General features: G+C 36.5%; 5 protein-coding genes and 1 long non-coding RNA gene across 17 annotated transcripts; 1 reads left to right on the forward strand and 5 right to left on the reverse strand.

Annotated features, from left to right (window-relative positions):
- Window positions 1–2,912: 2,912 nt before the first annotated feature.
- On the reverse strand, window positions 2,913–4,776 carry LOC116215079 (cinnamoyl-CoA reductase 1-like). The gene is made up of 6 exons (XM_031550648.1): window positions 4,648–4,776; window positions 4,311–4,480; window positions 3,947–4,132; window positions 3,667–3,853; window positions 3,273–3,462; window positions 2,913–3,146 (listed from the first exon to the last, which is right to left on the reverse strand). The coding sequence occupies exons 1-6, from the start codon at window positions 4,769–4,771 to the stop codon at window positions 3,014–3,016; spliced, it is 990 nt and encodes a 329-aa protein (XP_031406508.1). The 5' UTR covers window positions 4,772–4,776; the 3' UTR covers window positions 2,913–3,013.
- A 16,386-nt stretch (window positions 4,777–21,162) lies between these two features.
- On the forward strand, window positions 21,163–23,156 carry LOC116213235 (cinnamoyl-CoA reductase 2-like). The gene is made up of 6 exons (XM_031548101.1): window positions 21,163–21,342; window positions 21,442–21,611; window positions 21,866–22,051; window positions 22,163–22,349; window positions 22,521–22,710; window positions 22,842–23,156. Exons 1-6 carry the CDS (start codon window positions 21,225–21,227, stop codon window positions 22,972–22,974), a joined length of 984 nt encoding a protein of 327 aa, XP_031403961.1. The 5' UTR covers window positions 21,163–21,224; the 3' UTR covers window positions 22,975–23,156.
- A 1,321-nt stretch (window positions 23,157–24,477) lies between these two features.
- Window positions 24,478–28,038, reverse strand: LOC116214924. Its single transcript, XR_004158375.1, has 3 exons — window positions 27,360–28,038; window positions 27,138–27,241; window positions 24,478–25,742 (listed from the first exon to the last, which is right to left on the reverse strand). It is a non-coding gene; the product is annotated as an uncharacterized LOC116214924 (long non-coding RNA).
- Window positions 28,039–33,164: 5,126 nt separating this feature from the next.
- Window positions 33,165–35,136, reverse strand: LOC116213540 (cinnamoyl-CoA reductase 2-like). The gene is made up of 6 exons (XM_031548537.1): window positions 34,978–35,136; window positions 34,704–34,873; window positions 34,257–34,442; window positions 33,960–34,146; window positions 33,604–33,793; window positions 33,165–33,484 (listed from the first exon to the last, which is right to left on the reverse strand). The coding sequence occupies exons 1-6, from the start codon at window positions 35,093–35,095 to the stop codon at window positions 33,352–33,354; spliced, it is 984 nt and encodes a 327-aa protein (XP_031404397.1). The 5' UTR covers window positions 35,096–35,136; the 3' UTR covers window positions 33,165–33,351.
- A 7,180-nt stretch (window positions 35,137–42,316) lies between these two features.
- On the reverse strand, window positions 42,317–46,401 carry LOC116213542 (3-hydroxy-3-methylglutaryl-coenzyme A reductase 3-like). 2 transcript variants are annotated; one of them, XM_031548540.1, is made up of 3 exons: window positions 46,159–46,400; window positions 45,862–46,018; window positions 42,324–44,848 (listed from the first exon to the last, which is right to left on the reverse strand). In XM_031548540.1, the coding sequence occupies exons 1-3, from the start codon at window positions 46,228–46,230 to the stop codon at window positions 44,820–44,822; spliced, it is 258 nt and encodes an 85-aa protein (XP_031404400.1). In that variant the 5' UTR covers window positions 46,231–46,400; the 3' UTR covers window positions 42,324–44,819. The 2 variants fall into 2 exon arrangements, 1 of the variants encoding a protein (XP_031404400.1); XR_004158108.1 differs by having other exon boundaries at window positions 42,317–46,018; window positions 46,176–46,401.
- Window positions 46,402–48,938: 2,537 nt separating this feature from the next.
- On the reverse strand, window positions 48,939–57,817 carry LOC116213541 (cinnamoyl-CoA reductase 2-like). 11 transcript variants are annotated; one of them, XR_004158104.1, is made up of 6 exons: window positions 57,514–57,817; window positions 51,949–52,055; window positions 51,140–51,272; window positions 51,002–51,034; window positions 50,753–50,924; window positions 49,594–50,652 (listed from the first exon to the last, which is right to left on the reverse strand). XR_004158104.1 is itself a non-coding variant. In XM_031548538.1 (4 exons), the coding sequence occupies exons 2-4, from the start codon at window positions 51,962–51,964 to the stop codon at window positions 50,547–50,549; spliced, it is 294 nt and encodes a 97-aa protein (XP_031404398.1). In that variant the 5' UTR covers window positions 51,965–52,055; window positions 57,514–57,817; the 3' UTR covers window positions 49,594–50,546. The 11 variants fall into 11 exon arrangements, 2 of the variants coding, with proteins under 2 accessions (XP_031404398.1, XP_031404399.1); XR_004158100.1 differs by adding an exon at window positions 48,939–49,175 and having other exon boundaries at window positions 49,298–50,924; window positions 51,140–52,055; XR_004158099.1 differs by adding an exon at window positions 48,939–49,178 and having other exon boundaries at window positions 49,298–50,924; window positions 51,140–52,055.
- Between the last annotated feature and the right edge of the window lie 3,131 nt (window positions 57,818–60,948).

A 60,948-nucleotide genomic window follows, 5' to 3' on the forward strand; every position in this document is an offset into this window, starting at 1 on the left:
GAATACTTAATTAATGCACTTTTCAGATTTTCAAATTTTTAGTAAACCTTTTATGATTTCACGAAGAATATATTAGTGCGGTAACTCTAAAAACTTACTGTCCTGAATGCACAAGAATCTCGTAATAACTCCGCACAAATAAGGACCATGTATGGTATTTATAGGTAGACACGAAAAAAAAGATCAATTATCATAGATAGGGATATGATTGTTTGACTTATATATCATCACGAGAATGACAGCTATTATGATTAATGTGAAATTTGACTTGAATACAAAATAAATTACCAATTTCTATAAAAGAGGATGTAGGACAGTAGCAGACACTCTTACTAATTGGTAACCAATAAGTTTCAAGTTCGGTATTCGTAGTGGAACTATCTGAATCCCTTTATTAGCTATTAGAATTTTTATTTCATTTTACTAGATCAACGAGCCTCCCTTATAATCAGGAAAAAAAATACTAATTGCTCAAAAATTTAGCAAGTAGGAGAAGAAGAGCGCAGCCACATGAGAAAGCCTTGCTGGTCTCGTTTATATTAGTTGTTTGATTAATTTAATCTCCATTGCTACCTTTCCCGTCCGAAGATATATATATATATATATCATAAACATAAGGGGTATTTACCTAAAATGGCCCATGGTTTGCCCGTTTTGTCAAATCTATCATATGTTTTTTTTTGTCAAATCTATCACATGATTTACTTTTTGCATCAAATCTATCCCGGCGTTATCTTTTCCGTCGCCATCTAACGGCCGTGCCGACGTGGCGCCTACGTGGCAAGTGTGGTCCACTATCTCTCCACGTGCCACGTCAGCACGACCGTTAAATGTTGACGGAAAAGATAACGCCGGGATAGATTTGATGCAAAAAGTAAACCATGTGATAGATTTGACAAAAAAAAAACATATGATAGATTTGACAAAACGGATAAACCATGGGTTATTTTAGGTAAAAACCCCTAAACATAAACCATAACATAGCTCTAGCTCACGAAAATGGTCCATCGAAGACCATGATCATTGACTGCGCTTGGTCATAATCTAATACAAGTACAAGTGATCTAACCGCCAAGTTCCATAAGGATGAGAAACAACTTAAGGTGGTCGGCTCTTTTGCAGATCTCCTGAAGGATACATCATGTTAATGGTTGCGAGGGAAATATGTTCTTAATTAAAATAATCATGTTATAATATACATATATATAAATAGATTTCCATTTTGATTTTGAGTTCTAAATAAAAATGAAATAAAAAGGGCAAATTTCATTTTGTTTGAATCCCTTTTCTTTATTGTTATAATTTAGTTTGTGTTGGAGAGTATTACCTTTTGATATTACTTTTCTATGGGGTTTCAGATTGGAATCACATAATCTAAAATATTATTTTGGAAAAATAAAACAATAAGGAAACTATATATTTGAATTGAAAAAAAGAAGAAACAAAATTTAAGAAATTAGCTTAGGAAAAAAAGATATATTTAGAATATTTCATAGCTTACAGTTGGATATTATAATTATAGATTGTAAAAGATAAAATCATAACAAATAATATGTTTGCATTCAATATTTAATGGACAATATATATCCGGAATTGTATATATTTAACTTCACACCTATCAAATCTCGATTTTCTCTGATATGATGTTTAGCAATATAAAATTTTCCAAAACTATACGATATCAAAAAATACAAAATAATCATCAATTCAACTATCAAACATTAATATTTCAATATATTTATATAGTATCTCAATATTAAGAAAAAATTATTTACAAAATAGTTATATATTAAAATAAGGAATTTTATAAATAGATAATTAATTGGACAAAATAATAAAAAATAATTGATATCTAACTGTTCATACTATATTTTCTCCATCTGATATAGTTACCGATATCGTTACAAAAATCCTAATGAAAATTTAAGTTGTGGACCAAAACTTCCAAGAAATATATATATAATTGGATCATCTCTTGTATAAATTGTTCTTATATAGGTAAGATATCATCTCATTGTAGGGTAGCATCTATAGGGTCGATCGAATTCCTCACCACTTGAATTTATAGCGCGACTTGGGGACCTTCGAACATATTAAAGAAAATTTGCATGTGAAATTTTATCAAAAATAAAAAGGGAGAAACGACGTTCATTTGAGGACCTGTAAAAAATAGGGGAGAAAATTCGCATGTGACAATTCATCATGAAAAAAGGGAGAAACATATTTTATTCTAGAACCTACAATTTATTGAATCTATAGGGTCGATCGAATCGCTTACCACTTGAATTTGGATTGGTTCTTGAGGAGCTTCGATCATAGAGAAGAAAATCTACATGTGACAATTCATTAAGAAAAAGAAGAGGAGGAAGGGAAAAAAAAAAGAGAGAGGAGAAACGACATTCATTCGAGAAACTGTCATTTGTAACTTATTGAAGAACTCGAATGGTATAAAACATATATTTATAGTCAACTAAAGTGAGATCTCTAAATTTAATAAAAGGGAGTATAATATTTAAAATACAACGATAATATATACATAATTGGAATAGATATTTATGCAATATATATTGATAGATGTATATACAATGTATATATTCTATGCATATTTTTTCCCTTGTATATATTCCTTGAGCTATATATATAAAATTTATATATTGTATTGTATTACATAATTAATTATCAAATTTAAAACAATATTTCTTTCCTTTATCAGAATATAATAATTTCCTTATCAGAATATGATTACTTCTGTCGGCATGGATTAGGGAAGTGACCATTTTGCTGAATCTTGATGATTAGTACAGGTCTGCTCGTTTTGCTTAATACTCTGCCTTCTGAAACTACAACTTCATCGCTCTTTAATACTGTCTTTGGTTGATTTCCAGAATCATAAATGACGAAGAACCAAACTTTCACTAACATTTGAACTGTCGTTATTATCAGTGCAACATATAGGAATGAACAGTGAAAGAAGTGTTCTGAAACTTCACAGCAGACTAGAGAAGTTCCATAACTAATCGAGAACCGCTACCTCTCGGTAGCTCTCAATGGAGTCCAATAGAGTTTCCTCGAGCAGCCTGTGAGTCCAGCCCAGTTTTTGCAGCTTCTCGGAGCTCAACCTGTAGGCGTATTTACTCTCAATGAAGCTGCCAAAAAGGAATGAGGCAAGGCGTCATAGGACACAATCTTTAGCTAACACCTGAAGAAAGTTCGCGACCCCAAGGCACTTTAACCGATAGACTGGTATCAATTTATCGAGTAGAGAAACTTACTTCTCTGAGTAACTTAAGTCTGGATACAGATTCCTCAGCTTCTTCACCAAATAATCGGTCATGATATTCTCTGCCACGCAAATGTATCGGCCTTCTGCCTTGGATTCCTCATATGCCAATAATACTGCAGCGGCAACATCTCGCACATCCACTATATTCCAGCACATGTTGGGAACGGAATCCGCTTCACCTATAATAACATTAGCAAGACTGAGATTTGCTGGTGAACCACAGATTTTCCGTCGTAAAAGAAAACTAGAATTTTTTTCTCCTCTAAATAAACTGGAATTTTCTCTAATATACGCGTATAGATCTTTCAGTCCATCAACTGCCATTAAAATTCTTCAATGAAATAGATCAATGTGCGTGATATGCTCAGTTCTTGCATAACTACCAGGCTCGGTCTGAATATATATTCCCTTCAAAAAGTTTACTAGGAGCAAGCTGCTGGTGTTCAAGGTAGGCTGCAGAACCGGCCCAAATACATAGCCTGGATTAACTGCAACAACATCCAGCTGGTGCTGTTTCCCGTATTCAAAAGCGGCTCTTTCTGCTTCAGTCTTGGCAAGGTAATACCAAATCTACATAGAAGGAAAACAAATGCAAATTTAATGCGATTGCAGAAGCAAAGTGACACAATTCGGAAAGTTAACTTTCTAGTCGGTTTCATATACTTCAGTGGCCCTGCAGTATTCCTTGTCGGACCAGCAAGTCTCGTCCATCACCCGGTCCTTGGGCCATTTGGGGTTCATCATCACAGCAGCGATAGAAGAGATGTAGACCGTCCGCTTTACTTTCGCTTCGGAGCATGCCTTGAGAACATTGAGTGTCCCCTTTATGGCTGGTTCAAGCATTTCCACCTGTGGCGAGAGACTGCGTTAGAAACCATTTCTCAATCTCAGATTCCAAAGCAATCTCCTTTGGCCATAGGCGAAGAAGAGCCAAGCAACAGAACAAGTAACTTCGAATTCCACCTTCCACGAACCATGAGAAGCTGTTACAAAATGAAAAAATTCTGGTTGTTTCGTGTGATCTTGCCTCTGGATTGGTGAGAGCAGAAGCAGGGACCGGGCAGGCGACATGAATGACTCCGGCACATCCTGCGATGGCCAGCCTGAGGGAGTCATAGTCCAACAAGTCTGCCTTGAAGAGTTTAAGATTAGCCGGTGCTCTTTCAAGCTTGTTTAAGTGAGCATACTTCTGATCCCCTGCACGCACAGATCGAATGTTACAAACAACCGTTTCCCAGCAACACTGTTCAATCAATCAAATCCCAACAAGGAATGGTCTATCAATTCAGAGAACATACAGCATAGCACAGCTGCAGCCTGAAAGGTAAAGAAACAGAGGAAGAGTTAAGAAGGTGGATAGTTACCCAGTTTTCGAACAGTTCCGTGGACGATGTAACCATTAGAGAGGAGAAGCTTGACTACCCACGATGCTACGAAGCCTCCCGCCCCAGTCACACACACTCTCTTCTTCTCCATCTCCATCTCCATCTCCATGGCCTCCTCTCTCTCTGTCTCTGGCGTTGTATTATATACTTGTACACAGCGGCTATGCATGCATGAGTTATATCAATTGTCAAACTATACTCCATGTCTGTTCCTTTACGTGCAGTTTGCAGTGCAGGTTTGTCCAAAACTCGTTGAAACTATTTCGTGATATCGAAGTTGGCAGTACTACCAATTTGTTTTGTCGAATAAACATTTGGACTTATTGACATTAGCCATTAGCTGGAAATTTTATTTAAAAAAATAAATGCCGAGCCGAACAAGGAATATGGGACAACCGCAACCCTCTCGGTGGTTTATTCGGCTCACTGCTAAACCAAACAAAACATAAAAACAAAAATTTAAGAAATAAATGGAATACTTGTACATTTTTTATGCTTGTCTTGACTTAATCAGCCCACATCGACAATCTATCGAAAGAAATAAAAAAATAAAATAAAAAATTTAATAATAAGCAATTTAAAAAAATAAAAATAAAAGTGAGATGGCAAAAGGGGAGTGGTGGCAGCCAGTGAAGTGCCCTCCCCCAGAATCGAGGCATTCCAGCCAAAACTGGGATCCCCCAATTCGGTAAGGTGCCTCGCTGCCAGCAATCCCTTCTCCTTTGGGGTCGCCGGCGGCCACAATGGTCCAGTGGAAGGCTATCAAGTCTGTGAGGTCCAGTGGTCCACTCTATGATAGTTTTCGAAAAAAATTGTCGCCTCTTCATGGTTCATAGTCATCCTAGTATAAACTCTCGAGCAAAATATGGGATGCATTATCACAGTGGAGTCCACAAATAAGGAGTAGTCAATCCCGATCAATCTGCTGACAAACTGCGCCCTCTATCACAGAAGTTTGCACACGTGCCATCAAAGGGCCAATGTTCTTTTGCCGGCAAACTGCATAGTTATCCTTTGTTTTATTTTCTATAGTAGACTTTTGGCCTCATGTCAAAAATAGACAGAACCACAATCAATCGAGTGACTTGCTATATGTCTTCTTCACTCTGACACAGTGAATGGTTTGAAATTTCTGTGGTTCGATTACATTATGGTGCAATGATTGGGACCTGAGGATGACAGGACAGGGGAGGCAACATGGAGAACCCTGGCACATCCATCAGTCGCGAACCTGAGAGAATCATAGTCCAACAAATCTGCTTTGAAGAGTTTAAGGTTGTTGGACGCTCGCATAAGCTTTTTCAAATGTGTGTGCTTCTCGTACTCTGCTTGCAAGACAAGGCAAGGTTTTGCTGTTATTCACTGGGTCTTGAACAGCGTCGTGGATGATATAGTAGCCATTAGAGCTCAAAAGCTTCTTCTCTACCAAGATTGCTACCTTTCTCAATTGGGTATTTATGTATAGGGGAAGTAAGCTATAATGTGATAGTTCTCCCTCCAAAACGTTCCGTACAAAACCATCATCAGCCTCTTCGGGCCTCTCTTAATGGATCATTCCGTGATAGTTCTTCTGTGTATTCTCTTTTTACATTGTAGACCAAACCAACTTGTCGTTGAGAGATCTTTTGCCGGTCACCTTGGAGAATACATGATACATCACATTACTAGTGACTTCCACAGCCACAGATTGAATAAGTGACTGTGGGCACAGCATAAATATTCGAATATCAATCTTGCTTCCCAAGTTTACAAACTGTTGTTAGCAACTTGGCAAGTGATCATTTTGCTCAATCTTAATAAATGCTACAGAACCTTCAAACCATTTTTAGTCCAAGTGCAACATGTAGGACAGAGCCGTAAAAGAATTTCCGGAACTTCGGGGCAGACTAGAGAAGTTTCATAATCAATCTAGTAGTCCTGCCTTCGTGTAGCTCTTGATAGAGTCCACAAGAGTTTCCTCAAGCGATCTATAAGTCCAGCCCATTTTCTGCAGCTTCTCAGAGGTCACCCAGTGGTTGCGCTGATCCTCACCAAAACAGCCAAAAATGAGACCAAGAATCATATGGTACGGAAGCTACATCCAAGAACTGTAGAAAATTCACTGCAGGTCTTAGGCAGATGGGTTAATGTGTAGTTATCGAGTAGAGAAACTTACTTTTCCAAGTAACTCAGGTCTGGATACAGCCTCTTAAGTTTTTTCCGCCAAATCTCTGAGCTATGATATTATTGTTGGGAATTGGTGTATGCCCTAGAGGCAATCTATAATCAGTTCTGTAATATGATATCTATTTCATTATATTACGAGGCATATCTGTTATTGTGTAGATTGCGCTAAATATGATTTTACACAATAATATCCTTGGAATAGTAGGTTCAATAGGCATCAAGTGTGACTTGATTGTGAGATCCTATAATTAATGAACATTATTCCTAAATGTCCATAGTCAAAGTATTATCGTTAATTAGGACAACGATAATACGGTTAGACTAGTGTGAGTGTTGATTGATGACCAAGTCTCATAGGTCATGGATATGGAGATATCAAATCACACCACATGTATACATTAAGAGTAATGTGTATTGGACTGATCCACCATGAGATTGCTACATGGGTTGTTACGTGACTGTCATTAGCATATCTCAAAGTGACTATAGTGTAATGGTCCTTTGACTTGAGGTCACCATAGATTCCTACATGTAATGTCATATACTTTGATACTGTCAAACGCCACTGTAACAGGATGGTTATAAAGACAGTTATTGGGTATACCACAGAGCATGGAGAGGAATGTGAGTGATCAAGATAGGATTTGTCCCTCCTACGAAACGGGAGCGATATCTCACGGCCACTTGGTGGTTAAGTCTAAAAGTGTATGCATACCCAAATGAGTCGATATAACGATATCGAGCTCATTTGTTCTGATAGACTTAACCGGTAAACCAAGAAAAAGAGATATTGAGCCATACAAGGATGTCATCGACCATGCCTTGGGCTCAATAGAGATATAGAGGACAAAGGGATTATATTACACGGTAACGTAGGTCACGAGGTTCGTCGAGAAATTGACTTTCCGATTACTTGAGTAACATTGATGCATTGCTAGATGCCGCTCACTGTTTGTAATATTGAAATAGAGATTTCGATATTACTATCAACGTAATTGGGAACCTACAGGGTCACACACGACGACTAAATTGATGAGATATTTTGAAACAAACAAAATCGTCTAATAGAGATTAGATGATTTATGGTGCGATCAATTAATCGGATATTTAATGAGATTAAATTTGTCGATTAATTAGACTCGATTTATTAGATTAAATGGACACAATTGATGCACGATCCATGTGATGACACATGGCAATTTCAAACTCTTAATTCTTTGTCCCACATCGGTGGGTTACAAATTTTCTTCCCCCCTCAGCTGCTTATAAAAAGGGGCAGTGAGGTTGTATGGATAAATGTGTGTGTGAATGTATATATATAATGTTTGTATATGCATATACTTTTTATATATAAAAGCAACACATATATATATGTGCTGATATATGTGTGCGTGCATATATATGCATATAAAGTATATATATAATTTGGGTTGAATTGTTCAACTCAAATTAGGTCCATTAGTCTTAAAAATTTCGGGTGTTGCATCGGTGTTTCTTTCGAGTGTTGGTCGCTAGCACCGCCGATCTCGAAGACTCGTCGACAAAGTCGGTGTGGACACCGGTAGAGGCGTCACGCGTGGGACGCTTGGTCGACAATTTTAAATATTCCAGGTACGCTTTTATTTACTCTTATTCTTCTAGTAGGTCTTGGAATTAGTTTCACGGGTAGGAAATTTTGAATTTCTGTTCCTTTTACGCTTCCGTAGATCCTGTGAAACTAGCAATTATGTGCCAGCAAATGTATTGGTCTTCTGCCTCAGGTTTCTCTTTTGCCAATAATACAGCATCAGCAACATTTCGTACAGCCACCAAAATATATAGCTTGTTTGGAGCAAAATCCCCACCACCTATAGATCTTCCCTCGTAAATTATCCGAATCCATATGTACAACTGGAAAATTTTCTAATAGTAAGTGCATAAATCATTCAGCCAATCAAACCCATTAAAAAGATTATTGGTCAATAACATAGATCAACGCTTATGATAGGCCCAGTTCTTGCACATCTACCTCGCTCAAGCGGCATATAGATTCCCTTCACAAGCTTTACATGGGGCAAGGTGCTGGAGTTCTATATCGGCTGCATAACTGGCCCAAATACAATGATTGGATTAACTGCAGCAACATCCAGTCCCTTTTGCTTCCCATATTTAGAAGTGGCATTTTCTACTTCAGTCTTGGCAAGGTAATCCCAGTTCTAGAAAAAAGTAAATTGCGCTTGCACAGTCGCGGATGCATAGAGACACAATTCCGCAAGTAAACAAACAAAATTTAACTTTCAAAGAAAAGGTAATTAAGTCCTTGGCAAGATTCAGGAATTTGCAATGTACGCACACGTGAACGTGCTCACTGTATAACAGAATGCTCGTGATTGCAGAAGACCAGGCCTGTTAGTGGCCAGAATCAGGCTTCATATGCAAAAGCTTGTGCATTCACTGACTTATAATTGACAATCCGTTTGTTAATTTGTGGATTATGTGAGATTTTATGATGCCACAACCACCTAATCTAAAAGGTTAACCTTGTTAGATACAATGTGGTCTATATATATATTTATTACTCAATACTCCTCCTCACACGTGGGCCAAATTAGTTTTGAAGGCCCATCACGCATAATTAAATTAAATGGGGGCAAACGCATGCATGACGTATCAAACGTGCGCTCTGATACCATGTGAGATTTCCACTGGGCCTATAAGTGATTGGGAACAACATGGACAGTGGCACGTGTATTAACAGGGGTGACAGGAGTAGGAGTGATGTCCCCAGTGTCCCAGCTCAGATGGATAATTGGTCCTCTATGCATCATCATCTTTGCAGCGATGACTCTGTATTCTTCTTTCCTTCTCGCCAAATGCTACAGACATCCCGTCCCAAGCACGGACCTATCAGGAACCGGTCTTTCATATAAGCAGCTAAGCAATATTTTGGTGAGAGTCCAACAAAAATCCAACCCAAAGGAAAACATAATACCAGGAAAATGCCAGAGAGGTGTTCTTGGCAATTCCCGCATGTATTGGCCTCCATCATCCGAGGATGTGATCGAACAGTCATAGTTTTCTATTGGCTAGGGGAACTTTGACAGTTTTCGTCTTTCCATATTAAACATCTGAAGATGATCGATGAGGTCGTATTCCTTGGTGGAAACATGGGTACATGTCTTTGTTCTTCATATAAGAAAAACAAACAAAGAAGTAAAAGGTAGAATGGAAGTTCAGTAAGTCCTTCACACGAGAAAGCACAAACCAGGAACGTCCAAAAGTTGCTGCGATGTCGGTTCAGCAACTTAGTTATAAGTGCCTGTCTCGTGAATCAGGCTCATAACTCACAGTCTTCTAGATGAACAGAACAGAACAGAACAGAACAGAAATAATGAAGTGTCCGCTGCAGGCAATGAGCAGCATATGATACTCGGAGTAAATATGGTCCAACTGGCATTATATGGAACTGATGTTGCTTTAACCAGCATGGCTGCTGCCAGTCTAAGGTTATAGACCGATTTGATGCTGGAACTGTCAGTATGCCATAAAACAGACCCAAGTTAATTTGCAGGGCAATTCTGAAGTCAAGCTGTTAGTGCAGACTCGGTCATGATGCTCCGCGCAAATATATGGGGATAATTTGCACATGATTCTCTTCGGATTTGTTCAGATATATTTCCATAGCAGAAGATGGATCTCCATAATGGCCTTTGGTCATGTCCTTGTGCTTCTCATTCATCGGCAGTGGACTAGGACTAGCAAAAGTAATTGGTTCGTGAATCGACCATATTGTTGTTTCTCAAGAATTGTTATATAAAAACCGATTTCTGTCGATATCTTACTCCATTCCTGTTACTGCAATGGGAGTCCCCGGTTCTGATTCCTTCATTAAGATATTTGCGGTATTCACGGCGCTTGGAGACGTTGCTTTTCCTGTCTCGCTTTTTTTTTGAGAACAGGGTTCCAATGCTCATCTCTAACATGAGGGATGCTTTTTTGCTTTTTTGGGTGAATGAGATGCTTTTTCCTTGATCTTTGCCACAGTTGACAGCTCAGAAAATAGAAAGTTGACCGAGGGATTGATTCATGGCTTGTTGAATTTATTAATGGCTAGTTTTGTAAAATTCTCACTTTGAGCCTACACAGACTTGAGCGCACTTGCAATCCAAAAACTTAAGCTGACAGGTTGTGATTTCTTTCTCAATTTTTCAATGTGGGATAACGTATCTCAACACCTGCCCTCACGCCGCAACGTGTGGTCCAACACGTGCCACGTGCCCTTAAACACCCGCTCTTAATAATTAATTACGAGCCGGACATCATCTTCCGTGCTCGTGCAAGGGGAGACAAATATCAAACTAGTATTGAGCTCCACACTCGGACCTAATTAGAGATGTACATTTAGCTACCTCGGAACTGGACCAGGCCACGCTTGAGCCCAATTAACATGAGATGCACTCTTGGCTGCCTCGAAACTGAATATGGCGTGGTGTAAACCCACATGAGCTCGCAAAAGCATAACCCGCTCTGATACCATGTAAAATTTTCACTTTGATCTATACAGACTTGAACTAATCTGCAATCCAAAAACTTAAACTGACAGGTTGCTGGACCCAATATAAGCTTGTGGTTTCTTTCTCATTTTTTTCATGTGGGATAACGTATCTCAACAAGTGTAGTGGCAAAAATCTTTGAGGTATTAAATTGCTGGTGAACAAATCTTTTAACTGCCAAATTGACAATTTTCTCTAATTATTATTATTACAAGAATTTCATAAGTAGTTGAGGAAGATATATAGTGGCAGAGAAAGACTTTTACATGACGGGCATATCACATGACATATATCACGAGTCAATGGTTGATTAAATCAATCAACAAGTAGTATAAAATCGGGAACATACCATTGTTTAAAAAATATATGAGATTTTTTGTTGTGTTTTGTAACACAATGCCACGAAAAATACCTATTATATACGAGACTTGCTGGGACAGATTTGCCCGTCATTTCTCATTTGATCCCTTATCCTATTCTATAGTATTTGTGAATAGTACTGCCCCACCTTTAGTGGCGCTTAAGACCCGAGGCTTTGATGCTAAATTATTCCAAATAAAAAGTCTTTCCTCATCGATAACTGCCCTGTAAAGTTCAAAAGTAAAGAGTTGTCATCTACATAGACGTAGTGGATGACCCCGAGCATGGAGAGTTCACTAGTGAAAATCGAACTCTTGAGTTTTAAATAATAGATCGGGGACTATAGTAATACTACTGTACCAAACCATCTTTCGCTATAGGTTATTACATGTTACCAACACAATTCATGAAGAGGTTAAGAAAATGAGATGCCCTGCACACAGCCTACATTATGGATGGTTGGCGGACATATGAGATTCCTCAAGGCCATGGTCAACAGAAGATGTTTTTTGGGTAACGGATGATGTTAATCGTGGGCCCACCACAAAGTTCCCAGCATTGTAATCCACTGGGCCTGATCAGTCCACGTCCACTTCAGAGTGGGCCCATGAAAAGCACATCAGCCAAGCGGAGCTTGCAACCCCCCTTTTTCTACTCGTGGATATACGCACGTACAAAGCACAATCTTATATTATCCTTATATATAATATATATGTGTGTATGTATTTGTTGTTATATTATAGAAACGCACGGAACGATGGTGAATTGGGATAACAAGTTACATGTTTCCTTGTATAATTATTGAATGACCTTACAGATCCATTGCGTCTGATTGTGCTCGACCTTAAGCGATGCTCTAAGGTCATTTCCATATGGTAATTTTGATAGGGAAAAATTTAATTAGAAGCGGGGACCTACTCTAGAAGCCAAAGCCCAAAGGGTCCTGATAGAAATTGAGGAACCTTGATAGGATTGTCTTTCAATTTTAATGAAGTAAAGTGTCACTCGCGTTACGTGTGTGATTAAACATAATTTTTGAAATTGAGCTTTATATCTGATTAGACTCTCCACCCGCGTATGCACCCCAAAATTTTCAATTCTCTTCATATTTTATTCTCTTGAAATAGGTCGATTTCAAAAGAAAATATCGATCATCAATTATTAAGAGGACTAAAAGGGAAAAAAAGGAAGAGTGTACAGGCAAACATTTGTTGCCTAAAAATAGGAAAAAGATAAGGATGAACGTGGGGACGGGAATTGTGGAAAGATTTCTTTTCTCTTTTTTTTTTTTCTTTTTAAATAAACTAGACGATGACTTGTGTATTCCGCAGGTATAATTTGAACATAAATAGGCAAAAACCTCATTCTTAAGTAGTTCGGTTTTAATCTTATGATTGGAGTTTAATCAGTTTATTGTACTCATTTATTCTCTTTTTCTTAACCATAATTAAATCATGGGCTATATAATAAAATATATACTATATATAAAAGTATAACAAGTTTCTCCAATTTTTAATATTTTAAAAATGCCCTTATACTCTCGTGATTTTATCTCGCACTTTTTCGGCTCGTGACTTTTGATCGCACAATTTCACTATATATATATATATATACAAACTCTTTCTATTCGTTACTCATTTTTTTGCTTTATTACCTTGCATCTTTCTCAACCGAGTTAGTCCTTCATTACAAGTATGTTTATTCTATTATTATTTCAGAACGATTTATAGTTTTAAATTTCGTTGCACCATATGTTCGTTTTTCAACGTTTATTGTCATAACATGTTTATACATCACTAGGAATCACGTAGTTGTTTTCCCAATTTTTGTTTAAAAAATACTCGTATTTTTCGTAAATTTTTATCTTTCTTTTCATACATTTTACTCCCACACTTTTAGTGTGCTTTGTTAGTTTGACTTTTTCTCACACCATTTCAACTCTCTATTCATCGCTCATTCTTAATATTCGTTGCCTCACATGTTCTATCATATATTACCTCAGCCAAGTTAAACATTGTACATCTCTTCTAAAGTACGATCATTCCCAAAGTGTTTCTCTAATTTTTATTTCCTTTTTGCCCTAGTTAAATTAATAATTTTACAAATTTACTATTTACTCAAATAATACGAATGCTACTAAACATCGCATCTTTTCAATAGCATGGCATCTTTTAATTCATTTTAATAGAAAAATGAACCGTTACATATTCTTTCTCATTACCTTTCGACTTCAAGACATCATTTCATACTCCTTCACTATAAAAACTACTTAGCATGCTTTTTCTTGTAATTATTCACTTTGACAAACGCATCTAACATAAAAAAAACTTCTTTATTCAACAGTCATGGTTCATCTATCCCCTTTCCTATTTACATTTGTATCTTTTCTATTTTCTCTTTTGGTTTAAATTGCTCCTCCTCTTAATTATTCTTATTCTTTGACTTTGCTAATCTATGGAAAAAAAAGTTCCCGTATTATCTTTCTTCGACCATAATCCTTTTATTTTTTTCAAACTTCAAAAACCAACTTATACACCTATTCTTTCTCACGACCTTTCGAATTCATGGCACCCCTTTCATACTTTTTCACTATAAAAATTAACTAGCGTGTTCTTTCTCATAATTATTCACTCTGAAAAATGTATCAAATGCAAAATAATATCTCCATTCAACGCTCACAGTTCATATCTCCCATTTTATACTTACATTTGTATAGATAGATTTTCAAATTTTAAATTAAGAATTTTTTAAAATTATTTTATAGATGGATATTTTCTGATGAGTTACTGTCATATATCCTGTAATTCGAATTTTCAAAATTTATATTAATTTATTTAAAAATTATTATAAACATCATGCCATCGGTAATTTGTTTTAAAAGTCCCAATCATATGTTTTATGGGATCCTATGGATACAAAAGTATGCATTTTGGATAATAAAAAAGAAAGAAAGAGAAGAGTTTCAAATAAAAGAGATACCATATCATTATTATTTTATTTTCTCTTATTTCATGTTTCTTTTTCTCTCCATATTCTTATTCTCTTCTTTTTCTTCTATCCACAAACATCGGTTACCGTTTTATTGGTTGCTACTGTAATGTGTGCCGCCACCACCACCTACTAACAATGTTGCACAAGTTTAAAGTTCTCATGCTATTACTGTCCACCATCATGAGCTCTAGATACATTTTCATTCTTACTCCTCAAAGATACGTGTGTAAAAAAGGAGAGATAAGTTACTTCCAATGTAAATCTAATATCGATTATCAATACAACTTATCAGTTTGTAACTAAAATTAAATTTATCTTGTGCCTTAGGTGGAATCTATTGTGTATAGTTTTTTTTTTAGTTGTTAAGTATAAATTATAATATATAATATGAATTACTAAAATAAATTTATACATGCATAAAATCGGATAAGATCAATTTCCTTTCAATTTTCTTTCTTTAAAACGTAAACCCAACCCTTAAGGTCTTTAATTATTGGAATTTTTCTATCGATTTGGGTGGGATTTTTCTGAATTTTCGGGTTACATATGTCATTGCAAGACTATTTGTGAAAATACTATTTCTATTAATTATTTTGTAAGCTTTTATTAAAAATTTAAATTCATTTCTTTATTTTTTTCTCTAGGATAATCTATTGAAATGAAAGATCAAGTCAGAAAATATATCAACTGGAAAAATTTTCATGAAATAATTTTTTTAAATTGCATTAATTTCATTTTTTTTTTAAATTCATTTCCAATATGTTAATCGTACTTATCAAAGTTTTATTATTCATGCATTAGATTATGCACCAACACTACGTGCAGTGTGAAACATAACATAGTTTAAAATGTTACCTCTATATTGTCATCATTATATGCCGTTTGTAATTCTACATAATTGTGCTATTATTAAAAAATTAAAAAATTGTGATAAAAATTTAAAAAATATCTTTTTAGTTGAAAGAAAAGAAGAATAACTTAGGTTGAGATAGAGATGGAGTGGGGAATGAAGAGAAATAAGTAAAAAGTAGAGCGAAAGATGAACACGTGTGAATTGATGGAGGAGTGAGATAAAATATATAAGTTTAAAATTTGAGCAATTTTATAGTTTTATTTTTGCCTTCAATTTTACTTTTTTTCAATAGAGTAAAAAATAATAGAGATAATTTCGTAAAGAGTAAAATGCAGTTTACCCCCCAACATTTGAGTCTAGTGGTGAAGTGCCCCCTGATCTTTGAAAAGTTGCACTATACCACCTAACTTATTTAAGAAAAGCAAAGTGCACCTCGGGCTACTTTTTCAGTCAACTATTAATTTATTAATTTCATATTTGAGGAAATAATTTCAGAAACTAAAAAAACGAAAATTTAAAAAGAAACAGAGAACAAGCTGAAAGAGGGGAGGAGAGATGTGGACAAAATTGGAGGAAGAGCAGGAGTGGAGAAGCAAACAAAAAAGAAAGCAAATCACACTCCTTTTCTCTCATTCTTCTTCTTCTCAAGCCTTGGGAGCCAATCTTGATGTCCACAGAATTGGAGAAGCTGCAGGAAATGTGAAGTGAAAAGAAACCTGCACTGAAAATTTTCACATGGAAGATCGAGACATTTACAAGTTTGATTGCAAGGTTCTGCTTATAGTAGTGACTTGTAGTCAAATTCTCCATTCCCATTTGCCTATTTATATTATTGGCTAAGGCTTGAATTTGCGAGGTCAATTTGGCCTGAGAAGAGAAGGGATAGAAACATGTTCTTGGTTCCAATAACATGGTAGGGTGCTGTTGATTTATCTAAATGGGACAAGAAATGGGTATCTCCCGTTGTTCTTTCATCCTCAAGGCTCTCAAGGCTTGAGAAAATCCAGAGCAGACTCATACAGCGGACAGAAGACTCGAACATGGCCCAAGCAATCAAAGTCCCCATATCTCTCTTGCGTCCTCCTCACGCTCGACCACCACCGCCCCTTTCTTGTTCTCTGTTCATTTTTTCCAAATATTTCTTTTTTGTAGTTTTTGAAATTATTTCTTGACATATGATATTAATAAATTAAAATTTGGCCGAAAAAGTCGTCAAAAAAGTCGCTCGGGGTGCACTTTGCTTCTTTTTAGATAGGTTGGGTGGTATAGTGCAATTTTTTAAAGGATAGGAGGCACTTTGCTACTAGACACAGAGATTGGGGGGCAAACTGCATTTTACTCTTTCGTAAAATTGTACAAAAAATTATACATATATTTAGATATAGTGATTTGTCATTAGTATTAATTTCACATATACTTTTTTATGTTACACATATTTAAATACTATTATTAATATATATACATATATGTATCCATTGAATTCAATATTATTTATTTATTTTATTATAAAATTAAATGAAATATTTTTGTGAGTATTATTAGTTTCCTTCAATAATTATTAATTTTAATTTAATATTAAAATACTCATGGGGTCCACTTGGTAGATTTTCATATGCTATGTCTACAATGTTAGTGCCATATTAGAAAAATCCATTAAAATTGATAGGAAAGTGATGACACTCTAAACGTTATAAGAAATTCATAATCTGTAACTGTTTCAATTAAAAAAAATTCGTATTAGAAATAATAAAAAGGAAATTTTTTAAATTATTTTTGGATCATCAACTCTCATGGATATTATTAACTATTTTTTATTTTATTTATTTATAAATTAAAGTAAAAACATATTTCGAACAAGAAATTATCACAAATCTATTCAAAATGAGATACTATTAATTTACTTATAATTTATATATTTCTTTTTTAAAAGAGTTTTCTTATATATTATGTCGTTCGAGTATTATGTATTTTATGCCTCCCCTATCCCTAGGCCCAACGACGTACACATACTGATTACTATCCCGAAGATGATTTGGAACCACGCCCTATTTCTGCAAAATGACAGAGAGAAGATTTTAAGTGCCAGGTGGTTGTTCCATATATACTCAAGAGCATCAAACGTGCCACGTAAAATTTCCGTTGGGACTATAAGTAGGTGGTGCCATATTCATTCTAAAAGTTCGAACTGATCGAATGGTGGACCAAATCATCTCATGTTCCAATGATTTTGTTTCATATCTTCTTATGTGGCATATAACAACTATCATTACCCGTCCTCATTTGACAACGTGTGATTTTAAAACTTTCCTGCATGTGCCACTTAGACATGAACACCCGCACTCAAGAACTAGCTTACGAGTTGGGTTCCACTTCTGTGCTCGGACTTATAACCATGAGGTGGGCTCCTCTTCCACACTCAGTCGTGGGGGATAATTGACAACGATGCGGGCTTTCTCTTCCACGGGCTAAGCATATTACAAATTTCACACTCGGATTGGACTAACATGAGGGGCAATTTTTCTGCTCCGGACATTAGGCTTGAACTGGTGCGAGCCAGCCTGGGATTGTGATATCATCTAGAAGAAACAAAGAAGAAGAGAAAGGAATATATTCAACGATGTTATTATTCATCCACTTCATTTTGTTTACAATACATAAAGATAAAGAAGAGTATATCAACCCAGGAATAAAGGAAAATCTATACCTATACCTATACTACATATAAAAGTATGAGATGTTTTTTCAATTTTTATTATTTCAAAAATATCCTTATGCTATCATGACTTTTCGTTGCAACCTTTCAGGTTCGTTACTTTTGGTTGTATACTTTCATAATGCTTATATTCAATATTCCAAAAAATACCCTTGTAATCTTGTGATTGATTTTTGACATTTTTTTCTCACATCTATCTCAATCGAGTCAGCCTTTATAGCGTGTACGTTTGTCCTTTTCTTTCATATCAATTTATAATTTCAAAATTTGCTGTATCATATGTCTGTTGCCCAACAATTTCATACAGTCTTTGTCTCCTGCAACTTTCATGCTTTCAATGGCAAAAATGAGATGTTTCTCCATTTTTTTCCCATTTTGCCCATACTTAAATAATGATATTACAAATTTGCCCCTTTACATAATTAACAGAACCAAATTAATTCTTGCAATCATAGTACCTTTTGGTAAATGTCCATCATTCAAACAATACAAGCGGAACAAGTTCTCAAACAACATTTCAAGAGGCCATTGCATCCCCTAGGACTAAACGAAATTCATACATCATGTATGAATAAGAAGATAAAGAGAAAGCTGCAATTTAATAAGAAGATAAATTTAATAGTTAAATTAGTATAGATAAATTTAATCATCAAATAGTATTTCATATTTGATTAAATATGATTTTTTGGTGAAAGGATATGATTGCTAAAAGGATATTGCTATTCAAAGAGCTGCATTTTTTCTGCTATATATACTTTCCAAATTTTAAATAAACGTATGAAAAATCATTTGAACTCCCTTCTCTTTCTAAGACTGTTCTATTTGATTAGTTCATTAAGAAGTCTCAAAAGAGTCCTGACGTTGTTGCCCGAAAATCTCATGGTCATGTTCTTATATTTCAAAAGGTATGTTCTCTCTTATTAGATATATATTACCTTATAATTTATAGACACTTTATAGGTTTTTTATAGAGAATACTTACATTTACAAATGGTTCTCAAGTAACCCTATATATCTTGTTCTTGATAGATTTTACTCTTTTTTCTTTGTACTCTTGGTTATATTTTCATAGGAATTAAGAAATTGAATGGTGGGGGCCTTTGGTTGACAACCACCACAACTCACGATCTCGTTAGGAGCGGTGGTTACCTCCGACGAACCACCATCAACCAATCTGCCTTTCTCTTTCATTCTTCGATCCTGTAGTTTGCTCTTTATGGGTGTATATGTAATTGTTCTAATTTCTAAAATTTACAGATTTTAGGTTTAACTTTTGAAATATAAAAATATTCAAATTATTGGAAAAGTGTTATTTAAATATTAAAAAGTATTATGTCCCTTGTAGACAAAAATAAACATTTTGGTCTGAAAGAGAAAATGTTTCAAATGTTTTTATTTCTTTGGTACTTATCCCAAATGAAAATTGAGAAAAAATTAAAATTATAGGTGATTTACATAAAAGAAGATTAGCAATAATTATTAATTACTTTCGAGGTAATTTTTTTTACAAAGAATTAGAACGATAAGCAACAAGATTTGTGTATGTGTGGCTTAGTTATCAAGATTCGTACTTGAGTTCACGCAAATTTTTTTGCAAAAAACTAATGACATTCAATACCTTTATAACATATATCAAATAATATAGATTGTCATATGTTTTTATTAAATCATATAATTAATTAAAGAAAGGACATGCTGAAGGAAACAAGAGAGATGGGGGAGAGAGGAAAGAGAAAGAGAGAGGGAGAGAAAGAAGATAGGAAAAGTAGAATAGTTGGTAGTTAATGAAGATATAAATTTATTACATCGCCCTTTAATTAACTTTATACAGTTTAGGGGTTTTTATTTAATTTTACTATCTAATTAAGGGCATTTTTGAAAGAAGAAAAGTCAGACCAACTATTTCTTTCCCCGTTATGATAGTAGAGATTAGATGATCCTTTTTTGTTATTTTGTTTTTCTCTCATTTTCCTTTAACAATGTTCACTCATTTTACTCTTTATTATCATGCATGATTTTAGTCTTGATTTCTACTAAGGTTTTTTTTATTAGTTTAACAATTACTATATGTGCAATACAACAAGAATACTAAATTACTAATATACTTAAAATGAATGTTTGTTACAATTTTTTTTGGGTTAAACATTAGAATTGAATATTGTTTCCTTCGTTTGTTTCTCTTAACTACTTCAAAAGTCTAACAATATATAATAGTATGGTAATGGGCAATATTAAAAGATTATAACTTCAATTCTTATATTAACCGTAACTCTATAAGGTAAATCGACTTAATTTTGGCAAAAAAATGAATTAATTACTTATAATTTTTGATATTATCAATTATGTTTTATTAAAATAAAAAATTATAAATATACGTTAATGATATTAAGTAATTAATATTTGATTTGCTATCTTTAAACCAATCAATAAGGTTATTAATGAACCAATATGGGTTGATTCAAGTGGTTTGACGCTTATTCCGCTTAAGTAATGTCTTGGGTTCGAGTCCTTACGAATGCAAAAAATCCATGCTTGGAGAGCTTTATCCTTTAGTGGGCCGATACAACTTGACCAGATTAGTCTGGACCCAATTGGACTTCCGGATATCAGGAATCACACACAAAAAAAAATATTAATGATGTTATGCAATTAATTATATAATTCCAAATCAAATTTAATTTTTTTTATGTATTATCTAGCATTTTATAAATATTATATCTTACCACTTAATTGAGGAAACATGCAACATGTGTAGATTCACTAGTATATGAAAAAGTATTCGACCAATTAATTTACACTTAATTCGATCATTTTTCTGGTGGTGGTTGAGGCAAAACACCTTTCTTTTCTGTTCAAGCTTAAAGAAGAAACTCTCCGTTCAGTCTATATATAGTAAGTATAGCGTCATTAAGCAAAATACATGACATAGGTGGCAACGGAGATGGAGATGGAGAAGAAGAGAGTCTGTGTGACAGGTGCTGGAGGCTTCGTGGCATCGTGGATTGTCAAGCTTCTCCTCTCTAAGGGCTACGTCGTCCATGGAACCGTTCGAGACCCCAGTGAGTAACAGTAACCTTGTTATTCTTCTTCTGGTTGCTTATCATTCGCGCTGTGCGCTGTTGTGACCTCCTATTTGAAACTTGGTTGTGGGTACGCAGGCAATGAGAAGAACGCCTACTTGAACAAGCTCGAGAAAGCACGCGACCACCTTGAACTCTTCAAGACCAATTTGTTGGACTATGATTCTCTTCTGTCGGCCATGGTCGGATGCACCGGAGTCATCCATGTTGCCTGCCCGGTCCCTACTTCCACTCCCGCCAACCCCGAGGCAAGATCACACATAAACAACCAGCATGCTTTTGTTATGTTTGGCAGCTTTTGTTTCAGTCTAACGACAGCATCACAGGCTTCCTGTAGGCAGAATCCTACCATTTTCTGTTTGTGGACGAGAAAGAGATTGAGAAATGGGTGTCTCATGCAACTAAAGAATTTAACTTGCAAGTTGTTATCGGCATGGTCTATGCTCGGTACGGGGTACATGTTTTTCTCTGTCTGCTAACAGGCGTAACTTGCATGTCACAGGTAGAAATGCTTGAGCCAGCCGTGAAAGGGACACTTAATGTTCTCAAGGCATGCTCTGAAGCGAAAATTAAGCGGCTTGTCTACATCTCTTCTACTGCTGCTGTGATATTTAACCCCAAGTGGCCTGAGGACCGGGCGAAGGACGAAACTTGCTGGTCTGACAAAGAATACTGCAGGGCCACCGAGGTAAGAACTCAACTATAAAGTCGAATTTCCTTCTTTTTGCTTGTCGAGTTATGTTCATTGGCCTCTGTGATTTTTGGTAAATTGTCGTTCTTTTTTTGGGCTTTTTCGTAGAACTGGTATCTCCTTGCCAAGACTGAAGCAGAAAGCATCGCTTTCCAATACGGGAAACAAAATGGGCTGGATGTCGTTGCAGTTAATCCGGGCACAGTATTTGGACCAGTTATGCAACCTATATTGAACTGGAGCACTTTGCTCCTTGTAAACTTCGTGAAGGGCGAATATATTCAGGTCGAACCAGGTAGTTATGCAAGAACCGAGCCCATTGCACGCATTGATCATTCTATTCTCTTGAAGAATATTTTTAACGGCTGAAAGATCTATGCATCTATATATTAAAATAATGCCGAGTCTCATTTAGAAAAGATCTGGCTACACGTATGGATAATATTTTACAAGGGAAGATCTACAGGTGACGTGGAACTTGTTCCCAACAAGCTTTGGGAATTAGTCGACGTACGAGATGTTGCCGATGCTGTATTATTGTCATATGAGAAACCCGAGGCAGAAGGCCGATACATTTGTGTGGGACACAACATAATGATCAAAGATTTGGCGGAAAAACTGAAGAGTCTGTATCCGGACTTCACTTACTTGGAGAAGTGAGTGTCACTACTCCATAAGTACAAACTTGTCTATCTACCAAAGAGCCTCATCGTGAATTTTTTACAGGTCTTGGCTAAAGATTTCGTATCCTATAAATATATGACTTGTGCGGTATCGTTTTTGGCAGTTACGGTGAGGATGATCGCGAATACTGGGTGAGCTCCGAGAAGCTGCAGAAGGAGCTGGGTTGGACTTACAGGCCGCTCGAGGAAACTCTCGTGGACTCTATCGAGAGCTGCAAGGAGGCAGGACTACTTTGATCTGTTATGGAACTTATCTAGTGTGCGGCAAAGTTCCGGAACTTCTTTTACTGCTCTGTATTACAAGTTGCACTTGCAAATAAAAGTGGCTCGAATGAAGGTTCTTATGTTAGAATTGACTGTTGATTAAAAAATTAGACTTCTATTTTACATAAGCGGATACGATTCTCTGGGAGCCTTCATAAATTTCCTCTTCCATTTACATTCACTCTATTCTCTGCTTCCTCTCGTTTCTTCTCTTATAATACACAATTTCTTCCTATAGGCTATAGGCCTCATAGAATGTAGGATTTGACAAAAACTCCCACTTGCCAGCAAGTGGACCCGAGCCAGGCTCGAGCTTTGCCTACACTCGATGGATACTTTCCAAGTTCTTCTGGAAGTAACTGGTCCAAAAGTTGTCTGATGGCTCAAATATGGAAAATGATGAGTCGGGAAAATTGATGAGTCCATCTCGAGAGGCACTCGAAGAGGCCTCACAAACAAAGTACGTGCAACTGAATGTGCATGCTGTGCGTAGACCATTTTTCGGGAGGGAGAAATTCGACCTATGTTTGATGATGATAGGATAGGGATTGGGTTTAGGATTCATCCAACTATAAATTGGAAGGAGCTAATCTCAGCTAGGGGGTGGGATATGGGTGGATTAAGATCAGCATTTGAGAGAAAAGACAGAGATGCCCCTATCCCTATTTCAAATTTTCTAAAATTGCCATCCTAGGGTTTGTGAGAAAGAAGTGCCGGAAGAGGAACGGTGGGGCTTGGCACCGATCACCACTACCCGGCGAGGTCGCCGGCTGCCCCAGACGATACAGTTGACCTCGCTTGGGGCAGCAGTATTTATTTATAGGACAAATTGGTCGTTTTTCCTTTATATACCAAAACCTTAGCATACACCAAACACTTGATTGGGATATATTTCTTTAAGATTTCAATCCTATCTCTTCCTCTCTTTATTTCCTATCCTAATTGGTCGTCCAAATGTGCCGATAGTATATAAATGCAGCACCAGAGACAGAGAGATGGCCATGGAGACGAAGATGGGGACATCGCCGCTAGATCAGGGGGGGAACATTGGGTGTTTGAGCTGTGGAGTTTGGCGGGTGAAAGAGACTCATTGTCTTTGACTCTTTGGTATTGGCTAGTTCCCCTGTGGTTAGGGTCAGGCATCGAACGGGAATTAGTTTCAAGATGAGGATTACTTGTCACCTCATGATCTCATTTAAAAACATCGCTTGCTCAATATGTATCTACCCATGCACAGAACTTAATATATAACCTAGCTGGAACAGAAGTTATTTTTTCTTTAGTAATTTTTCTGTGTGCGCCCTGGTATCTAAAAACACAATCGGTCACCGACTAATTCAATCAAGTTTAGTCGCCCTACTAAGAGGTAAAGCTCTCTCAGCGTTGAATTTTTCTTTTAGCAATTGACCTCGCATAACATTAGACAGTAAAAAATTTAATTTCGAGATCGTGCTAAACACGTAGGGTATCTTCAGAAGATCCCTCCAAATTAAAATATAAAACATTCTAAAACATAAATCACATGGGACTGTGGATGCAGATTCCAAAATATAAGTCATATAATATAATCCTTCTGAAATATAATATAATAATCTTTCTAAAGCATGATCTTTAATATACACAAGTCACAGTGCCGCTTCTTTATTTCTTCTTTCCAGGTATGATGACCTGGGACTGAGGAGGCAGATTCTAATGCCAAAAATTAGAAAAAAGAAAGAATCATATTCCGCACATTTTGACGAGTAATTAACATATTTTTATACGACTAATTTATTATCTATACTATTACTAAAGTGAAAATGAAAATCTGGATCTAACTTTCCAACTTCTATGTGTACTTTAGGAACTATATTTCATTATTCAAGTATATCATCATATCAAAAATATCATCGTAATTTAACCAAATAACCACCCCATTCCTATCTTTTTCTCCTTAATATCGAGGGTACAAAGTACAAAGAATTAGCATTTTATCCACCGGAAAAAAAAAGGAGTTAACATTTTCCGTTCAATTTATCCAAATTCTGTTATATTTAATAATACTAGTGAATTTACACGTGCGTTGCATGCCAATCTTTGGACGAACTGTGGCCTTGAACATGGAAGTCTCTATATGCACGCGCTTGAGCCTTGACTAGCTAGCCACTGCTCTTCAACCTGGTACGCGAAAGTTCTACCTTCATCTCTATCAAATATATATATCGTAAACAAAAACGATATGGTGATTGTTCTAGCTCCTGAAGCGTTGTGCAACAAACCATTTTTATTGGGTGTACTTGCTCGTAAAGGCTAATGTCATTGCAAGAGATCTATTCGGCCTTTTCCGGTCTTTCTTAATGGACTTACTGTCAATTTTATCCGACTCATTCGTATACATCAGACAACTGCAGGACTGCTAAGAGACTGTAATTGGAGTTTGGATATTGATTTCTAGAATCATTAATGACGAAGAATCACCTAAAGACTATCCATTTCGGTCGACGACACTACTAATTATACTTCTCGTTCCCTGCATGCCCGACGGATCAAACATTTCAAAAAGCACATCTGCAGCACGGAAGGAAGAGAACCAGATGATGAAGAAGAAAGTTAATGTTACTTGCCAGGTTCTCGAATAGTTCCATAGAGGATGTAGCCCTTAGAGAGGAGAAGCTTGATGATCCACGATGCCACAGAGCTTCCTGGCACCCGTCACAATTGCCAACTCTGTCTGTGTATTGGCTTTGCATTATACAGCACATCTGCAGCACCAAAGACAAAGGAAAAGAGGAAGAAGAAGAAGGTTATTGTTACTCAATCGGGTCTCACACGGTTCCATGGACAATGTAGCCCTTAAAGAGGACAAGCTTGACGATCCCTGATGTCACAAAGCCTCCCACAACCTTCACGCGCACTCTCTTCTTCTACATCTCCATTGCGACGTCACAGGGAAAAGGTTATTTCAGAATTCAACGGATTTTTGCTGTTCTGCCTGAAGTCTCGAACTAGAATGTTCTTAGGAGGTAGCACTACAGTAATTCCGATGAGTATGCCAGACACCATATTTATCAATACTGTCATTATATATGTAGTTAGAAACAATAATTTTTTTTTTGATAAGTGTTACATACAAGAAAATGAAAAGCAAAAATATGATACTTGGATAAAGATTAGTCGAAAATGGTGGGATCAGCACTACTTAACTATTTTGTAGGAATGTTCGTTCTATCAAATTGATCAAAAAAAGTCACAAGAGTGAAATGCTCTTTTCAACTTATAAACTTGACACCTTAGTTTATCGTTACAAAGATATATCAATATGACTTCTAGGGGCAAAAATATGTAGTTATCGTTTGTTTTATGTTCTATGGCAGGCTTTTGGCCCTCACTTCACATCAAAAATAATCACTTTTGTAAGTAGCCATAAGATTTCCGTAGGGCTATTTTGCCGTGATTGATCATCTTGCTGCAGTTCTCAAGTTTCTAGCCCGCACTGACTCTGCATATTAGCACGTTTACAAATGTTTTAACAGTTTTTTTCACCCTCTGTTGTCTGCGAATGGGGGAAGATGGGATGGGAGAGGGAACATGGGCAATTCCGCCACATCCATCTGACACCAACCACAGACAATGATAGTTCTACATATCGACAATGAAGAGTTTAAGGTTGTAATATTGCATGCTTTCTCGAGCATTGTTCAAGTGATGTACTTCCGTCTCCTCTGCTCGCACAACAAATCAAATGTTTCAAAAAATCAATTTTCTAACAAAATGTTCAATTAATTGAATCCCAAAAGAAATGATCCATCAAGCAGGAGAACAGGGAATGGCCACAGCACGAAGCCTCCCACCCGGTCACATACAATCTCTTAGTTTTGTCTTTCATTCAGGTATATATATCATAAACATAATTTGATGTTTCTAGCTCCTGAAACGGTCTGCATTGAATCATGATCATTCAGTGTACTTGGACATAAAGGCCAATTTAGTACAAGAGATCTAACCGCTAAGTCCAGTGGCGGATCCAGGACCATAAACTTAATGGGTGCAAATTACATTCGAGCCTCAAAAAGTTCTGTGCAACATGTCAAACAGAACAGTTGAAGAGATTCTAGAAATTCAATGCAGACTTGACATAGTTAACCAAGTTGTGTTACCTCTCGGTAGCTCTCGATGGAGTCCATGAGAGTTTCTTTCGAGTGGCTTGAAGTCCAGCCCAGCTTCTCGGAGCTCAGCCAGTGGTGTATTCACTCTCAAGGAACTGCCAAAACAAACCGAGTCATAGGACATAAAATGCTAGGCTCAGACCTGCAGAATGTTTGCAATCGAGTTTCTTTGGCACATAGACTTGGTCGTACTTATCGAGTATAGAAACTTACTTCTCCAAGAAACTTGTCTACAAACGACTCAGCTTCTTCACCAAATCTTCGGTCGTGATGTTCTCTGACACGCAAATGTATCTGCCTTCTGCCTCAGGTTTCTCGTACGCCAATAGTACAGCAGCAGCAGCATCTCGTACGTCCACTATATTCCAGAACTTTTTGGGAAAAGAATCCCCTTCACCTATAATTTAGATTTTCCCTCATAAAATGTCCATACGTAAAACTTTTTTTTTCCCCCAAAAAAGCACCTACAAAATTGTAAGTCTTTCGGATCATAAGCTGCAGTAAAAATTGTTCAACGAAATAGATCGCTGCTCATGATATGGTTGGCTCTTGCATAATTATCAGTCTCGTTCAGGATATACATGCCCTTCACAAAATTTATGAGGAGCTAGCTGCCGGTGTTCAATGTAGGCTGCAGAACCGGCCCAAATACGTAGCCCGGGTTAACTTCAACGACCTGTAGCCCATTTTGTTTCCTGTATTCGAGAGCGGGCTTTCTGCTTCAGTCTTGGGCAAACAGTTCTACAGAGAAGTAAAACCAATGACAATTCAGCACGATTGCAGATAGGTTGGTCTGCAAGTGTCGATGAGCGGTCTGGGAGTGTCTAAGTGTCAATGGGTTGGTCTGCAATGGTCGATGATGTCCGCGGGCGGCGTGGTTGCACTCGATCTAGTCATTACTAATATATCAGGAATTCATGATACTATAACCGTTTTATTTAAACATGTTAATTACTGATTTAATATAAAAATAAAAACATGTGTTAATTACCGGAAAGAATGCATTGAATTTAATAATCAAACTCTACTACACTTCAATCTATTTTTCTCTCAATTCAACAACACAATCATTATCTTTCTTATCTTTTTAAATTTAATAATAAATTATTTCACATACTTTTTCTTAACATTATTATAACTAATTTTTTAATACAAACTCTCCCACTATTTATTACTTTTTGTCATTTCTCCAATTTTATAATAAATTCTCTCATATATTTTTTCTTAATCATTATTACAAGTAATTTTTAATAATAATTTTTTCCAAATATTTTGTCCCCATTTCATGAGTAGAGTAAATTCCACTTCCGAAACTAAACGCCCACTTTAGCATTAGGATCTTCCTTTGACCCATTATTCCCATCATTTCAATGGCTTTTGTCACATCCACTCCCTTTTTTCTCATATAGGCCAATCACCTCATACTATACATACATAAAAGGAAATGCTTTGTTTTCGTTTACGGGATCCAAGAATTTCCCATAAAGAAATAAAAGAAATGAAAATTTAGCAACCCAATGGGGAGTGTTATTGGCCGGACAATGACCGGCCACCAGCGGTGGATTTGTCTGCAATAGTCGATGGGGGCGGCTGTGGACTGGTAGTTGTGGACTGGTTGGGTCGGCCTGCAAGTGTCAATGGGCGGAGGCGCAGGAGGACTGGTGGCTGTCAGGAGGAGGCCGAGATGAGTGACCACAAGCAAATGTCCCTTATATTTTAATTTGAATCAGATTTTCTAAGGATACCGTACGTGTTTCACGTGATCTTAAAATCAAATATGTTGCTGTTAATGTTATGGAAGGTTAATTACCAAAAAAACAAAAAAATAATTTTTCAATATGACCCAAAAAAAAAAATTTGTTCTCGCTAGGTTAGAAATATTTCCATAAGCTCTCCATTGAAGTGCATAATACATACTGGGAAAGCAATGTTTTTAATCTTTACAAATGAGAACACAAGGTGACAATGAGTCCTCATCCTATCGGTTGAGACTAATTCCCATTTGGGTGTCACGAGGTTGCTCTCCAAAGCGTGCAAGATTGCTCTCACATTTTTGTGATTTATTCTTTTTTCTTATAAATTAACTGTTTGAACCTTCTTAGAATTGGAGAAATAGCCTAATAATTCAAATAGTTTCCTTAAATTCTCCATTTTACCAACTTTTCAAATTTTAGCCTGAAAAATCAAAATATTTTCCTTCGTTTTCCCCATGTACCAAACCATTAATTTAGGCATTAACATCGCTGACGTGGCCATTAAATCTGCTTATGTGGCAGACGGTGACACATGTGGAAAAGAGGGGTTATCTTTTAAACTAAAATAATCAGATAGCTAGCTAATTTTCCTTGATATACCAAAACATCAAAAACTTAAAAATTCAAATTTTTTGCGTATATTCTCTAATCTATCAAAATGTATTAATCACCAAAATAGTCATCAAACTTACATAGTAAGACATACGTTTTCAGGCTTTACATGCGCCAATTTCGATATTTAAAATTCGAAATGATACTCTAGATTGAAAAAAATTTTCCTACATAATATTGATCATTGTATTTTTCTGAACATAACGGTGATCTTGGATTACGTTTTGGATATTTGATAATCAAGATAAGGATTCGGCAATAATCGGGTAATTATGATCGAACGCATTTTGTAGGCTCAATATCTATTCTTATCGAGATTCGGTCTCCATTGATGCAAATTGGATTTTTCATAGAGCCGATTATTTTTTCGAATTTCTCAATTTTGAAATATTCATTCGAAAAATTTCGACAGACATCGAGAAATTGAATTTCATCCAAATAATGCATGTACGAGTAAATAAAACTGGAAAAAAGAAAAAAAATTTAAATGAAAATGAATAAAGAAAGAAGGGTGTTGCAGGCGCGAGAATGAAGAAGGATGGATGTTTCGCCCAAATAATGCCCAATCTTACCGGCTCTGTTGCAAGTGTGAGAATGAAAAAGAAAAAGAGAGAAAAAGAACGAATAAAGAAAGAGGGAGATGCAAGGGGGCCACTTGGGGCGAACCCCTCCGCCACCCAGTGTTATCAGAACCGGACCGGACCAGCCGGTTCGACCGGTCGGACCCGGAGCCGGACTTATGTCCGGTCCGATTAGCTTAAAAATCGAAAATGCACAAACAGACCGGTGAACCCAAAAAATCGACCGGTTTTTAAATAAACCCATCAAACCCATTCGCACCGGCCAGTTGCACAGGTTCAGAATTTTTAAAGGGGATCCGACTCGAATCCCCCCAACCCGAATCGAAATTGGGCAGAATTGAATCTTGAACCCTGGAGTCTTCTTCTGTTCTTCATCGATCGATTCTGGAGTTAAGGCTGAAAGAAGAAACCCTAAAGGAGAGTCTGCTGCAGGGGAGCTTGCATCAATCTGTTGAAGATTAGAACTGACCGGACAGAGCCTCTGCTGCAGATGGCTTCGATTTGAGCTTCCTCTTCTCCTTCAACCATCAACAACTTTGAGCTTCTCGAGCACCCGCCTTCTCTCATTGTCTCTGTTGAACGACCATATCTTAACTTTTCTCCATTTTGTATCCGCCATGCAACAATTTCACCCCTATAAAATGGCCTCAGCGGGAGAAATTGTACCTGAAGGGCATCTTGGGCAAGTATCACTTCGCCCACCAAGCCAATGCTTCCACGCCTCTGTTCAAGTTCTCTCGTCATAACACAGCCCCATAGCATCTATTAGAGCGGATTCAGAACCCTCTGGATCTGAACTGATGAATAAAGATGCAATTTTTTTCGCTGAATGAATATAGATGCAATTGGTAAAGGAATTGGGGACCCTAAGACCTAGCTCATGACAATCAAAATCACATCAAAAATTGAAACGTTGGTAAGTGGCTCTGGAACTAAAATGCAATCTTTTGTAGCTTCGAGCTTCCTCTTCCTCTTCTCGATCTAGCTTCAATTGAACTGGTGAGTGATAACTTCCATTGTCCATCTGCCGAATCGAAGAAACAAGGCTTCAATCGAAGGCTTGCCACAATGATTTAAGGCAGAGAGGCTTCGATTGTTGCTGTGATTCAAGGCGGTGGGAAAATGAGCGGATCGAGGGTGGACGGACAGAACACAGCAAAGAGAGACGAGGAGAGAGACGGAGTTGCGGGGAGAGAGAGAGGGGTTATTTATGAAAAATTTTAAAAAAATTTGGGTCTGATTTTATAGTAATTATTTATTAAATAATTTTTAAATAAATCAGCGGTCCGACCCATTGAATCCGGTTGGACCCATCGAACCCATGAACCCATGCCTCAACCGATTCAACGTCCGGTCCGGTTCTAATAACACTGCTGCCACCTAATATTATATATATTTTTAATATTTTTCCTTTTCCTTTTTTATTTACTGGGGCGTTATTTGAACGAAATTCAATTTCTCGGTGTCCGTCAAAATTTTCCGAATAAATATTTCAAAATTGAGAAATTCGAAAAAATAATCAGCTCTGTAAAAAATTCAATTTGTGTTAATGGAAACCGAATCTCGATAAGAATCGATGTTGAGCCTATAAAAAGCATTCTATCATAATTACTCAATTACTTTCGAATCCTTATCTTGATGATCGGATTTCCAAAAAGTAATCTAGGGCGACCATTGTGTTTAGAAAAATACGATGATCAATATTATATAGAAAAATATTTTTCGATCCCCAGTACCGTTCTGAATTTTAAAAATAAAAAATGTTGCTCGTAAAGCCCAAAAACTTATGTCTTACTATGTAAGTTTGATGACGATTTTGGCAATCAATACATTTTCGTAAATTAGAGAATATATGCAAAATATGTTAATTTCATAAGTTTTTGATGTTTTGGTAGATTAGGGAAAATTGACAAACTATCTGATTTTTTAGTTTAAAGGATAACCCCTTATTTTCCACATGTGCCGTTGTTTGCCACGTAGGCAGATTTAACGGCCACGTTAGCCTCGTTAATGCCTAAATTAACTAGTTGGTAGATAGGGGAAACGGAGGGAAACGTTTTGATTTTTCAAGCCAAAATTTGAAAAGTTGGTAGACTTGGAAATTTAATGAAACTATTTGAATTTTTAGGCTATTTCCCCCTTAGAATTTGCTTAATTTAAAAGAGAAATAAATAGTTGAGGAGATAATGAAGGAGGATTTGAGGATATAGATTATACGTTTTTAAAATTTTTATTTTTCAATATTTCCATGAAAATAGGAGAGATTTTAAGAATTGCTGTATATAATAAAAGTTTAACATTAGGAGCCTATAAAAAAAGTTCAAAAATTAGGAAAGATGGTAGCGGTTGCAAAATGAAAATTTTCTTTGAATATAAGATATAAGACGCCTATTGATATTATCAAACGAATGATATTGCAATTATTTAAAAAATAAAATAAAAGAGGGGGAAAAAAAAGAAGGAAATTCACTTCTCCATGGCCATCTTCCCGTCTCTGTGATGTATGTACAAAACATGAATGGTTACTCTTCCCCGAGGCAACCATCGATTGAAAAGTTCCGTGCAGGTTGAGCACAAGTAGTCATAACATCAATCTTGTTCCTCGGTTTGCCAAGTGCACTTTACCTTTCGAATCATGAGGGAACTTTATCATTCTTACGAACTGTCTTTCATGTATTTCACGTATCTTAAGAGACAAAGAAGCACCATGATGTGATACTTCTAGCTCCCGAAATGGTCTGCAACATCAAGTCGACTTGTTTCGTAGAGGCTAATGTACAGCAACTGATCTATTTGGCCTCTTGAGGCCTTTCTCGATGGCTTTATCTATTTTACCTTGATTTGTGTATACATCTGACAACTCCAGAACCGCTAAAAGACTATGATCGGAGTTTGGTTGATTTCTCGATCAGTCATTAGGGGCGAAGAATCAAAAAAAGAGACTGCAATTGCACCTACTAGGTAAGAACATTTGAACGGTCTTAAATAGATTATTAGTGCAACAAGTGAGACAGAATAGTCATGACTAGTACGGGATCTCCTCGTTTTACTTGATGCTTTGCCTTCTGAAATTGGAAAAATATCGTTCTTGTGAACTGTCTTTTTCATTGATACCTTGAAATCACAAGGTGACAAAGAATCGCAAAAAGAGAATAAAATCAGAATTTAACATAAGAACATTCATCCGAACCATTTTTATTTGCAAATTCAATTGAAGTTCCAGAACTTCAGCGCACACTAGATAAGTTTCATAACAAATCAAAGTAGTCCTGCCTCCTTGTAGCTCTCGATAGAGTCCACCAGTGTTTCCTCGAGCGGCCTGTAAGTCCAGCCCAGCTCCTTCTGCAGCTTCTCTGAGCTCACCCAGTATTCGTGATCATCCTCACCGAAACTGCCAAAAATGATTCCACGGTAATATATAGGATACGAAAATCTTTAGCCAAAACCTGTAAAAAGTTCGCGATGAGGCTCTTTAATGGCAGATAGGCAATATGGAGTAGAGACACTTACTTTTCCAAGTAACTGAAATCTGGATACAGAATCTTCAGTTTTTCCGCCAAATCTTTGATCATAATGTTGTGTCCCACGCAAATGTATCGGCCTTTTGCCTCGGGTTTCTCATATGCCAATAATACAGCATCGGCAACATCTCGTGCATCCACTAATTCCCAGAGCTTGTTGGGAACAATCTCCACGTCACCTGCAGATCTTCCCTCGTAAAAATATTGTCGATACTTATAGCCTGATCTTTTCTAAATGAGACTTGACATTATTTAAATTCAGGTTCTTAGATCTTTCAGCCAGTAACAATATTCTTCAAGAGAATAGATCATTGCGCGTGATAGGCTCGGTTCTGACATAACTACCTGGTTCGATCTGAATATATTCGCCCTTCACGAAGTTGACAAGAAGCAAGGTGCTCCAGTTCAATATAGGCTGCATAACTGGCCCAAATACTGTGCCCGGATTAATTGCAACAACATCCAGCCCGTTTTGTTTCCCGTATTCGAGAGCGATGCTTTCTGCTTCAGTCTTGCCAAGGAGATACCAGTTCTACAAGAAAGCAAAACAAACAACAATTTAATTACCAAAACTGCAGAGGCGAATGAGCATAACTCGGCAAGCAAAAAGAAGGAAATTCAACTTTATAGTTGAGTCCTTACCTCAGTGGCCCTGCAGAATTCTTTGTCAGACCAGCAAGTCTCATCCTTCGCCCGGTCCTCGGGCCATTTAGGGTCAAATATCACAGCAGCAGTGGAAGAGATGTAGACAAGCCGCTTAACTTTCGCTTCGGAGCATGCCTTGAGAATATTCAGTGTCCCCCTCACGGCTGGCTCAAGCATTTCTACCTGTGACATGCAAGTTAAACCTGTTAGGTAACAGAGAAAAACTTGTACCCTATACCAAGCATGCTGCTACCGACCATGCCGATAACAATTCGCAAGTTCAAGTCTTTAGTTGCGTGAGATGCCATTTCTCAATCTCGTCCGCAAACAGAAAATGTAGGAATTAGGATTCTGCCCACAGGAAGCATGACGTGCTGTCGTTAGGCTGAAGCCAAAGCTACCAAACATAACAAAAGCATGCTCGTTGTTTTTGCGTGATCTTGCCTCTGGGTTGGCGGGAGTGGTAGTAGGGACCGGGCAGGCGACGTGGACGACTCCGGCACATCCGACCATGGCCGACAGGAGAGAATCATAGTCCAACAAATTGGCCTTGAAGAGTTTAAGGTTGCCGCGTGCTCTCTCGAGCTTGTTCAAGTGGGCGTTCTTCTCGTCACCTGCGTAGGCACAACGAATTAAATGTTTCAAACAACAGGTCACAACCGCGCACAGCACGAATGATAAAAAAATGAGGAAGAATAACAAGGTTAATGTTACTCACTGGGGTCCCGAACGGTTCCATGGACGATGTAGCCCTTAGAGAGGAGAAGCTTGACAATCCACGATGCCACAAAGCCTCCAGCACCCGTTACACACACTCTCTTCTTCTCCATCACCATCTCTGTTGCCACCTACGTTATGTATTTTGCTTAATGGCGCTATACTGAGTATAGTGTATATATAGACTGAGCGGAAGGTGTCTTCTTTAATTTTGAACAGGAGAGAAAAGTTTGGGTAATATCAAACTCAAAGAGAGTGTAGCGTAGTAATGTATGCCTTTGTCTAATGTAATACCCGAATATTTCTCTAAATGCCTGTTGATTGTTTTAAATGTGTTAGTACGGCTATAAATGTCTATACCGGATTTTAAGTAGTAACCTCTTTTATTATAGAAATTTCAATAAATAGTTGTTTAATCCAAGTCAATTTATTTCTTTTTTTTTTCGGTTACAATAGGAGGCTCATGGTCTAGTACAAGGAAATGGAAAGGAAATCTAAATAAAGGGGCACGGATAGTCCTACTAATGAGAATCGAATCTGAAACCTCTAGGTTACTAGGTGAAGGTGTTAGCCATTGCACTACACCCCATTTCTCAAGTCGATTTATTTCGATAAATTATTCATGATTTTATTCTTCCGAAATATTCGTTAGCAATTGCCAGATGATTCCTTTCTAGATCACTCTCAGTCAAATTTTTTAGCTATTTTGAGTTTATTTTCATTATATACTCTCCTCCTCTACCAAATAACTTTGCTTGCCTTATTTCGTCTCTGATTAACCTACTTATAAGTCCTGAGCTTTCATTCTCCCGCATAAAACAATACAGTGAGGGTGGGTTTACGATAGTTAGAAATAGTGGGGAGCCGAAGAGGCTTTGAGCCGGAGATATTTCAATTGGGAGAATCGTTCTTTGCAATCGAAGATCTTATAAATTTTTATTGTAAGTGATCGTGACTTCTATTAGCGTTTGCGAAATAAAAATATTTTCGAAAGAAAGTGTTTTTTTTTTCTATATTACTTTGTGATTTTTTTTTGGGGGGGGGGGGGGTCAAATTCTGGGTCATGTATGAATGCTATATATTTTGCGAATCCGATTTGATATTGTGGAACTTTATTTGTGTATGGATACATTTAGCTATGATATAGACTCCGCTAGTGGAGATATATGCTGGATTATGTGATTAATGTTTCTGGGACTTCTCACGGGCTAATGTGAGTATAGTCATCTGTATATTTGTGTGTGACTTTTGGATTTTGATTCCACAATGATTATAATTGTTTGAACCATTTGACAGTAAGCTAAATTATTTTACGTGCATGATCCAGCTCCAAATGCTCTTTTCAGATGTTGTAATAGGTTTAAGAGTTTAATACGCAGTGGAAGTAAAATGGATTTTCAATTATTTATTTCCGAATTGTATTTAATTATTTATAGAAAAATAATGTATTATTGCATTATTTGTAACTTTTATGGATTTATGGACATGTATGAATAGTTTGTCTTTTATAATTCCCTGTATTTCAGAATTTTTTTTTTAGACTGGAAAACCAAGGCATTACATCCGGTAACCAACAAGTCTCAGGTTTGATACTCGTTGTCAGACTACGTGTGCTCTTTTATTAGTATAAAAATCTGCAATCAGTAGAATTCCATCAACTCCCACTGACGTTATCAGCATTTTCCGATGTGGCGGTTGACATGTCAAATGTCATTCAACGATGGCTCAAATTTTAGAACAATGAATTATATTTTCAAACCTTAATTAAAATAAATTAAGGGATTTTTACCTAAAATGACCCATGTTTTACCCGTTTTGTCAAATATATCATATGTTTTTTTTCTGTCAAATCTATCACATGGTTTACTTTTTGTATCAAATCTATCTCAACGTTATCTTTTCCATCGACATCTAACGGCCGTGCTGACGTGGCACATGGAGGGATAGTGGGCCACACTTGCCACGTGGGTGCCACGTCAGCACGACCGTTAGATGTCGATGGAGAAGATAACGCCGGGATAGATTTGACGCAAAAATTAAACTATGGGATATATTTGACCAAAAAAACATATGATAGATTTGACAAAACGGGTAAATCATGAGCCATTTTACGTAAATTCTCCATAAATTAAATAAATAAATAAATAATTTTTAAAAAGAAATTGATCGGAAAAGGGGTTGGACACGACCTCGCCCTTGACCGAGCCCCCACCCCCCAACCGAGCCCCCTCAGGCTCTTGAGAGATATGGGTTTCAAATCTCTCGAGTCCAGGCGCTGACATCAATAAGATAATTTGGGTTCTTCATATTTCTCGACTTCAATTATTTTGGAATTTGACTTCAATATAATTACTAATTGCTTACAAATATGTTGTTTCTGCAGCTAAGGGATCGTCTCTAGACAGAAAATATTCAATGAGTATTACTCATCCACCCAGATTTCTCGAGAAATATGGGTTTCTAATCTCTCGAGTCTAAGCGCCGACATCGACCAGATAATTTGGGTTCTTCATATTTCTCGACTTCAATTATTTTGGAATTTGACTTGAATATAATTACTAATTGCTTAAAAATATGTTGTTTCTGCAACTAAGGTATCATCTCTAGAAAGAAAATATTCAATGAGTATTAAAATGAGTAAGAAGCAATCTAAATATTTATAAGTGGAAATCTGTGGTCCCACAGTGGGGTCAATTTTTTACTTTCAGGCATTTTCATTAGGTATTATATATCCAAGTGAAAGAGTAATACTAACTCAATATTTGCTCATCTCCTTATTCGTTCATTTGATAACGAGAGAAATATTTAAATAAATTCTTATAAACACGCAATTATTTGAACTCTAGTACTAACATAGAAGAATTCATTATATTATTATAATCATTTGATTTGAATGTATTAATCATCGGAGCACGTGTTGCATATGATATTAGTACTGGGAAATCAATTCCTCCGATTTAAGTATTAAAACGTGTTTAATATAATACACATTAACCCCTCATTAGAATCAATTCCCCGATTTAATCCCTCAATTATATAGGAGAAAAACATGTGCCCTGTCATCAATAAAAATCTGATGTGGTCCCACAGAAAATAAAATCGAAAGCGACAAAATTAGGAGAAAAGAAGGAAAAATTAAAATACAAAAGAAAATAAGCAAGAACAGATATGGTCCGGTTGCAGGAAAAATATTCTAAAAGGGATTGTTCTAATATATTTACATAATATTTTCATATTTAATTATTAAGGAAATAATTTGTATGGACTTTTTTATTATTTAAAAGAATTCTTTATATTAAATTACCACGTAAATTACAAATCAGGATTAATTTAAGTGATCCAGCACTTGTTCTGTTTAAGTAAGGTATCGGATTCGAATCCTTATGAATTCAGAAAATCCACGCTGGGAGAGTTTTACCCCCCTTATTGAGCCAACTCGGCTCTACTAAATTAGTCGGCGCTCAATTGAGCTTCCGGAACCCAGAATCACACCGAAAGAAATTACCATGTAAAGTTTCTATACTCAAATTTATTGTAAAAAATTCACCCTAAGAGAGCTTTCTATTAATGAGCCACCCGGCTTGACTAGATTAATTGGGGGTCCATTGGATTTCAGGAAAACAAGGCGTACACTGAAAACAAATTTATTATGAAAAATAATTTGCTCCCCTAAAAATGTTTGTAAAAAAAAATGAAAAATAACTTCCCATTCTCCTCGTGTGTATATATATATATATATATATATATATATAATTACCCATGGCCTTAGTTTCATTGTTAATTTTAAAAGATAAAATAAAAATAAAATATCAAATTTAACTTTTAAATTATTCCCACCCGGTGACGAGATAATTACTGATTTTGACAATAATTCAATAACCTGTATACAATTTTGCATGCACTTCGTGTGTAAGAGTAATATATATATATATATATATATAAGCTAGCTCAACAAGCTGGCTACCTAGCCAGCCAGTTCTGGCTGTGCATGTGAGCTAATCATACATACAAATTAATTAATAAAATAATCCTTGATGGTGACGGTGATTTGGATTTGAAATTGTTCGATCGGGGATTTGACAGTTAATACTGACAGGCCCAACTCCAATCCAAGCTGTAACTATAGTTGGATGAGAGCTTTTATGTTTTATGTTGTTTTTCTAATATTGGAGCCAAGTTAACACGTGAACAGATCGATCAGTCATAATATATTTGGCAAAAAAATCAATCAATTATCAATTATAATGTATGAAAATCGAGGCACGAGACGTCGTTATACCACATAAGTCAAATCACAAACCTCTTAGTTTTATGTCGATTAACTTTTTAATTCCGACTAAATTAATATCTCATTTGCGTTATATTCAACATATTTTGGTTATAAGTTTGTATCCTTTGTTATGTAGTAATATATATAAGTAAAAAATAGTTTTAAAAAGTTAAAAATTTTCTCAATAATTGAAAAGATTCTTTGAGATATGTGATATGTTTTTGAATTTAATGCGCTATATACTTATAAATAAAAGACAGGAAAATTCACCAACATGGGTTGGTTCAGATATATTGGCATTTGTTCTCATTAACTAAGGTTTCGGTTGAGATATGCGATATGTTATTTCATTTCCCTAAGACTATTTATATGCATTTATTTGTCATTGATCAAGATTTCTAAACTCTCATTCACAATTTCTAATATTTATTATGTATACTCGGTAGAATATATAGTTTCAACGTCCATTCTTTCTATCTGTATTCGTTCGGATATTGCCCGATGTGTCAGTTATCTATTTTGAGTGATATAAATATTGATAAAGAATTACACGCGCATACATCAACTCTAATTAATATATATATATATATATAAACTAGGAAGATAGAAAATGCGCTTTCTAACTAAAAGTTTTCTCGATAATTAAAAAAAACTTTTAGAAATATTTCATTGTACTCATAATAGTTCATATTTTTCAAATTTAATGTACTAAATATCTTATAAATTGAAGACTTAAAATTCATTTCACAGATATTTTTCGACTCATATTAAATATTTCAACACCCTAACCTCTTCAAGATATTTACCATTCTTCGTATACAAATATACATATTACATGATTGTTTCTTTTCATGAATATTTACAAGATTATATATCTCTTAATATATTTATTATTTGCATTTTCATAAGACTACAGTAAGTAGTTGCTTACCATCAAGATTTTCAGTTCATTTGATTTTCACTCACAATCTATAATGTTTATTATGTTTACCGGTAGAAGTAGAATATTCAATTTTTAATATATATCTTTTTTCTATATGTATTGATCGTACGTCAAATATATTGATTGCATATTCTGTTAGACAAAAAGCCACGTTGATTTACAGATTTTCTATCTGTATGGATCGTATGTCAAATGGGTTACCGTGCAAAGCACGGGTATTAAAGCCGAGGAGTGAGGGACAGGATGCACTGTTCACTCAAATTGTAAAACTTCAACTCCACATTGTATTGACATTCCAAATCTAGTTCAATAAACTTGTACAATATCTTTTTCCAATTCAATGAATTTTAACAATATTTTATTTGTTCCGTATTCAACATACTTTGGTAATTTGTTCATATTATTTGTATATAATAATATATAATCCAATTTTTTTCGAATTTTTTTTTTATAAATGAAAAGAACTCATTGGAATATATGATACTTTTCAAGGTCAATGTACCAAATGTCTTATGAGTACAAGACACATGAATTATTTTTTATCCTCTTTTTTTGAATGAATTTTTTTTATCGTCTTTACTTACTATAGTTTTCCCAGCTTCCTAACTCCTGCACAATATCTCGATCACAATTAGTAGTATTATTATGTATACTTGTTTAAATATATAATTTTAAACATACATTTTTCCGGTCTATATTCATTTATGTATTATATACGTTAATTATGCATTTTTACAATCATGCAAAAATTGGCAAAAATTTACCACTCGATGCACATGTATCAACTAGTTTGTTATTAAGAGGAAACATCATTTCAAATTTTCTCCTATTAATATCCCTGATTTCGATAATAAAAAACTGATCCGATATACACAATATTATTGTACATGTATATATATTCAGAAGTGTGGCTTGGCGTGAGTGCCGACGCAAGCCCCCACACCTCCTCTACTGAATGCAATACTCGCCACATTAATGGGGCAGTCATACCTACTTAATTGAATCCATATCTAATCTAGGCCGCCCATTTATTAATTATATTTTATATATTATATACCATTTTTTTGTTGTCCGAGAAAAATACCATTTTACTAAGTTAGGGAAGAATAATGCAATATTCTCTATACACGGGAATCAAACACGTGAAGAGATGACAAAAGTATTTTGTAAAAACAACATGCAATGACTTACTTTATCTTTTCTAACAATTCTTATTACGTAGTTTATTCCATAAATATATAGATTCCAATCGGAAATGATGAGAGCAAAGTCACATGAAAAATTATTTATGCTTCAACGTGGCGTCCGACCTCCAGTGTGAAACTACCATGAAAAAATGTACTTTTTTTTCTTCATTAGTTCCTAAAAAAAAGAGATTTTGGAATAAAAACCGATTCATATTAAACATTTGTTTCATGAATTCACATAATTAAATTGACTCAGTTCCGACCATGTCGAGTCTAATATGACTCAGATCTAACCGCACCTGAGCTAGATCCGACCAGATCTGATTGGCTCCAGCTCAAATATGGGGGTTTCACCCGATCATCATAACAAGACCCGACCACATCTGATCAACCCCCCACAGCTTGGGTCTGACTATCGTGATGTGCCCCTTGTGCTCGAGAATCGCTTAAGACCTCCTCATGTTTTGTTCTCGTATGGAGATTCGTTCGGGATTTTAATATGAGATGACTGAAAATTTTAAGGATCCGTCTTGAGTCCTCCCATCCCGATTTCACCGGGGTCCATGTAGTCTGGCGGGGGCAGAGTTTAAAACTTGGAGATTGGCTTGTATCTAGAACTGTATTGTACTTATCTGATGTGATCTTTTCACATACATGTTTCTAGAAGATCCTTGCCATGTTGATGTCCTTATAATTTTTTCTCTTGAGCATTTCACGTTGTACTCATTTTTAGTAATAAATGAATCCTTATTTCTTGTTCACCAAAATAAATATCCTTATTACTTTTGAGGAAAAAAACTTTCTTTTTCTCCAAAATGCTAATGGTAAATAGTTTTTTTTTTTAAGTAACATTCATTAGATCATGTAGAAGTTAGGAATTAGTAGGGAATTTCATGTAGTTTGTTAAACTACCTACTCAAATGTTACAAAAAAAATTAAAATAAATTTTATTTATCGAAAAAATAAAATAGATCAAATGTTACAAGGTTACACTAATACAACAATCAACGAGGGTTGGTTCAACTGATTCAGCATTTGTTTGCTTTAAACAATGTCTCAAGTTCGAGTCTTGTGAATGAAGAAATTTTACGCTTGGAAAGCTTCATCCTTTAATGGACCGACCTAACTTGAACTAAATTAGTCGGAGCTCTTTGGACTTCTAAATGCCAAGACGCACACCAAAAAAGAATTACAGTCCAGTAACACAACCGCAGTACAAAATTAGACAAACTAACATAGGAAGAAGAAGCTTAGGTTACTGTTACTCATCGGAGGCTCAGACAGTTCAGCGGACAAAGTCGATCCTCCATGACGCCCTGGAGCCTCACGCATCCGTCACAAATACAGATATAGGAAACAATGCTTAAACATAATGTATGAAATCAGAGAGTTTTTGGATTCGATTCCTCCATTCAGTAGAATTTTTGGTGCCTTTTTATTTTCTAGGGCAATTAATGGGTTTTTGCTAGTCCATTGATCGGCAATATGGAGAAGCATGGCCTAGAAAACTTTAGCTTCACAATACGTTATTTTTTGTATCGATAAATTATGGAAAATAAAAAGAATAATACGTATCTACCAATGTCGAGAGAAAAGAGCAGTTAAACATCGCGTCCTCTCTGTCACGGATTGTTGAAATGGAAATAATGGCAATACGACTTATGGATTCCGCAGAAAATTGAAATTCAAACTTAAGTAAATGTTCCTAGCCGGCTTGGAATTAATAAGAGTAGCTAGAAATTTTTTGTCAAGTTGATGACATCGAGAGTAACAATCAAAGGCTTTGCTAGCCAAGCCAAACATGAAATATTGGACCACCGGGCAAGCAGCTTTTGGTGGTTTATTCGACTCACTGCTTAACCAAACAAAAACATCAAACAAAAATTCAAGAAAATAAAAAAAAGGTTAATTGTGCGTTAATCAATTAACACATGCTTTCTTGACTTCGTCCACATCAACTAATCTATTCCTTTTCTGTAAGACATCAACTAATCTATTAAATGATCAAGAAATAAAAAAGGCTCAATTTTTTCCATAAATTACTTCCATGAGTTTTGCAATCTTCGATATTTTCTGAAGAGCTATAATAATTATATATCATAGGAAACGTGACGAATTTATGAGATTTTCAAATTTCTAGGTATATCTTTTGTGATTCCCTGAAGAATATATTAGTCTATGGATAGTCACATGGGATTCAGGCCGACCAAATGAAACAACTGTTTTCTATATTGCCGTCTATTACATAGTTTATTATACTATAGATATTACTATATAAACCAGTTCCTTTCAGCAATGGATGAAAAGAATATAGGATGTAAGAAAGAGCAATGAACTTGCAAAGAGTTTTTTTAAAAATGGTTAAACCTTCCGTTATTTATTTTATTTACTATAGTATTGAACTCGCAGAAAAATATATCTTTTGTCTCTATTTTGGACGTCAGAATACATAAATCATGCCTTTTTATAAGCAAAATTTGTTAATTATCACATGCCTTATATTAATTTTTATTTTTATAATATTATTCCAATTTATATTCTTCATTTTTATATATTTACATGTTGTATCTTATGAACTATAATATTTATTTTATGAAAAATATATCTCTTTTCTCCCCATTTTGTGTTTATCAGCATAAATAAATTAATAATGCCTTTTTATAAGCCAAATTCATTAATTATCACATGCCTTACGTTATTTTCTTTTTCGGTATGATTCCTGACATCCGAAAAACTAATAGGACATGACTAATCCAGTCAAGCCAGATCAGTCCACTATGGGGTAAAGCTCTTCTAGCGTGGATTTTCTCCATTTACAATACTTGAACCCGAGACCTTGCTTAAGGGGAACAAGCACCTAACCACTTGAACCAACCCATGTTGGTTGCCTTACATTATTTTATTTTTATAATATTATTATAACAATTTAGATTCTCCATTTGTATATTCAATATCTAATTTATGAAATATGTCTCTCTTTTGTCCACGTTTTGTGTTTGTCAGCATAAATAACTAGAGTCCCCATCAAACCCTCCACCCTGGACCCAAATTTAATGTAGTTGGATCGGGCATGAATGGGCCGTTGAGAAGTAGTTCGGTCACTTAGCTATGAGTGAGTATGCGGGTCCTATTGTTGACGTTTTGGTTGAGAGTTTACCTTATGGAGCTGGATAAGCATAATCAGCAATGGTGGATCTGCTCGTGCTGCCATTTCTTTCCCTTTGTACTCTGAGAATTTACTGCTGCGGCGGCTGGCTGGCTGGCTGGCTGCGGCATCGACTTCGTCATTCTTATATTGTTGTCTGATTTCGTTCTGTTTTCCCCCGTGAGGCATCATCAAATTGTTTTGCTATGACACAGAGAGCCATGCATCCACTTTACCCGCAGCAGACCAGAGACACCAATGTCCATGTCCTCCGAATTTGCACGGCATGAAGTAATATTCAAAGCGGGAGGAAATCTACACGAGAAACTGATGGGGGGCGGAGAGTTGTCAAGAAAAATAAGTGAAATCTAACCGAGAAGAGAATGGTCCACCGACTTGATATAGTCGAGCAATCAGAGCAATTATAAAACCGCAAAATTACTACTAAAGCCCTAAAACTATGTGAAAAGAAAAGTTAAACTTCAATCCTATAAGTATTAGTTTGACTCAACCATTTCTAGACGATTCGTCCGTTAAATATTTTCTGGTCCAAAATTATTTTTGGATTCTTCCTTTAGCTAGTCCGATCTTCCCTTCATTTATTATTATTTTTTTATTTTTAAGTGCTATTAGTTTTCACCTTTTTATTTTTATTTTATTTTTTGAAAGTTTTAAAAATTAAAAATATTATTCGACCACTCAGGAGGTGCCATGTGTACTGATTTAATGTAATTAACCTCAAAATCATGATTTTGAATCAAAACTATCTAACGGACTAAACATTTAAAGTGCGTTTGATTTCAGAGTTAAAGTAACTTTGATTTTGATTTTGATTTTGATTGTGGAAAATGACAAATGAGATGGTATTTAAATTTGACTTGGGAAACGTGTGTTTTTATTATGTAGTGGGTAGAGTTAAAATCAAAATCATGATTTTAAAATCAAACTCCGAAACCAAACTAATTGAGCCAAAATGATACTTTTTAGGAGTACTGAAATTTAACCTTTTTTTGCATAATTTTAGGACTGCGCCATGTTAAGACCCTCAAAATTGGTCCCTAACGAAAGAGACGCAGGGGGAACTCATGGACCCAACCGTGAGGAGTTGGCTTTTCTCCAACTCGGTTTAATCCCTCTCGGTCCCATCGATCCCATTATTACCTCTCGATTCGCTTGATTCCCGGGGCAGGGGGAGGGGCCCGTATCTTTTTTAGCCCCTTCAATTATGGGGCGATTTCGGACACATCCTTGCTCGACCGTTTGTGCGTACTTCATGTGGCTGCCGGCTCTTCACGAGCTGCATGCCCCATGGAAATTGCGGACTGTGAGGGACAGCTAACCTGAAAGGACTGCCCCTGCAACAATGGTGGCCAGGAGCCATGCGTTAGCAGCTAATGCACGGCACCGGACGACTCCATGCTTGCTCCCTTCATGCCAAGCAAAATTCAGGCAAGCGGGCGGAGGTGCGGGCTGGGTTCCACCTCCAACTGTGCCATCCTACAAGCATTAAAGGCCACATTAGACTGTTAGATAGATAACTCATTTAACAGGACTATCCAAAACATTTAAATATGCAGTCGCGACCTCGCCTTTTAATATCTTTATCTTTCATAAGGTTCAAGAAACGGGAAACTTACAGTCTCAGCTACTTCACCTTGATCGATAGAAGGCATGGCGACCGAGACATGGAGATCCTTAATTTTCTCCATTGACTGCTTCCATCATAATGATGCTGGGGGAGCTCTCGACGTATGGCACATGAATGTATATGTATTTTGTAACGGGTGTCTATTCATCTATTAATTCTATGTCTATGGTCAATAATGCTCGAATGGTCACGTCGTTAGTCAATTATATGACCCTTCAAATAATGTGCACAGATGGATCGTTGAACATTTAAGTTTATCTGCATAGACACCATTTTCCTCCAAATCTGCACGGAAATTGGGAATTTTCAAATTTAAAAGCAATTTAAACTTTACGTGTTCAGAATCAAATATGCACAACCCACTCAGTCATGATAGTTCTCCCTGCCGACACCGTCTCAATAATTTAATGAAACGTAAAATGCAATTAAATAGGAGAATTATTAGTAAACTTGCATTAAATTATTAAAATTAGTCCAATATATAATGTTTATAATTCAAAATATTCAGTTATTGCTGAAATTTTCATCATACTTAAAAAGTAAATTTATTTTGAAAATTATGAATAATTCTTTTGAAATAAAACCGTGAAATGCACAGGTCAGAATACTGGTTAATCAAGTAATCGAACCTCCTTATAGCAATTAACCAGAAAAATGAGACTTATCTTTTCATGTTCAATATTCCAAATTAATGTTAATCTTATCTTGTCTTGCAATTAACCAAGAAAATGAAGCTTATCTTTTCATATTCAATATTCCAAACTTATGTTAATACTTTATTCAAAGGAACAAGTTAATTGTCCCGAGAATCATTTTCTCAATTATATATTGCTTGCTTCGAGAGACGAGCATTGGATTAATTATTTTACGAAGGAGAGTAATCAAAAGAATGTATCGTCTTCTGCCCCCAAAAAAAAACAAAAAAAGGTATCCTTGACCTTATACTGGACACATACAAATTGGTGTATGTAAATTAAAATTTTACGGAACATGACATTAAATTTTGTACAAATTACATTGCGAGTAAATAGAATTTTCCTACCGCTCCGAGGTTTGAGACCTGCAGGAAGTATCTCATAGTTTGGACAAAATCGATGATTGGGCAGGAATTAGTCTCGTGTCTTCACTCAAAACATTATTGTTGCGTTTAGTTTCATAGTAGGATTTTAAAATCAGATTTTGATTTTAAAAAAGAATAGTATAAGTGGGGCCCACCCTTTGACTTTGTATGAGTTATGTTGTTTTGTTGTGGAAAAAAGTGGTATAAATGGGGCCCACTCTTTGACTTTATATGAGTTATTTTGTTTTAGAGTGGATAAAATTAAGTTAGAATTGTGATTCTAAAATAATATCTTAAAACCAAACAAGTTATATTTTTCTTGTATTATGTTTAAAGAATTAAAGAAGAAGCTAATCTAGAGAATGCTGACCTAATAGCTCGAAAGGTAGTTAGATTATTATTATGATTTTGAAACAATTGGGACTGAGGAAAAAGGAAATTCTTGGAGTCAGTTCTGACCGTTAGTTGGTAATTAGTTAGGTCAATGCGAACGTGCGCATGATGACATTATCGAGAAATTAGTTCAATATTATAATAGGGTCAAAAGCCTCAATTGTGGCAAGGAAAAAAAAATGCACATGTGACATTTTTACAAGTAATGCACATTAATAAACTAGAATTAAAAAAATCAATAGGAAAGTCCCACGTGAATTGTACAGAGAATTCTTCTTTTCCTGAATCCGACTTGTATGGCGGCATCCCAGTTGTCCGGAAAAAAAAATAATTCGAAAACAGGAGATTGAGAAAAGAAATAGCTACTAAAATGATTCTGCAGGACGTTAACATCATAACTAGATCAATTTTATCAGGACTAGATTAGTCGAGGAAACGCTTAGCATTCGGAAAACTACCAGAGGCCTCGTGCCATTCAGATCAAATTCTGCGTACATCAAGCACGAATTTAATAGTGCATGGATTTCTTGTAGTGCCCTGTAAGACACAATGTAATTAATTGTAGCTAGCCTAAATTTAGTGTTTTCGATTATAACTCGATCAGGCAGACCTTTACCACTCTACCAACCGCGCCACCTGCATGTACTATGGTTGATTAAATTCTTAACTTATTAACCATATGACAGTGGTTGTAATTAATTGTTACTCCGCTGGTACTTCGGAAAACTGTATGGCTATATTTGCAGTTCACTATATGACTGTATATTTTGTAACAGGTGTTTATTCATCCATTCTATTTCTATGATCAACGATACTTGAACCCTCACGGCCGTTAGTCGATTATATGAACAGTCCCCTTTGTTCAATGAACTTGTTGGTTAAGGCTTAATGCCACTGCAAGACATCTATTCAGCCTCTTTGGGCCTCTCTTAGTGGACTCGTCAATGTTAACTGACTCTATACAGCATAGTCATCAGACAGCTCCTCAGCCGCCCGGTTCCATAAGAGCCGGAAAGCATCCATCAAGTGTTGCGAAGCTTAAACCCAAACGGGAAAACCAACTTTTCATGGTGAAAATCTTTTGTTGGTCCTTGTGAATATTTCCCGATACATCACATTCCTCGTCACTGGCATAACTATAGACTGAATAAGTGACTGTTGGAGGAGCATAAACATTCGTGGTATGGGTCTTGCTTCTCAAAGACTAAGTATTGTTAGCAACTTGGGAAGTGACCATCTTGCTTAATCTTGATAATTAGTGCAGATCTCCTTCTTTTGCTTAACACATTACCATTAGATGAAGAATTGCCAAAAGAGACTAGAATCAGACCTCTAACATTAGAATCCTCGAACCCTTTTTATTCCAAGTGCAACGTATAGGACAGAACAGTAAAAACAAGTTCCGGAACTTCGGGGCAGACTACAGGAGTTTCATAATTAATCAAGCAGTCCTGCCTCCTTGTAGCTCTTGATAGAGTCCACAAGAATTTCCTCAAGCGTCATGCTGCAGCTTCTCAGAGCTCACTCAGTAGTCGTGTTGATCCTCACCAAAACTGCTGCAGACGAGACCCAAGATTCACATGACACGAAATATTTAGCCAAGACCTGAAGAAGAACCGCTACAAGGCTCATTGGCAGATAGGCTAGTTCGTACTTATCAAGTAGAGAAACTTACCTCTTTAAGTATCTCAGGTCCAGATGCAGACTATTCAGTTTTTTTTGACAAATGTTGACTGTATGTTGTGTGCCACGCATATGTATCGGCCTTCTACTTTGGGTTTCTCCTATGCCAGTAATACCGCATTGGCCACATCTCGTATGTCCACTAAAATCCAGAGCTTGTCGGGAACAGAATCCCCAGCATCTGTATATTTTCCTTGTAAACTGTACATATGTAGAACTGGATTTTTTTTTCTTAATATGCGAGGGCATAAATCTTTCAGCCATCAATTATGGTGAAAAAGAAGAACGTTCAAGAAAATGAATCGCTCAAAATAGGCTAGTTCTTGCATAACGACTGAGCTCACACTGCACATATATGCCCTTCACAAACCGCACGAGGAGCAACATGCTGTTCAGTATAGGCTGCATAACCAGCCCAAAAACAATTCCAGGATTAATTGCAAAAACATCCAGCCCATTTTATCTCCCATATTCAGAAGTGACTAATTCTGCTTCATTCTTGGGAAGGTAATACCAGTTCAGCAGAAAAGTAAGAGAAATGGCAATTCAACACGGCTGCATATGCGAAGATATATAACTCCCTAGCCAAGTTCTTCTACCCTAGTGGCCCAGCAGTGTTCCTTGTCAGACAAGCAAGACTCGTCCTGCACCTGACTCTTGGACCACTTGGATTCAATATCACAACAGTAGCAGAAAAGATGTACGCAACCCGCTTAACTTTCACTTCGGTGCATACCCTGATACATCGAGTGTTCCCTTTGCGGCTGGTTCAAGCATTTCCACCTGTGACAAGTTGCTTGTGCTAGAAAACAGAGACAACCATGTAATCCTTACCGAGCGTACCACTATTGACAATATGAGTAACTTTAAGAAATTGCGAGTCCATGTAAACATCCCTAGCTAACGGATAGACCAACAGACCACAAAATTTAGTGCATACCACTATTGACAATATGAGTAACTTTAAGAAATTGCGAGTCCATGTAAACATCCCTAGCTAACGGATAGACCAACGGACCACAAAATTAAGTGCATAGAAAGAGTCAACTGCATCAACTTTTCAATCCGTCCATGGATAGAAACGGTAGATGCGCCTACACGAAGCATTCGATGCTGTCGTATACTGAAGCCAAATCTAAACAAAAACATGCTGGATGTATTTTCATGATCTTGCCTCAGGAATCAGGATTGGCCAGAGCGGAGTTAGGGACAGGGTAGGCAATGTGGATGAGTCCAGTGCATCAATGGCCCAACCAAAGAGAGTCATAGTCCAACAACTTGTCCTTGAAGAATTTAAGATTGTCAGATGCTCTCTCGAGCTTGTCCGAGTGGGCGTACTTCTCGTCCCTTGCACGCACAACAGATTAAACGTTTCCAAGAACATAGCCTATCTGCAGCACGAAAGGTAAAAAAACAAAGGAAAAAAAGAAAGTTTAGTGTTACTCACTCGGCTCTTGCACGGTTTCGTGGACAATGTAGCCCTTGGATAGGAGAAGCTTGACAATCCATGATGCAACGAAGCCTCCCGCCCCTGTCACGCACACTCTTCTTCTCCGCCTCCATCATTGCTACATTTCTCTTCCCATGACACCTCACCATCACTTTGCAGAAATTGAGCCCTGCATAGATCCTAACCATGTCATCCTCAGAAGTAATCCGTACATGTACAACATTGGAAATAAAAGTTGTTAATTACCAAGTGCTATTTATTACAGTGGTGCCATGGAACCTGACCATCGGAAGACGACGTTGACAATCAGCCAATAATTTTTCAGCGCATAAACATAAACATCTCAAATGTCTTTTCATCATGTGATTACAAGAAAATAATTACCAAAAGCAACAGGTCGTTACGAGCAAGAGGTTATCTCATATGGCAAATGATTCTTTTGCTGCTCTCAGTGATTGCAAGAACTCGAATCTTCTTGAGAGATCATGGGAAGTTATTCCCACAAACGTGCTAAGCACTGCATAGATAGTCAGCGACACTGAGTATTGAATGGGCCTACTTCATCACTATCATGACATGTCAATGTGGCTTCTACGGGCAAAGTAACGTTACTGCATCCTTGAAAATAAACAGAAGCCGCAAAAAGAAATAAGACCTTGCTAATATACCCAACTTAAGTCTGCATCAACTGGTCAGGAGTATGATCACTTTTAAGAAAATATAGAATTTTCATAAGGTTAAGTTGCTATGGTTTTTTGAGTTTCTAGCCTGCAATGCTCTGCAAATTAGTACGTTTTCAGTGTTTCAACCATGCTTTCGCTATTTGTTGTGCATCCCTCTATCACCACCGAAGAGAATCACTGTCCAACACATCAACCTTGAAGAGTTTAAGGTTGTCATGTCCAATGCTCTCTTAAGCTTGTTCAATTTAACGGACGCTTACAAGGAGCGTGCTTCACCTCCTCTGCCCAGACAACAAACTAAATGTTTCAAAGAATCCGATCCAACAAACGCTCAAGTAATTGAATCCCAACAAGAACTATATGGGTATGGATATAATCAGGTTTCTAGCTAGATCGTTCCTTTGTTTTTTGGGACTACTGAGAGGGGGTTCATGTTTATTAAACAACCTGAGGGGCTAAGGAATGGTTCTACTATGGAACCACAGGATCCAATGTGAGGTCATTACTTACCTGTGATTCTTTCCATTTTCTCCACCTAACCTAGAATCCTCTTAATGGACAGATGAGTTCCATAAGAATGGTAGAGTAGTATCTACCTCCCACGGGCAAGCTTCAACCTGAACAGGAAAATGAATGAAAGATATGTTAGTTCTCGATCTCTCTATCTCAATGATACACTCAAACTCACCAAAGCACATAGAAATCCGTGGTTTCTTGTTGCTAAAGGAATTCTAACCTACAATACTTCATTCATCAAAAGACATCATACTTAATCTGTCTAATACAACACTCATATATATAGGCAAAGTAACTGCCAAGTAACTGCCCCCTACAACTAGTTACAATCAAATTCAAAAACATCACACACTAACAGACACACATTTGACTTTCTTGAGACAAATAACTGCCGACAGACACAAACAGATAAAGACTATAAATGGATAAAGACATGAGATGGATCGATTACTGATCCAAACTTCCAACACTCCTCCCTGGATCAGGAGTTGATACAAACACCAATCTTTTGTCTCAGATACTCAAACCTTCCAACAAATGTCTTAGTGATCACATCTGCCAATTGATCTTTTGAGCTGCAGTACTCTAACTTAATTTCTCCTTCCTGTTGCACTATGAGATAAAAGTACTTAACTTTGAAATGCTTGGTTTGTCCATGGTAGCATCTGCCAACTGATCTTTTGAGCTACAGTACTCCAACTTAATTTCTCCTTCCTGTTGCACTTTGAGATAAAAGTACTTAACTTTGAAATGCTTGGTCTGTCCATGGAACACTGGATTCTGCCAGATGGGTATGGTGTCTTGATTATCCACATACATTGTAGTAGCCTCGTCTAAATCAAAGTCTTTCATTAACTTTCTCAGCCAAATTGCTTGATTTGCAAGAACTGTGGCTGCAATGAACTCTGCTTCTGCAGTGGACTATGTAACCACTTCTTGCTTTTCCGAGCTCCATGAGAAACATGTTGATCCCAGAGAAAAACAATAGTCTGTTGTGCTCCTCATGTCATCCATAGATCCAACCCAGTCACTATATGCATAACGAAGTAGTCTGAACCCTTCACTCTTGCAGAACTTCACTCCAAGTGATGAGTTCCCTTTAAGTATCTGACCACCCTTTTTGCTGCTACCATGTGAGTTTCATGGGCATAGCTTAAGTACCTCGAAAGGACATTGACTGCATGTAAAATGTCAGGTCTAGTGGCAGTTAAATAAATCAAACACCCTATCAAGCTTCTGTAAAGGCCAACATCTGATCCACCACTCCTCTGCACCTTCTCCTTCAAGTTCATGGGAGTGCTAACACTCATGCATTCTTCCATTTTAAATCTCTTAGAATCTCCCTCAATTACTTCTTTCGACATATGAATACTTTAAGCTTTCTTTGTTGAATTTCCATTCTCAGAAAGTAGGCCAATTCACCAAATTTGTCATCTCAAACGCCTTCTTTAAGTCACTCTTCAGCTTTTCCACTTGAGCCTTGTTATTTTCAGTCACTAAGAGGTCATCAACATACAATAAGAACACTACAATGCTATCAATTTCCTTCTTCACATAAAGTGTGGACTCACTCAAGCTCTTTTCAAACTTCAAATTCTATAGATATGCATCTATTTTGTTGTACCAAGCTCTTAGTGCCTGCTTCAAACCATATAGGGCCTTTCTCAGCTTGTAGACCCCATTTTATGCTCCCCTGATTTCAAAACCCTTTGGTTGCTCTACATAAATTTTCCCCTCGAGCACACCATTTAGAAATGCTGAATTTACATCTAACCAGTATATCTTCCACTCTTTCTCAACAGTAATGGCCAGTAACAAACTGATTGTGTCCAGTCTTGCAACTGGTGCAAATGTCTCAAAGTAATCCACTCCCCATATCTGTGCATACCCTTTGACCACTAGCCTTGTTTTGACCCCAATAACTTTTCTGTCTTCAGGTCTCTCAACCAAATCCCATGTTTGATTCTTCTTAATCATATTGAGCTCCTCTTGCATTGCTGCAATCCACCTCGTATCTACTTTTGCTTCCTCAAAACAAGATGGCTCAAACATTGCTACATTGCATCTTTGATATACTTCAGCCAATGATCTTGTTCCTCTCACGGGTGGATCATCACCAGTCTCCTCCACATTTGCTTCCTCAGTCTAAGTCTCAATAAGAGTGATTTGTGGCGCACTCAACTGAGGCTTCTCTGTCACAGACTTCTACTGAGCTCCTGCAATCCAATTCCACTCTTCATTTTCTAGGAACTTGATATCCCTGCTAATGATTACTTTTCCATTTTGTGGTTGGTAAACTCTATAGGCCTTTGACTGCTCACTGTACCCTATGAACACTCCAACCTCTGCCTTCTGATCAAGTTTCTCTCTTCACAGATGGAATGTGAGAATATAGATGCAGCCAAGTACCTTTAAGTTGCTCAATGATGGCTTAACTCCACTCCAAGCCTCCAATGGTGTCTTCTTCTCCACAGATTTGGTTGGTAATCTGTTTTGCAAGAACATAGTTGTATTTGCAGCTTCTACCCAAAAACTCCAAGGCATATGCTTCTCTTGCAGTAGACATTTGGCCATGTCCATAATGCGTCTGTTCTTCCTCTCACTCACCCCCATTTTGTTGTGGTGAGTATGGAACTGTGAGTTGGTGTTTAATGCCAGCCTCCTCACAAACTTCTTTAAACTTTGCTGAAGTATACTCTCCTCCATTATCTAACCTCACAGCCAATATCTTGCATCCACTTTTATTCTCCACTAGCTTTTTAAGCTTCAAGAACATCATATCAACTTCTAACTTTACCTTCATGAAGTAGATCCAACACATTCTTGTGCTATCACTGATAAATGTGACAAAGTACTTGCTTCCATTCATTGATTCTTCTAGCATTGGACCACAAACATCAGTGTGGACTAACTGAAGTTTCTCAATAGCTTTCCATTGAGTCTTCTTGAAGGGAAATCTTGTATGTTTTTTCCTCCAAGCACACTTTGCAGTCCTTTAACTCCTTGTGCAATGATGGCAATCCCTCAACCATTCCATTTTGCTACATAAATCACTCATTTGATGTTGAAGTGTCTAAGCCTCCAGTGCCACATCTCCTCCTCTTCTTCTCGACTTGTCATAGCAACTTGCCTTTCATCCAGAGGACTAAATGAGAAACGCTTCTCCCTCATAGGAATTTGGAACAGAACCTGTCCCTCAGCATCACCAATGACACATTGACCCTTCTCAACACTACTCTATAGCCTTTTTCAACCAATTGACCAACACTCAACAAATTTTGGTCTATTTTTGGCACAAATAACACACCAAAAATCAACTTGTTGCATGTTGGACCCTCGAGCATCACATCTCTTTTCCCTTCAATTGCTATAAACTCACCATTTCCTATTCTTACTCTGGACTTCATAGATTTGTCTAGTGTCCTAAATAGAGCTTCATTGTTGCTCATATGATTGGTGCATTCACTATCAACTATGTAACTACATTTGAAGTAAAGCAAGTAACCACTAAAAGTTGCTCTACCTCAGTGTTTGCAGCATTGTGACCTTCTCTTGACTGCTGAGATTGCTTCTCCTTGCAAATCGCTTCCATGCGGCCAAGCTTGTGACACTTCCTGCACCTTATATCATGTCTTCTCCAACATCTGAAATGAGCATGACCCTTTTTTCCACAATGCTGGCATGGTGCTAAGTTCCACTTCCTTTCTTAATTCCATGTCTAGTGTTTCCTTGCTCACCAGCATCTTTTCCATGTTTCTTCTGGTGTTGCCACTTCTTTCCCTTCTCATCCGCATTCTTCTTGAACTTTACTTGCGGGGCTCCTTCCAATGGCTCCTCCTTTCTCATCATTCTTCTTTGTTCCCGAGCCTGCAAAGCACTGAGAACCTCATTAGGTTTAAGATCTGAGAGTTCTCGTGTGTTTTCCAGGGAGGCTATTGTTGCCTCAAATTTCTCAAGCACAAACACTCAAATCTTCTGAACCAACCTCTCATCACTTATGTCGGATCCCAGAGCTCTCACTTTGTTTGCAATTTGCACTAACTTCTTCATATAATCCTTCACATCTTATCCTTCCTTCATCTACTGCTGCTCAAACTTCCTCATCATAATCAGGGCTTTCATGCCCCTTATCTTCTCATCTCCTTCATACTCTTATTTCAAATAATCCCATATGGCTTTTGCATATTCAAGCCTCAAGATCCTTGTGAAAATAATGGGAGAGACAGCATAATAAAGACATGACTTTGCTTAGGCATTTCTGGTGACTCTCTCTGTATGAATTCTGATCTAATTGAGGGTTGGATTGGCAAACAAAGGAGCAATTTCATAATCCTCGAGCACTACTTCCCAGAGGTTTACACCATCCATGAAAGCCTTCATCTTCACTTCCCTCGTCTGGTAATTCTCCCCATCAAAGACTGGTGTAGTAATGCTCGAGAAACCCAGCAATGATGTTGTTGTTGCCATCTTCACAACCCTTAATATCCTCTAATAGGCTCTGATACCACCGTTAGTTCTCGATCTCTCTCTCTCAATGAGAGACACTCAAACTCGCCAAAGCACATAGAAATATGGGGTTTCTTATGCTTAAAGGAATTCTAATCTGCAATAGTTATGCAGCAGTTTTCACACAAACACAGCTGGAGGAGGAGAAGAACGAGAGATGATGAATCCTTTACTTCATTCATCAAAAGACATCATACTTAATCTATATGATACAACACACATATATATAGGCAGAGTAACTGCCAAGTAACTGCCCCTACGGCTAGTTACATTCAAATTCAAAAATATCACACACTAACAGACACACATTTAATTTTCTTGAGACAAATAAACGCCTACAGACACATACAGATAAAGAATATAAATGGATAAAGACATGACATGGATCAATGACTGATCCAAACTTCCAACAAGACAGTAGGCCCATCGAACTTAATTTTTGTGGTGAAATCCTTTGTCAATCTCATCACATTGGTGATCTCTTCCACAACCATCAATTGAAAAATGTAAGCGCAGGCTCAGCACAATTAGTCGCAAAATCGATCTTTTTCCCTAACTTTACTAATTACGGTTAGCATAAATACGGGAGGTGACTGATTTGCTTACTAACTGATAACTATATAGATATAATCAGTTTTGCTTAATACTTACCTTTCAAATCATAAGAGAACTTTATAGTTCTTCTGAACTATCTTTCGTTGATTTCTCAAATAGAATCAGCAAAAGATACTAGAATTGGACTTTTATCAGAGTGTTTGTGTGTGTGTGTGTGTGTGTGTGTGTGAGTGTGTAGATGAAGCTATCATAGAACAGTGAAAGACGACATGGAACTTTGCGGGTCGCAGCAGAGACTAGAGAAGTTCCATATTTTAATCAAGTAGTGCAGCCTACTTGTAGCTCTCGATAGAGTCCATGAGAGTATCTTTGAAATGACAATTATTTCATGGAAAAGTTAAGCGAAATGACAATTATGTTGCAATTGCATAAGCAAAGAAACACAATTTGGCTAGTAAAAAAGGAAATTTAACTTTTTAGTCGAATTCGAGTTCTTACCTCAGTGGCCCTACAGTATTCCTTGTCAGACCAGCAAGTCTCGTCCTTGAACCGGTCCTTGGGCCAGTTGGGAATCATTCCAAAGGCAGCAACAGAAGAGATGTGGACAACCCGCTTAACTTTCGCTTCAGTGCATGCCCTGAGTAGGTTCAGCGTCCCCTTTATGGCTGGTTCAAGCATTTCTACTGTGACAAGTTAGCCGTAACAAAGATATTAAATCCACCACATACTGAGCATACTGCAATCAACAATGCTGAAAACGGCTCAACAGTCCATCTAAATAACCCGAGCTAACAAGATAGAAAGCCTGCACCAAAATGAAGTACATATAGAAAGAGTTAATTTGCATCAACTTTCCTTTCCCGCGCTCCTCTATTTGAGCCAGTTAACAATTACGCGTTTCCTTACGAGTCATGTGTTTAGTTGCACGAGACACCATTTCTCAATCTCATTTCTGTTCACAGAAATCCACCGAATGAAGCATGAGATGCTGTCATTATATGCAAAAACGTTCTGGTATTTTTTTTTTTCCTCTTTTGTGTAACCTTTCCTCAGGATTAACCAGAGCAGAAGTAGGGACCAGGCAGGCGACAGGGATGAATCCAGCACATCCTGTGATGGCAGACTGGAGAGAATCATAGTCCAACAAATCAGCCTTGAAGGCTTTAAGGTTGTCAGATGCTCTCTCGAGCTTGTTCAAGTAAGCATACTTTTCGTCCCCTGCACGTACAACAGATTAAATATTTCAAAGAACAAGAGCACATCCACAGACCGAAAGATAAAGACACAGAGGAAGAAGAAGGTTACGGTTACTCACTGGGGTCTCGCATAGTTCCGTGGACAAGATAGCCCTTAGAGAGGAAAAGCTTGACGATCCATGATGCCAGGAAGCCTCCTGCACCCGTCACACATACTTTCTTCTTCTCCATCTCCATTGCCAACACTCTGTGTGTCCCCGGTCACTATTATATATATATATCCTAAAGACAACTTACATGTGGTGCCAACTGCCAACCTAAATTTTAGGTTTGTAATAGTAAATTAATTATTAGGGTTTTTCTGAACCAATCATATATACATTATCATATTTAATGAATTGTACATTTATCAAATCATATTTGAATTACCTAATTTACCCCTTTCTTTAATCTTGGAAAAGTCAATTCTTATCAATTCTTTACTAAATATAATAGCGATTATTAGGATTTGAAGTTTCAAACTAATTTTGGTTTTTTATTACACAAAAAAAGTAATTTTGGTTTCCTAGGAAACTATTTGGGTACTATTTTTTCCTTAATATGTATGTCAATAATAATTGCTATTGTATTTATAAAGAATTGATTAATTGCTATTATTATGTCAATAATGGATATCGGGATTCTCACATAATATTGGGCTGGCTACTGCCGCTACAGCTGAGCTATGGGGTGTACTCATCGGGTTGGAACATGTATGGAACCTTGGCGTTCGTCAGGTAGAGCTCGAAGTGGATTCACATTTAGTCAGTACGCTCATACTTGGTGCTCATCGTAGTGGTCCGCACACTGCTTCCTTGGTGGAAGGAATCCGAACTCTCTTAGATCGGGAATGGACTGTTAAGGTAGTCCATACGTGTAGTGAAAGTAATTCTTGTGTTGATTGGTTGGCAAGGAATGCTTCGCGGTTATATCTGGGCACTCATATTTATCCACTTCCACCAACTGCATTGGGAGCGCTGTTATTCAGCAATATTATTGGGTCACCATGCCCTGCCATTATATTTTTTAGTTTTTCGTTTATGTAGGCTTCGGCCTCTCCTTACTTACCGAAAAAGAATTTATTAGAATTACCTATATCCAACATTAAAGAAATGGGTAAATTAGGCATTGGAAAAGTCAAATTTGATTAATAAATGAACAATTAATTAAATATAGTGAGGTTAACCTATGCCCTTAGGGCATAGTTTAGAGAAATTAAAATTAAAATTATTAAAATCTTACCTAAGGATCCATAATATTTCAAGAAATATTAGGTGGATTAGCTACGTTATCAATTGAAAAGGAAATCATAGAAGAAATTGAATATAAAAGCTTAATATGTAATTTTGTATTTCAAAGAGCTAGAAAAATAAATTCTAAATAAAAATCATTATTAATTATATATATATATATATATACACACATGAAAATAAAGCGCGAGCTGAATTTTCACGCCGTCACATCATAAAAAATAAATAAAAATAAAAATAAAAAACGGACCTCTCTTACTTTGTCATGTCATCATTTATGTATTAATGAACTTTTTATCATTTTTTATGCAATAGAATATATATATATATATATATATATATTATATGCACAATTGCTATTCATATAGGTTGTAGCAAAATATAGAGTAGGAAACCAATATTAACGATGGCTTATAATATTAGTTGCACTTTGCATTATGGACAAATATATGCTTATAATATTAACTACAATCTAATTGTCGTTCATATAATATTGTTTGCTTATAATATTGCCATTCATATTGTGTCGTTTGTATATATATACATATATATTGCAGGAGCCGAACAAAGAGAGGCATGCAAAGGGAGAAGCAAGTGCGCCAACTAAGTAAACTCTCAATTCATGTTTTATATGAACTAAGTATACTTTTATTTGAGTTGGTGCATGCTTTTGTTTCTTTCCCATCGATATTTTGATTGTGAGTCAGATGTCCTCTTCTCTCTTTCTTTTTCTTCTTAGTATGCAATCTCAGCTACTTTTTTAAATATTTTATAATTTTTTATTCAGAAAACTTAATCGAGTTAATTTGATTTCATAAACTGATTTATCAAGATATATTCACGGTGATATACTTGAAGTTTTTTACTTTTTATTTACTTATCTTTTTATACATCTATATTTGTGTGTGTGTATATATATATATGAAAATAAAGTTTCAAGCGAATTCTCACGCCGTCACATCATCAAAAAATAAAACGGAGCTCATAATCGAATCCTCAGGCTGCCACGTCAACATTTATACTAAGAAAATCGTTAAATTCTTATTAAATAAATTTTATATATAAGGCACAACATAATATATATAAGGGAATAAAATATAACATAAGGCACAATAGAATATATATACAGGCGAACAAAATATTCAATAGAATATATATAATATAAAAGATATAGTTGCCGCTTCAGTTAAATATATAGATTAATTATATATAGATTAAATATAATAAATATATAATTTTCGTTTTCTAATAATTTCATATCTTTATATATAATATAGTTTTATGCCTAGGCGAGTATCGGTTAAAGGAGGACAATATTTTATATATAATTATAAACCTCTTTTTTCCTTTCTTATCTAAATTTTTCTTTTTCTTGGTTGAGTTTTGATTCATAGAATGAATTCTCTAATAATCTTCTCCAACTTTTTTATTAATTGAACTTTGATTTG

Source organism: Punica granatum, chromosome 7, assembly GCF_007655135.1.
Source record: "Punica granatum isolate Tunisia-2019 chromosome 7, ASM765513v2, whole genome shotgun sequence".
NCBI lineage: Eukaryota > Viridiplantae > Streptophyta > Magnoliopsida > Myrtales > Lythraceae > Punica > Punica granatum.

Excerpts from the sequence above, each read along its gene's own strand:
- LOC116215079 (XM_031550648.1), bottom strand. The coding sequence starts at position 4,771 with ATGGAGATGGAGATGGAGAAGAAGAGAGTGTGTGTGACTGGGGCGGGA. Across the intron at positions 4,481-4,647 it reads CGGAACTGTTCGAAAACTGG|GGGATCAGAAGTATGCTCAC; the intron begins GTAACTATCCAC and ends CTGTGCGTGCAG. Across the intron at positions 3,463-3,666 it reads ATATATTCAGACCGAGCCTG|GTGAAGCGGATTCCGTTCCC; the intron begins GTAGTTATGCAA and ends ATGTTATTATAG.
- LOC116213235 (XM_031548101.1), top strand. The coding sequence starts at position 21,225 with ATGGAGATGGAGAAGAAGAGAGTCTGTGTGACAGGTGCTGGAGGCTTC. Across the intron at positions 22,350-22,520 it reads ATATATTCAGGTCGAACCAG|GTGACGTGGAACTTGTTCCC; the intron begins GTAGTTATGCAA and ends GAAGATCTACAG. Across the intron at positions 22,711-22,841 it reads GACTTCACTTACTTGGAGAA|TTACGGTGAGGATGATCGCG; the intron begins GTGAGTGTCACT and ends CGTTTTTGGCAG.
- LOC116213541 (XM_031548538.1), bottom strand. Across the intron at positions 50,653-50,752 it reads CGAAACCGTGCAAGAGCCGA|GGACGAGAAGTACGCCCACT; the intron begins GTGAGTAACACT and ends TGTGCGTGCAAG.
- LOC116213542 (XM_031548540.1), bottom strand. The coding sequence starts at position 46,230 with ATGGAGAAAATTAAGGATCTCCATGTCTCGGTCGCCATGCCTTCTATC. Across the intron at positions 46,019-46,158 it reads AAGGTGAAGTAGCTGAGACT|GATGGCACAGTTGGAGGTGG; the intron begins GTAAGTTTCCCG and ends TAATGCTTGTAG. Across the intron at positions 44,849-45,861 it reads TGCAGGGGCAGTCCTTTCAG|TTTCTCGTGTAGATTTCCTC; the intron begins GTTAGCTGTCCC and ends GCCCCCCATCAG.
- LOC116213540 (XM_031548537.1), bottom strand. The coding sequence starts at position 35,095 with ATGGTGATGGAGAAGAAGAGAGTGTGTGTAACGGGTGCTGGAGGCTTT. Across the intron at positions 34,874-34,977 it reads TGGAACCGTTCGGGACCCCA|GTGACGAGAAGAACGCCCAC; the intron begins GTGAGTAACATT and ends GTGCCTACGCAG. Across the intron at positions 33,794-33,959 it reads ATATATTCAGATCGAACCAG|GTGACGTGGAGATTGTTCCC; the intron begins GTAGTTATGTCA and ends GAAGATCTGCAG.